Source organism: Heloderma suspectum, chromosome 7 (assembly GCF_057233095.1).
Source record: "Heloderma suspectum isolate Gila_16-S chromosome 7, 16-S_ref, whole genome shotgun sequence".
NCBI lineage: Eukaryota > Metazoa > Chordata > Lepidosauria > Squamata > Helodermatidae > Heloderma > Heloderma suspectum.
In genome coordinates, this window is record NC_139464.1 from 54,567,888 (window position 1) to 54,639,976 (window position 72,089).

The 72,089-nt window shown below is 43.3% G+C and overlaps 1 protein-coding gene and 1 pseudogene across 5 annotated transcripts; one reads left to right on the top strand and one right to left on the bottom strand.

Annotated features, from left to right (window-relative positions):
* Window positions 1-745: 745 nt before the first annotated feature.
* PLEKHG7 (pleckstrin homology and RhoGEF domain containing G7) lies at window positions 746-39,892 on the bottom strand. Of its 5 annotated transcripts, none has more exons than XM_084810272.1 (17): window positions 39,689-39,892; window positions 36,530-37,202; window positions 33,534-33,559; window positions 30,712-30,848; window positions 28,792-28,832; window positions 27,534-27,635; window positions 27,126-27,275; window positions 23,117-23,212; window positions 21,731-21,826; window positions 19,016-19,129; window positions 15,146-15,317; window positions 14,590-14,705; window positions 13,710-13,803; window positions 6,191-6,270; window positions 5,178-5,337; window positions 2,328-2,425; window positions 746-1,777 (listed from the first exon to the last, which is right to left on the bottom strand). In XM_084810272.1, the coding sequence occupies exons 2-17, from the start codon at window positions 37,178-37,180 to the stop codon at window positions 1,670-1,672; spliced, it is 2,241 nt and encodes a 746-aa protein (XP_084666398.1). In that variant the 5' UTR covers window positions 37,181-37,202; window positions 39,689-39,892; the 3' UTR covers window positions 746-1,669. The 5 variants fall into 5 exon arrangements, 4 of the variants coding, with proteins under 4 accessions (XP_084666398.1, XP_084666396.1, XP_084666399.1 ...); XM_084810270.1 differs by having other exon boundaries at window positions 36,518-37,202; XR_014784365.1 differs by lacking the exon at window positions 746-1,777 and adding an exon at window positions 12,065-12,123 and having other exon boundaries at window positions 36,518-37,202; window positions 39,689-39,779.
* A 16,119-nt stretch (window positions 39,893-56,011) lies between these two features.
* Window positions 56,012-61,685, top strand: LOC146339816 (parapinopsin-like; annotated as a pseudogene).
* Window positions 61,686-72,089: the final 10,404 nt, after the last annotated feature.

The window sequence follows — 72,089 nt, forward strand, 5'->3', positions numbered from 1 at the left end:
GGAGGAGGAGGAGGAGGGGCATGACTTGGCAGATGCAAGAGTCCGCTGTCAATCCAAGAGGGCAAACGTTATGAGAGGAGTGAGATGCTCTGCCAGGTTGACCACCCACCAGAGACAAGGGAGGGAGGACCCACCCTGAAGGAGGGGCTTAGAAAGCTGTTTGGGTTCTGTGTAGTAGCCTAATGTTAGTTTAGTGGCAACTCTCTTACCATGCTAAAGTGTTCCCTATTAGAAAGCTCTGGATTAGGTAATTAGGCCCTGGGGCAGTCTCTGGGCTTCTACCAAGTCTGTATTGTTCGACCGGCTCAAAGAAGTACCGACTTGAAGGTCAGGTCTCTGCCTGCTGATGGCACAGCAGGAGGGCTCGTAGTTCTGATACTGTGTGGGAAGTCGTGGTTGCGTAGGAAGCTGCCTTATCCTGAGTCAGACCCTTGGTCCATCTATCCCTGCGTTGTTGACACTAACTGGCAACGGCTGTCCAAGGTTTCAGGCAGGATTCTTTTCTACCCTACCTGGAGACAATGTGGATCGAACCTGGGACCTGCTGCATGCCAAGCATGTGAGCTACAGCCCCTCGCTTTATACTTCAGGTGTGTGGTGCCCCAACCGCATGCAAGTGGCACTTAGTGCTAACCACGCCACCATGTTTCAGACACTAGTGTCGACTACTAGTTGCTAAAGGTGTCGAATGTACATGATGGGTGACTGTAGGCTTTTTTTTGTTTTAGGGTATAGAAAAGCCTTGCACAGGCACAGTGGGATTTTATTCCCTCTCAACAGCAGCCCCAGTGTTGCAAGTGACCTTCAGGGCCTCTCCAGAAATGATACTTTTAAAAGTCTTTAAAAACTTTGATTCCTGTCTCAAAAGTTTATTGGTACAACAACTTTTGGTGTGGTGCAGTCAGTATGAGTTGATTTCTACCTGCAATTTCAGTAGGGTTGAAGTAGTTTTCCCATCTCTGGCTGAAGCTTTACAGCGAGACATTACAACGCTTAATCTCATTTTCAAATGTCTTCCAGGATATGGTGAGCTATGACCTCGCTATGTGCCATAATGCTGATGAGTTTTCTTCCAAGGTTTGATGAGGTGAGGAAAGTAATCTTTTGGTGATTACACTGCTTCATAATGGTTGTGTAACTTTGGCTCAAAGTAAATTAACACTGATGCTGCCACCTAATCTAAAGAGTGCTTTTGTAAAGCACTAGATGGTTACTTTGACATTTGGGGGGGTTGCAAATTGGTTTCTGTGGCAGGAAAGGCGTGCAGGTGTTCCATTCTGTTTTTCCATTGGTAGCCTGCTAGAATTTGATCAAGAAGCAAAATCTTTTTTGCTTAGCCAAAAATACAATTTTCATTAAAAGATGTTGGCTTAATGGCACTTGATTTTTCATTTTGTTTATGATATATGTATCAAGTTTCTTCTCCCTTTCTGTTTTCCATGAAAACAAGACACCCAGAAGTTTCTCTGGGGGGAACTAAAAGGGCATGCCAGCACTGCTGTCTGCATCTGACCATCCAAGTTGCCCTTTTCTTTCTCAAAACTGTTCTGTGCTTTCAGAGTTTCACCTTTCCTGGTTCCCAAAAATGTTTGTAAACATTTTAAATGACTTGCTTTAAAAAAATAAAATGAACTTGTTACAATGCCCATCAGCTGCCAACTGACCACAGCTAAATTTCAGATGATTCAGTAGATAAACTGAAAAATGAGGTTTTGGAGGAGTTTTGTCTCTTTGCATAATTTGCAATTGCCGTTTCCATCTGTGACATCCATGTTTTCTGTAATGAGAAAAAAAACCCTCTATAAACTTAACAACTTTTAACAAATACAAGTAACTTAGGGTGTAATCCGATGCATGTTTAGACAGAAAGGTAGACATGCTGGCTGGGGAATGCTGGGAGTTGTAGGACATTTTTCTGTCCAAACATGCATAGGATTTCACCTTTAAAAGTGTCATACACTCTTCATATAGATACTAATATATATATTAGCTTGTTTATCAGGTGGTGAAAGTGGCTTCTAAACTGCAACAGTAATTGAGAAATTTTCCCCCAAGTAAGTAGGCTGTCTTTTGGTGGAGAAAAAAGGAGATAGATGTGGTTTATCATGTTTATCATATTTTCCTTTACATAGATTTCAGGGGCTTGAAATTACTGATGAATGCTCCGGTAAGCAATAGCAATGTGTTCATACTTATATTTATGGTTGTTGTTGTTTTTAATAAAGGGGTGTCTTGCTCTGGTATTGTAGGGACAGTACTCAAGCTATGCAGGCAAATACTGTGTGGATACATTTTATGATTTTATGAAATGTTTGTAAAATACATACCTTGATAGACTCAGTCTGTGCTTGTAGTAAGAAGGCTGCTATGCACTGTTGATACCTATTTTCATGCTGTATTAGAAAAGCATTTCGTAGTCCAAAAACTAAGAAAATAATTGATATATAGTAAGACAAAGCTTCCACTTTCACTTTCCACTAAGCAATGATTCCACTAAGCAATGAATATCTCTCTTTCAGTTTGAAACATGGCTGTTTAATTGGATAACCAGACAACGTGTGAAGCAGATACTCACACCTCATTACCGGTGTGTGCTCGTAAGCTACTTCAGTGGAACCTATATACAACCAACTTTTTTTTAGGTTGCATCAAATGTCAGTACTGAGACTTGAGGCCCATCCACACTAGGTTTTTTAATTGGTACAGCAAAGTCTGGCTCACCTGTGCAAAACACAAAACACACTCCAACCTGTTGTCTTGATGCTATTTCTCCTTCAATATTCCATTTTTTCCTGACCACATTTATAATAAGGTATTGTTTGGGGGTGATTGCAGTAGCCACGTTATGTGTGTTAGAATCTAATTGTATTATAACTCTTACTGATGGGAATGGCTTCAGTGCTGTAGAAACTGTTTTGCAACACTCTTCCCTACCTTCACCTTTGACCTCAGATCAGGGGGAAGTGATAGGTGGGCAGGAAATCATAGTTGCACTCCATTTCCTCTCCTTTGATGATGGGGTGGCTGGTCAGCTTTTCAAATTTTTTGCAAGGAGGGAGGAGCATTAATTCTCAATGCACACCTTACAAAGCTGTGCAGCTGTGAATAACCTCCTTTTGGTGGTTATTTCTTATTTAAGATGACTTCCCCCCTACCATTAAACCAGTATTATGAGATAATATATTTTGAGAAGGCTATTAATGTATTAGCCCTCAATGGGATTTTCAAGGGCTGTTTTTCAACTTTACACAAGACAAATGATTTGAGCCAATTATATAACTTCATGTAACAAACATACCTTGATTAAAAATTAAATATGCATTCTAAAAATACTCCTAGTCCTATCCAATTTCTAAGTGTCAAAAAACTGACCGCTGAGCTATTAAAAATGTCTGTGGAATTAAATAATTCCTGAGGAGTGAGAGTACATGATTAGAGTCGGTATAAGTACTGAACTGCCTGGAAATCTCCAAGGACTTTTGTTCTACAAATGAAAGCATAACATCTCATGTGCTATTTATCTCCTGTCTCCTATCTAGTTGTCTCTGTTCTAATGTCAGTGCTGCTACATGTTCTGTTTGGCATCAAGGGAGGGCAACTCAATAGTTATGAAGAGGATTATAAAATAATTCCCTCCCCCCGCCCCACCCTCCCAATTCTCATCAATGCCAAGAGAGATTTCAGCTTAAATGATTCTATCCAAAGTCTGAACTGCCTGAGTTACTGGCTAAAAAATGTAATACATGGGTTGTAGCGATAGTGGAAGCTGGGTCTGGAAGCTTTAGTCTTGCTGTTTCTATTTTGGCTGCCACCACCTGCATTGCATGTGCAGTACATCTTAAATTGCCATGGCAAAGAAACAAACATAAGTTGTCTCTTCTGTTACACCTGCATGGACCCAATAGTTTTAAGAGCTGAAGGGGCTTTGACTGATGTATCACTTCCTGTGCAGTACATTCATCTTTTTTTGTGGGTGGGGTGGGGTGTGTGTGTGTTGGTCTCACAGTAGTCTCTGATGAATCTTATTTTGAAGACCTGTAAACAGTGGAGGCTGGTGGCTCCGATGTCAATGATGGGGCTATGAATCTGCCCTCGGTTTCAGTCAGAGCTCTAAAGGAGCTATCCAAGGTGCCAAACCTATTTGGGGGATTGGATTCAGCACCTTGGATAGCTCCTTTCCAGCTGTTTCTGACTGAAACCCAGAGCAGATTTACAGCGTCTCTGACAACAGAGCCACCAGCCTCCATTGCTTATAAAAATCTGAACAGAGACAATAGTGTAGTGGGGTGAGTGTGCACATCGCAGGCAACAGTGCCTCTTTCATACCACCGTCAGCTCTGAAATATCTATTGCCTGTCTTCTCCAACCCTGGCAATAGAAGTCGGAGGGACATAAAGCGGGGAGACTGGGCGGAAGTGAGAATTATATTTCAAAAGGTTCATTTCCACTTGAATAGTTAGAATGAATGGTTTAAGTTTAATGACCAACACCACTGCCGGTGCTAAAGTGCGGCAGGCCTGTCTCATCAAATTTGATTCCCGCCAGTGCACTTCCTCCTAAATCTGCCAGGAATGCCGCCAGTAACCCAGCACTGTGTACGTTCTCTTTGCTATGATGGTAAGCTCTTGGACCCTGTGTACATCCAGAGGCTGTGAGGAGGAATCGGGGCTAGCCCTACCATTAGACAGAGTGAGGCAGCAGCTTCAAGCAGCAGATGCTGGGGGTGGGGCAGTAATGGCAGCCCCCAGCCATTCTGCTCTCTTGAAGGACAAAGCTGTGTGGGCCTCACAGCCTGTCCTGTGCTCCCTAAAGTAGCCTGCTGCTCTCACTGGTGGTGGAGGACCCTATCCTGTTGCCATTGTTGAAGTAAGCTTCAATGGCAGTCCAGGTGGCTTCTGTACATGGAATGGGGGGCTATCTTGTCCTTTGCCTCAGGCAGCAAAATATCTTGAGCTGGCCCTGGGAAGAATTGAGATAGGAGGGTTGAAATGAAAGGAGACACCTCACTCAAGGGGAAGCAACTGACCCCTGTGGATTAATATTTTTTCTAAACATTTTCAAGAGGGCTATTTTATATGGGCATGCAAAATATCTAGCCCTACATACATGCAGTACCCCTGCTTAGTATTTTAGAAGTAAAAGTTACCTAAGCCATACTGAAAAAATCTGTAACATACCTGTTACATGGAACGAATCAACATTTTTTACTCTCAGCCTGTCTAATGGAATAGGTTGATCGAGCACGGTGCAATAACTGCCTTCTTCAAGCAAAGATTGCAACTCAGGAGTGAAGACAGGGTAGACCGGTATTAAACTCGAATCAGAACCCCCATATCTCTGAAATAAAAGGAAAAACTATTATACTGACTGAACATCCCCTGTGTGTTTGTTCTGGATTGTAATTGTAGTATTTCTTACATGCAGTATTTGACTTAAATTCTGGAATTGCAGCTTGTGAAATGAGGTCACCTTAATCAAAATTCCCTCACAGTTTTTTTTTTTTTTTAATTCTGACATGGCACTAGCTTCATATCACAGAAACCAGCTGTGATTTTTTTTTTTAAATCAGATCTATCATTAAATAGGTATATACTTGACAGCTACATTTAAGGCACAATCCTATGGACTGTGCCCTCGCTGCTCAGACGCCCATGGACTCGGAGGCTTCCGAGATTCCTATGCCCTGCTGGGATGAAGCTGGCAGGGCGGGAGGAGCAGTGGAGGTGATCGTTGCCTCCCTGTCCTCCGATCCACCACCTGCCTTTCCATTCTCTTATGCTGCCACCTCCTGTCACTGTGGTCTTAAAGGGTTTGGCCAGTTGCAGGTTGAGGTTGAACTGTAGGGGTTGGCTACCATCTTCCCTTTCTCTTTCTCAATGCCACACTGCATACTGAAAAGTGACTGCCACATGTAAACAAACTAGGTACGTATATCTCTCTGCAAATATTATCAGAATGTGCCCTGAATGAGGTGCTGGCTTTACAAAAGAGTATGGCAGAATTGCAGTGCCCTATTCCTCAGTTCTTTGCTATTGACACATTTGCTATATCAGCAACACACAACCCTTCCCTCACCATCTTTAGTTTAAAAGAATGATTTAAAAACATTTCCATAAATATTTTCTACACCTACAGACCAAAATGTATATAAATAAAACTGGAATGTATATAAATTATAATTATTATCTACCTTTTTATGCCGGCTAGGTTTGGTAATCAGTAGCAAATCATCAAACAGAAAGAGGTAGACATCATTAAGTCTCATATGTTCTGAGGAACAAACAAAAAAGTAAACTGTGGTGTGTAGGGAGAGGGGTAAAACAAAACTAATATTTCATTTCCTGAATTCACCATTGCATTGACTAAAAGATTCAAAGCACATTTTTCCAGTTTCAGAATTCTGGGAAGTTTGTTTTACTGGATGGAACATAACTTTGGGTTTTACTTCTCAACCACCTAATAAGTAGACCTTTTTCTTCCATTGCCCCTAGGCTACAGAGTTTGTTAACCCCACCCTCATCCACAGAAGATGAGAGGCTGTTGGAAGAGGTCCAGGAGCATGTTGTTCTTTCTCACACACACCCCTTCAAGCTATGGGTTAATTTGCTCTTGCGTTTTTAAAAGCAAATGGTAGGTACAATGACAGGAGTCACTCAGGGTGCAAATTAACAGCTCTGGATGCATTAGAGAACCTTGGGTGCAAACAAGGGTCACAAGGGTGAGGGTGGTGGGGTTGGGGGAGGATTTGTTATGAATAAAAAGACTGGCATGTGCACTATGTCTAGTAGTAGTACTAGTTTCATTCTGTTAGACAGCTGTCCTGATTTGCTCTGCTGTTTACTTAGCCAGGGGACTATCACTCAGTAAAGTTTGCCAAGCATTTCACTTTCTGGATTCAGTCTGCTTTATCTAGCCACTTTTGCTACCACTCTTTTGGAAAAGTATGTTTATTTCAAAGATCTAGACTTTGGTAATTTTTTGGTTTTTCCCTCCTCAGGAATGGTATGGATACCTTGCTCTCACATTTATTTTATCTTTGAGAATAATGATTTTATCAAGTTTTAGACTTCCGGTTGGAGCCAATGTCGCCCTGGCAGCATTCTGCGGAGGCTCCACGGGACGCTATCTCAAACAGCTTTTAAAAGATTGAAAAACCTTTTTATCTTCTGCTGGAACTAAAAGGGGAAGCAGGAGTACCATCTGGATGAAATCTTGGAAGAGTAGCTCATTTTGCAGAGCAGCAGAAGGGCTGGGCTCCAAGGTTAGTTTTCCGGAGCAAAGACATTGACTCAAAGCTGTTTTGAAACTCATATCTAATTAGGAGAACACAGGGCTGACGAGCTCCAAATGTAGTTTTTTAGTGTTTATGGATTAGAGAATACCAGCAATACTTGAGGACCTGCAAAATTTGTTTAAGGAGAAGAATGGCAACATCAAAAGGAAGAAAAAAAGGAACTGGACCACCGCTGACCCCCTCACACCTCCCTTGGCAAAGCCTTCTAGAAGTGATGGAAATACAGAGGAGCTCCTTGCTTTGATAAAAACTTTTGTCTCTTCAACTGTCAGAACAGGCTAAGAGATTGGATACAATCCAAGATTCCATTACCGCCCTTCAGGGGGCTGTGGACTTAATTAATACTTCTCTGCAAAAAACAGAGGTGAAAGTTAATGACCTGCAAGATCGCTTATCAGCCCAAGAGATTACAATGAAAGCTTTGTATAAAATCCTGTCTACTAGAATCTCACAACTGGAAGCATTTACATGAAGAGCAAACCTACGCATTATTGGCATCAAAGAATTACCCGCCGACATAAGCCTGTCTAAATTCTTGAAAAGGTTCCTGCATGAATTATTTGCTTGCCATCTGATTATTTACTTGACATTGAACATGCATTCTGTGTTCCAAGTTCAGTGCATGGTGTTAAAGGGACTGCTGTTACTGTTATAATTCAGTTTGCAATAAGATTATGCTGTTTCCGGATTACACTAAAGGAATTGCTGATAAAAGACGACAATTCACTAAGGCAAGAAATCAATCAAGACAAGTGAATCTAAAATACCACATAAAATACCCTGCCACATTTTGCATCCTCGTTGAAGGACAGATGAAAAAGTTTTTAAATCATGAAATGGCAGAGGTTTGGCTTGTTGGTAAAGCACGGGAGACATCTATTTCAGTCCCGTGAGCTGGGAATGCACAAACAATTGTCGCCTGTCGGTTTGTTTGGGTTATAAGGTCCAGGCAGTATGCCAGAGATGATTGTTTACATATATCCATTTTTTTTCTCCTTCCATTTTCATATATATATATGACATGATATACTGTATACAAAATTTTGGTTTGTGGGTGTATAGAAATGTACACACTCATATATATATTTAGAAATAATATCTAAAATATAGATAGTATAAAATATACTAATGATTGTTGTTGATTTTGTTTTTTCTTTTATCCTCAATATATATTTTTTAATTATTATGAGTATTATTATTATTATTATTTTGAGACTATGATTAGTAATATTCCTGGTTGGTTGATTTTAGCTTTATCATCATATATTAGCTGAAGAGCATTTTATGGCTAGGGGAAAATTCATAACATGTTTCTTTGTTATAAATCTGAGGATATGTTACTGAAACAAGATGGATTACCTAGGCTGTACTGAATTGTAATATTGGCAATGGTATAATCTTTTAAGTAGAGTGATACTTGAAGTTTATCTGTAATATGTAACCTTCTCCTTTTCTTTTCTTCTTTTCTCTTAATACTTTTTCTTGTTCCCTTTGTTTTCTTGTTCTTTCATCTTTTGCCTTCTCTTTTCCTTTTATATTTTCTTTTTTGCTTTTCTGGTTGTTGCGGTGTCCCCAAGAATACTGTATTGTTGGAAACTGTAGATGGTGATTATGTTGTTGGTATTCTTTATTTCATTTATAAAGATAAAAAGTAGAATAAAAATTAAGTAAAAAAAAAGTTTTAGAATTATAATTAATGTGCATTATTCTAGCTCAATATGGATCCAATATTAAATTTTCTTTTGTATGTCAGAGGGCCAAATCGTGTTAGTTAATCATGTATCTGGCATATTCATAATAGAAGAGGGAGATCTAACTGTTCTAATTTTATTTAATTTCAAGTATGTTTTGTTCTAAATAAATGGAACAAGTGTCTACTGTTTTTACTGTTGTGCTGGTCAGTTATTGGAGTTAGTTTGAGTAATGCAAAAAAAATTGAATTAGTTTTATTTGCTGTCTTATATCTTATTTCTTTATCAGCTTGCAGTTAGAATGTTTTATTGTGTTGTAAGCTACCTTGAGCATTTTAATGGGAAAGCAGGGTGAAAATATTTTTAATAAATAATGTTTACATCAAAAGGTGAATGTGGGAAAGGGGAACTGGACCATTCCCTTTCTCCTGTTTGTCTCACCACACTCTGATGTTTCAGCCATTTTTCTCCTTAGTCCAGTTTGCTTTAATTATCAGAGCCAAACCTTGGAGAAAAATACCACGGAGCAGGAGGAGGAAAGTCAGGGGAGGGTTCAGCTCTCTTCACCCGCACATACATTCTGCAGGTTTTGTAAAAAAAACCCAGATCCCCCTTCCCCACTCTATCTCTAAATGGGGGGAAGAACAAAAGTGGCTACTAAACATAACGACTGGGTTCACACAACACGATAACCCACTATAACAAATGCTTGTTATATTAATGTATGTGCTTGCATTGTTAAGTGTAACCCAGGTAAGTTAGGGTTGAATTAATGTTTGGGAGTGATTGAAAGGTGGGAGGTGTGTGTGTGTGTGTGTGTATGGATTCTGAGGTTTTAAAAGGAGGGAGCTGACAGTCAGTCAGATGAGACCTTAGGGATTGAAGAAGCTACATCTAGTTAGTGAGGTTTTAGAACCAGGATTTAGAAGGGGTAGAGTAGGTAGGTTAGGGCCAAGTAAAGATTTATTAAAAATAATATATATCTATATCTATATATCTATATATATTTCTATATATATCTTTTTGTGTTTAATAAATTTTATTTGTTTGTTTTTATACAAAAATTCCATGTGTTTGTTTGGCTTATTGCACTACCATTAGAAAATCTATTTCTTCGTTACGTCTCCTGTATTGGGTAGAGGGAACCAGTTAGGCATATTGGGTGTCTCTTTAACTTAGAGAGTAAAAGGGACTGAAAAGGAGTGTCAGTGAAGATAGCTGACCAGACTGGAGGCAGATGTCCTGAGGTGTTTTTTACTTTCAACGGGTGGAAGGTAGAGAAGGTATAACTCGGGGCTGGAACATCACACCCACACTCAAGTATTGAGTATGGATTGAGTATAGGTTGTGTTGAACTGTGGGCTGTTGTCGAAACGTGGGTTATTGTGTTGTCTGAACCCAGCCACAATAACAAACTATGGTCTGTTAACCACAAACAAACCACAGTTTACAACCCAACAACAAACCATGGGTTCTCTTCATGGGTTGTTTGTGGTTAGCGAACCATGGTTTGTTAGCATGGCTCGGTTCAGACAACATGATAATCCATGTTCCAACAATAAGCCATGGTTCAAAAACTACCCATACTCAACCCTTGAATGTGGGTTATGTTGTGTGAATCCAGTCAATATCAACTTTAGCCCTCAATGGTTTTTGCTTACCACCTCCTTATGATTAGGTACCAATTGGCCAAAAGCTGTATTGTGGTCTTATATATGCATTAAAAATAATGGCAAACATTATCCAGATTTGGTTCCTAGCCTCTTCAGTGTGATGGAATAATAAGAAAAATTACCATTTTAAAGCTCAGAGTGGCACAGTATACTTCAGCCCTGCTATGCTTAGATTTTTAAGGTGATGTTTTTCTCTGGACTGACACTTCATCTGTGGAAGAATTATGGGCTTTCAGTTTGTTCTTGACAAGTAAAATGGTTAGTTATTGGCAATACTACATGCTTTCCAACTTGTAGTATTAATCATGGAAACATGATATTTGAAGGAATTATGTCTGGGCTATTCTCTTCAAAGAGATTCTGGGCTGATTTATAAGACAACCTTTAGGATGTGTCAGTGGTGATACATTTCTTGAGTGAATGTGGATTTGAGGGTTGCTGTGTTTCCATTGTAGGCTTCCGGTAAAGTGATGATGTGATTGCTTCACCATTGACACAGATCCTGACTAAGTCTAGGCCTTTTAAATCTATGGTAAAGTGCACAGACAGGGGAGACTGTAGAAACTGGAAGAGGGTTGTTCCTTCTTTTTATTTTGCATCGCTGATGTGTCACAAACAATTAAGACAGCTATATGTAGGCGAGTCTGCTAATAAAAATGTTTGTGGACTTATTTGCAATCCTGAGTCAACCACATCATATCAGAGCGCTGGAGGCAGGTCCGAGTAGCGGCTGCATAACATGTGGTTGTTCTGTGAAACATTCTGCCAGCTGTATATCCCTTTATTCCTTATTCCCAACTGTAACCAAGTACAAACTGAATCTGGCCACACATTCATCCCTTCTTCTTGATCTTGACACACATTTTCTCTCTTCCCTCTGATGTTTTCTCCATTTTTAGTTTAGATTGTAATCTCCTTTGAAGACAAGTATCTGTGTATTATTTGCTCATGAAACTGTATAAGACACCATGTTTATCGATGGTGCAGTATAAATAATATAATGCTTCCAGTGAAGTATCACTAAAGGTAAAGGTAAAGGTAAAGGTGTCCCCAACCAGTCGTGTCCGACTCTAGGGTGCGGTGCTCATCCCCGTTTCTAAGCCGAAGAGCCAGCGCTGTCCGAAGACGCTTCCGTGGTCATGTGGCCGGCATGACTGAACACTGAGGTGCACGGAACGCTGTTATCTTTCCCGCCGAGGCGGTACCTATTTATCTACTTGCAATTTCTTGCTTTCGAACTGCTAGGTTGGCAGAAGCTGGGACTGAAGACGGGAGCTCACTCCGTCACACAGCACTTGGGTCTTGAACTGCTGTCCTGCCGACCTTCCGGTCTGCAATTCAGCGTCTTAACCACTAAGCCACCGCGGCCCTTGAAGTATCACTACATGTGCCCAAAGAACACTCACCATGTTCAACCCATGTCTCATCAGCTAAAAATGTTCATGAGATTGAGCCCTTTGTTCCACTGAAAATGTAAGAGAATTCTATTTAATCAGTGTTGGTTGGGTATGGGGGCAAATGGCTAATGAGTGAAATTTGGCAAAATAAGAACGAAAATGCCTCACTTTTCCTGACCCCTCCCCTTCCTAAATGGATGAATTACTGTTGGATTAAAAATACAGTCTTTACCATTTAAGCCCATATAGAACACATCAGAGTTTTTTTTTCTTTCTCCAACTTTCCATGTATTGGGTTGTCCATTCAGGCTCAAATGATGCCTTTTGGAATTCATTCCACATGCATGTCACAGCCTGAATGGGTTATATGACTGATTCATTCAGCTGGTGCAGAACGCGGCGGCTTGCTTGATAAAGGCAGCTGCCGGCGTGATCACATCACTCTGCTGCTGAAGGAGTTGCACTAGTTGTTTTCCAGGCCAAATTCAAGGTGTTCGTTTTGACCTTTAAAATCCTATATGGTTCTGGCCCAGCCTGTCTCAAGGAGTGCCTCCAGCAACATCAGACAGGCTGCTCAACAAGATCAGCCTCGGATGGCTTTCTGTCTGTCCCATCATCCAGAACAGCTAGGCTGGTGAGGATGAGGGAGAGGGCCTTCTCTGTGGTGGCCCCCACTCTGTGGAGCTCCCTCCCTAGGAAACTCTGCCATGCCCCCTCTTTAATGAGGTTCCGCCACGCATTGAAAACTTGGTTATTCAGGCAGGCATTTGGGGTGGGTTAGGGTATTTTTAAACAATGTTTTAATGTATAATTTTACTGTTTTAAATTGTACTGCTGTACATCGCCCAAGGTGGCCAGGTGACCGGCCAGATGGGTGATTAAGAAATTTAAGAAATAAATAAATAAATAAAATTTATCACAAAAGCCATCACATTATGTTGAAGTTAGTATAATTCTTCTCTGAGATGGAAAAAAAACCCTCACAATTTCCATTCAGTAATTATTTTTAGTAGTACTAAATTGTGGTAAAACATTCAGTGACTTTTTGTCTAACTATCTGAAATAACTGGACATTTAAACTTAATCCTCTTGCAAGATGGCAATGAAAAATAATCACTGGGAACTGTTAGATAAGAGTTACATATGGGACAGGACAACTTCTTGTTTGTATGTATGGTGGCAATTAAAATAAAATGCTGTATTAATCATTCAGTAACCCAAACATTTAATTAAGGATCATCTGAACTTTTTGTTAGTACCAGGACCCGAAGGACATGCTTGTTGCTGTTGAACCCTGGCTCTGCTCTACAGAAAGATGATCACAGCTCAGCTCCATTGGAAATCAACAGGACTACTCTTAGATAGGACTAACTAGCCATATTGATTGCAGTGGGCTTAAGCGTGATCACCTTTCTGTGGATTGATGCCCTGATTTTGGACCATGGCCATTCACATTCATTTCTTCTGCACTTAGCCAATTAAATATTAAGAATTAGATGCAGGAAATATACATCGTTCAAATGTCTGGCTGCTGTGGATACTCATGGTTTGACTCACTTTGTCTACCTTTTGTTCATATTTTCTTTAGATTTAGAGATGATTCCATCCTGTTTATTGTCTAGCATAGCTGCTGAATGTGAAATGCAATGTTTACCTGCAAGCATTAATCTCCCCTCATGAACCAGGGATCTCTTTGTAGGTGACAAGATGTTTTCATTGGGGTTGTCCTTTAGTATGTTCTTGAGGCACTTGTGATGGAGAAAAAGAGAGAACCAATTTATAGGTGGGAAATGAGTTTGTATTTAAAAGTATGAGCAAGACCAATCATGTATGTCGCTAGAAATCAACTTAAATAGTTATGCTGGGAGGGGGGATAGAAATGGGCTGAACAGCCACGAAATCTTATATGTGGTTGGGGGGGGGGAGGAAAATACACAATACAGAAAATCCAAAAACAGCATAAAAATGGCAGCCCCCCTCCCCCGAAACACTGCCAAAGCCCATCAATATAAAACCTCATGCTTACAGACTTTTCAATAGAAAAAAATATCTTTGAATATTCTATTGGCACTTGTGATCTAATAAAAATACATAATTGTAGTTGCATATTGCAACCACTGTAGTTAATGCTGCCCTTACACTGATTACAACCAATGCGTGATCTCTCTTTGGCCTAGTTTCTTGTTCGTGCCATCGTCAATCAGCGCTGACTATTTCCACTTAGTGTTGTGACTGGCACGATCCTGTCATGATGACAGCATAGTGCATAAAATGGGAAGAATTCCAGAAATCACACACCAATCCCATTTGTGTGGGAGCTCCTAGAAGTGATCTGTGTTTTTCTTTGTGAGTTTCTATACAGGTGAGTATATGGGAAAGTCTGCACCTGTGCAGAGCATCTTTGGAACATTCAGGAACATCACCTATTCTGGAGTTACACCATAAATGGCACTGTTTGGATCTCCATGTTATTTTAAGAACTAAGATGAGCCATCCTTGGGCATATTTTCAATACCGATCAATAAATTGCTTACCTCAGGAACAAAAAATCTTTTGTCTTGATCCCAAAGTGTAGGCCAAATTATAACTTCCTGAAGCTGTTTAAATTTTTGGAAATTGTCCAGCCACTTTACTTTTCCTTCCAGATCCCCTGCAAGATAGATGAACCACAGAATAGCAAAATTGGATTAGAAATAGTAAAATCTCTACATAGTGCCAGATTATGAACCTGTCATTACTATGGGCATTACCATCCTCAATATGGAGAACTGAACGTCCTTTGTATTGATAAATTCTTGTAAAAGTTGACATTCTGTGGATGTTTGAATATGAGATCAACATTTGTCTTTATATGAAACGTGAGTCATTGGGTTTTTTTTTTAGTGTTGTTTTGTTCTGGTTTGAAAAGAATTATTTTATAGCTGATTCGTATAATGTTACAATTTTTGCAGATAGTGCAGGTATTCACATGTTTATGTTCCTGGGGAAACAATTTTTGCAAATTCCTTTGAGCACAGTCTTCATGCATGTATAGTTGAGCAACTTGGAACAACTCCCAAAGATATGATGTTTTGACCTTCTCCTACTCACGTATGGATTTTTCCACCTTGTTCTTAAGTGAACCAATGATGGCTTTCTCTCCTGCCTCTGTATTTTTCCAGATGTTCCTCAGGAGGAGGGGATAGCGGGTCAGTTTGTGTAAAGGTGCAACTAGGAATTCCGACAGATGGAGTCGTCTGCACTGTTCATTCTGTTCACACCACTATTGAATACAAAGGGAGACCATGTTAGGAAAGCCCTCTGAAGCCATTAGTCTTTTTTTGAAAATACTTTTTTATTCTATTTTTTATCTTTATAAATGAAATAAACAGTACCAACAACCTAGTCATTATCTACAGTTTCCAACAATACAGTATTCTTAGGAGGACACAGCAATAACAAAAAAGAAAAAAGAAAAAACAGAAGAAGGAAAAGGAAGAAGAAAGCAAGAAAGAAAAAGAAAAAATATTAAAAATTTACTTAAAAGGGTTAAATTAAAACTCCATTACACAAAAACTTTAAATATCATTCTACTTAAAAGTTATACCTATAATATTGCCAATATTACAATTCAGTACAGCATAGATAATCAACCTTACATTTCAGTATCATACCGTCGGTCTTATAGCAAGGGAGCCAGCCGACAATTCATTTCTAATAACCATATATTGCCCTTCAGTTAACATATAATAGTAAAGCTTAACAATTTAACTAGCCAAAAATATTACTAATCAAAGTCTCATAATAATGATAGTAATAATAAATGAAGGAAATTAAAAAGGATAAGAAATAATAACAAATCATTAGTATATTTTATACTATATCTTTTAGATAATGTCATTTCTAAATCTATGTATGAATGTATACGGATCTATACACACACAAACAGGGATTTTATTATACAGTATATCATCAAAGCCATTAGTCTTGACAGAAAAAACAATTTTTCATACCACGGACCAGTTATCTGACGTACAAACAGTGTGTGTGACTCTTACATGAAATAAATGCTATCACTTATTTTTATTTATTTATGAATATTTATAAATCACTTAAATCTACAGATTTCAAAGCAGTGTACAAAAAGCATAAAAACATAAAACCAATACGTGGAATAGGCTGAATCAACATGTCCATAAGAATAACACAGATGGTAGACTAAACTACACTAGGAAGGCTTGTATAAACAGATGTGCCTTCAACAAGTGCATAAAAATAAGCATGGTTGCCACATGTCTAATTTCAGGGGGAAGGTTATTCCACATTCTCAGCACCACCATGCTAAATACCCTGTTCTGAGCAACCATGGACCAGACCTCAAAACCATGTGGCACCAACCAGAGGGCCTCTCCAGATGACCTCAAGAAGTGAATGGGTTTATAAGAGAGAAAGTGGTCTCTCAGGTAACTGGGTCCCAAGTTGCTGAGGACGTTCTTTACTACTACAAAACAAGTTGACAGCGTAATTCCTTCAGCACAGCCGCAATATGCTGCTGATAGGTCATCCTACTGAACAACCTAGCTGAAGCATTCTGCATCAGCGGCAGCTCCTGGATCAGCCTTAAGGGCAGCTCCGCATGAAGCTCATTGCAACAGTCCAGCTCCATGATGACTAGTGCTTGGGCTACTGTGGCCCAGCTCCAAGAACAGCTGCGGCTGGCATACCAGCTGAAGCTGGCAAAAGGCACTCTGAGTCACTGAGGCTGTCTGAGCCTCTAGCAGCAAAGATGGATCCAAAATACTCCCAGACTGTGCACCTGATCCTTCAGAGGGGATGTGGCTCCATCCAGAATGGGTCACATCCCTCTTTCCTGCACCTGGGAACAAGTCTTGCCCACAAGTCTTGCCAGGATTCCATTTTTATGGCCCTCATCAGGCCCACCACTGAATCCAGGTACTGGAGGTAACGGAGAAGGGTGTCCTCAGCATGCCATTATTATCTTTATATCCTGCCTTTTTTTTCTCTTGCAAGGAACTCAGGCAGCTTACATGGTCCTCGTCCTCTCGGTTTTATCTTCACATCAAACCCTCTGAAACACCGTAAAAAGCCTTTGGGTGGGAATGGACATGTTACACAAGCTGGTTTTATCTGGGCAAGCTCACTCAATTGTGTCTGGACTGTCAGAACAAAATATGTATATTTGGGGAAGATATTGGAGCTGCTTTGTAGCATCATCTCTATATAGCTACTAGTATGTGGGAGTAAGAAGCATTCCTCATTTTTATAGAACATGGATGATTGTCAACAGGGGGCAATCCAACTATAAGTGACATATTGGCTAGGTCTTCTGGAAACAAATGAGCCATGAACTTATTATTTGGCCATAGGCAAGCCGGTATATCTCTCAGCCTAAGCACCCTGCCCCCCGGTCTGCAAAATGGGAGTTGATTATTAATACTGATTTAAAATAAGGTATTCTTTACAGGATTATTCTAAGAAACACTGAGATAAGACCTGGTTTGCACATAGCAGCAATTCATGGACTGTTTAATCTATGAATTGTTGGGAGTGAGGGAGTGCACAGCCTCCCACTCACTCACCCCATTTCTGGATTGTTTGATGCAACATCTGAACCAGGAGGTCTGGGTTGTTGAGGGACAAACAACCCTGAATTTTAACCCAGAGTTTTAACCCAACAACAAACTATGGGTTCAAACTCTGGGTTGTTTGTCCCTCAACAACCTAGAGTTCCGGGTTTAGATCATATGCAAAGTGGAAGTGGTGAGCAGCTAGGAGGCAGCATGCTTGCTTGCTCGCTCCTACATGGCCCCAGCAATTCATTGCATAAAACAACTCCTGGGTTGTCATCTCAATCATTGTGAACAGCCAAAAGAGGAAAGGAATCTTTGAGTCCAACCCTATGGATTAGAAATACATATGGAGAGGCTTGTAGAGCATGCCTTTCCTGCCCTGTCCGCCCCTCAGCAGCCCCCAAAACCCCAAACATATTCTGAGGGTTGCGAGGAGCCTCCTGAGTTCTGAGGCCGGTTGTGGTGCAGGGAAAAGCACCACAATTTACCTCAGGAATTCTCCCAAAATCAGGTGGAGGCACTTTCAACGAGTGATCTCCCATGTGGGGGAGGTGCCTCTGCCTTATTTTTTGGAATCCCCCCTTTCTCTTCAGCCCCACCTGCCACAGCCCACCCCATTCATGATGGTTCCCTCTGATCCTCAGAAGATGCTTGTGTGTGCGGGGTGTGTGTGTGTGTGTGTGTGTGTGTGACTCAGCAGGGCTTTTCTACATGAGGCTCTTAACCCACCACTTTACCAAGCCTTCTGTTTCCGGATTCTTTGTAGGATTAAGATCGGCTCCTTTACACATTTTTTTTCTGGAGTTTTTCTTTCTCTGCCTTTCTATCTGTTCCATTACACAACCACTAGGTGGTGCTGTTCTATAGCAGAATTGTACAACTACACTAAAATTTCATGCCACCAGTCAGGATGTACCAGACTTTCCTCATTGGAAAAATAAATGCTATTATGGTTGCAAAGCATGGGAGAGGCCCTGGAGGATGACAACATTGTGTAACGCACCTGCAAAGCACCGTGAGTGAGGAATCACGACTGTTCAATAAATACCTCATGCAGAAAGGCTCTAAATGTGAAGGATTATTTACACATCCAATACTCTTTCCTACCAAATAACCTTCAGGGAAATTCCTGTTGCAATATTTGTTCAGTTGAAACTGCTCAGTTCTGTGCAGGATATTTCAAATGTAATGTGATCTTTGCTGTAAATTGGGTACACACTGAAAAAGTGTGTTTTCTTGGGAAAGGCACCAAGCAGATTGTCATGTTTAATATAATTCCGATATTAAATATATTTCCTATGGAAGCAATGTTTTGTTCTGCACAGTGTAGTAACACTTCTAAGATAGCAACCAACTTTTAAAAACTGTTGATATAATATGCTAGCATTACTTTCAAATAGGTCCCAAAATCTTCCCTCTTCTTCAGTTTTTCCAAGTAAAAGATAGCAGAGGTGTAATTCAGGCAGTATATCTGGTGGCTCAGACACAGGTTCCCTTGGAAATACTGGAAGACAAGCATATGAGATATTTAGCATCAGAAGAGTACAAAACACAAGCCCATACTTTATTGGTCTTAATATTATAGTACTCGCCTATTTATGCTGTAACTCTGAGCTTGTGTATATGAGCAGAGATATTTCAGATAGTTCATATCTCCTTGTGACTTCATGGTTGCTACCATGGATTAGGGTGGCCACTTAGGGAATGCCAAAAAGAAGAAGAAATGCATCACCAAAAGGAGACACATATTTGCTTATGCTAATGTATGCATATAGATGCAAATGTAGAAATACTGTAATTTAAATAGAAATACAACAATCTGACCATAGTGGGGGAGATTATTAACCAGGTAACCTGTGTGTCTGCTCAGTCCAGGTGCTAACCGTTGACAGTCCACTTCAAGGCCTCTGCACTCCCTCCACAGTCACAATGCTTCAAATAGAGGACATCTTGAAATAGTGGAGTGTCTTCTGTAAAGTTGGACACATGGCTACCCTACTGCAGATCACCACAGCCTGGGCATGATCCAGCTATAGCTTAACACTTTTTCTAGTGCTTGGGTCATATACACACTTATTTAGAAGTGATTTTCACTGAATTCAGTAGGATTTATGTCTGAGTAAATATACATAGGATTGTACTACAGTTCACTCCCAATGAAATTAAAGGGGTTTAAAATGGTTCATCTTTGGCTGGATTGTACTCTTTGTTTACAAAAAGACTCTTGGGGGATTTTAATGGCATACTCCTGCTGATCGCTTAGCATGACCAAGGAAATGATTAATTCCAGAGGGGCAGCCATGTTAATCTCTCGCAGCAAAAGCAGAGTCTTGAGGCATTGTGCAGACGAAGAGCACAGTTCTTCTTGCACTGGGCAACTGTCCAGGGTCTGTGTGCTGGTATAGGGTGGAAGTGCCCCTCCACCGGCAGAGGAAAGCTCCACAAATGGCAGGGAGACATCTGCAATGACGTCTCCCAGTGTGCCTGCGGAAAGCTCTGTGGATGTCAGGGTTGGATCGGAGCCCAGACAGCCCCAAAGCAGTTCTGATTCTGAGGAAGAGTTAGAAACCGCGGGAGAGGAACCCGCGTGTGTTTCAGAGGAGCAGCCAGGGGGAGAGCCCCTCCTGGCAGACATTCCTGAGAGTGATAGTGACCCTGGCAGGGAGAGGGAAGCGCAACAGCAGTTTCTGGATGATAGGTGCTGGCACACCGTCAAGAGGGAGACGGCGGGTGCTGAGAGGAGGCGCTCAGCCCGCTTGGCGCAACGGCAACAGTGGCGCCCCGTTGCCCCACGGGAAAAAGGTGGACTCTCTCCTCCTAGCCCATAAGTACAGAGGTTTCCCACCTTCTCCTCCAAATGGAGATCAACTGATTCCTAAGGTTAGAACCCCCGAGTAGGCAGCTCTCTTAAGTCTCACTCGTAGGATCAAGCAATTAGCATCTGTAAGCGTCATTAGGTGGAATGGGAATAAAGCCTTGGAAAACAGCCCTATTGTCTGCGTGTTGATTCTTGCTACCTGAGGATTTCAGAAGGCGGCGGGGGTGACCTCCTGACAGTAGGTGTACATCTCCCACTTGCAGTGTTCCTGTCAGTAGTAGGCTCCAAACTAGCATGTTCTGGGAGCAGCTTGGAGGTGGCCTTGCAGGGCTGGCCCAAGACATTTTGCTGCCTGCAGGGAAGGATAAAATGGCGCCCCTCCCATTCCACATATTGCCAGTGGGACAGTGTCTCCATTACACCCGAGGACAGCAAGTTGGCTTAGGGAATGCAGGACAGGCTGTGTAGCACCCACAGCTCTGCCCCCAACACCTTACTGCTGCCCCCTTTGCTCCCCAGCATCTGCCCCCTGAGGTAGCCACCTCACTCTGCCTAATGGTCATGATGGCCCTGTGGCCTTGGATCTGCTGGGATCCAAGTTGCTTAATTCCTGCAAGAGGCTCCAAGTTCAGGCCCATTAACTATGCCAGCCTGGAGCTTGAGTAGTTAATTATGTCCCATTCATTTCAATGGAAGAGGAATGAAAAAAAAATGGAGATCCACTGGGACTCTTTGTGGGGAAACCTGCTCTCCCATACCACCTGCCCTGGCCAGCAAGAGCCAGCGAGGCCTTGGAAATGGAAGATTGTTCACCACTTCAACTCTCTTCCACGTCCCAATTTAAGATTTTGCTGCCAAGTTGCAACCCTATGCCTACTTACTTGGAAGTAAGCCCCATTGAACTCAATGGGACTTACTTTTGAGTAGACCTGTACAGGATTATACTGTAAGACATGCATTGTGATGTAAATACTTGTCAGCCAGAGCTTGCTTAATTAGCTATATGAAGTAGTTATAGAAGTACAGGGAGAAGACAGAATATATTTTAAAAAGTCAAACAAAAACCCAACTGCTTCTCTCCCACCTTATTTTCCTGTAACTTTTATCTCCAATTTACCATTGATCATGTCTACGCATGATCAAGACTAAATGTGCTTGTTGCTGCATGATGTAATGGGGTGAACACTCTCGTAAAGACTGAGTGAGATATTGGCGTAGGATAACTCATTTTTTCCGCTTCCCTCAAATTACCAAGTGCCGTTACTGAATATATGTTGTTACTTTTACCTTTGTGAGCACAGAGGTGAAATCCATGGAGGGTGTAAGTTTGACAAGGTGATCCTCTATAGCGCTGTAGAAACTGTTCACAAAACTGAGGCTCACCTAGGTAGAGAAAGATCATTATTTCAGATGCCTTTTGGATAGAACAATACTTTAAGATGCACAGTGACTACTGATGCTTTAGAGCAGTGGGGGACCTTTTTTAGCCTGAGGGCTCCATTCCCTTCTGTGGGCCACCTGCCAGAGGTAAGTGGGGCCACACACACTTATTCACACACCCGGTGCCAGCTCCAGGCTTTTGAGGTCCCTTGGGCATGACACCCTCAACAGGCCCCCTCCCTCAGGGAGTCTACCTTCTCTCTGTCGTTTTGGTATTGCTCTTCCTCATCGTTTTGCTTCCACTTGCTTCCTTGACAGACAGAGAGCCAGTGAGCATGGAGAGAGTGGCAGCTATTGCTTCTCCTTCTCACCACCACCGTTGTCTGGGCCAGAGCGAGGGGCAGGTGAACAAGCAGGTTTCAATGGTGAAGAGGAGGAGCAAGTCCAGGGGGCTCTTGTCAGTGGGCCCCTGCTGAGATGTGGGCCCTCGGCAGCTGCCTGACTATGCCTGCCCTTGATGCTGGCCCTGCATACACCCATTCTCACCCATAACACACGCACACACACACGCCTACCATGATGTGGAGAAAGTTCTATGCTGTCTGGTGGCCGTGATGCCCTGGGGTAGCCACTGGCACAGCAGTGCAAATGACACCTGCTTTATTGAGACCAGGTCCCAGTTCTGCCTCGATCCATTGATCATGGCACTATCACTGGGACCCCACCATCCAGCCCCCTTGCATTATTGTGCTTGTGCACTGCAGCCTTGGGGCATGACTCGAAATGGAATGAAAATGTTTTACAAGGACTTATGTCTCCTTGGAAGGTGGAGACTATGAGAGCTACATCTTCTGAAGTGTCAGTGTTAAAGAGCTTTGGGTCTTTTTCTGGCTAGTCTAGAATAGTCTAAGAACTAGTTAGGCATGAACAGACAGAAAAACATTTTCCAGAATGTCATAAGACAGATGTCAAACATGTCCAGCACACACAGCTTCATGGCCTCAAACTGTTACCCAGGGACTGCATGTCATGTAATTGAAGGCCATGTTTGACCCAGAGCCTATCCTCAGCTGGTTGTAGACAAATGTGCTAGGAGGCCTAATTTCATGTATTTTATATGTCTCATTTCCTCCAGAGCGATTCTTTAAATAAGCAGTCCCGAGACTGCTTTGATCCTGTTACTGTTGTTACTTTAATTAGTTAACCATCATGTTCAATCAGTCGCATGACATGTCACAGTGCAGATACATTTTGTTTACTGTCAATCTACAATTTAAAGTTTGTTTTTGTCACCTGATTTAATTCTTCCAAGTTTGCAAAAAGTAACCCAGTGTCTACATCTGGGAGGAGCTCCTTGCTTTGCAGGTGCCTTAATGTATCCATAAATACCTTTGAAAAAGAGTAATCCCCAGTTATTTCTTATCCAAATCCTTGAACCCCACTGTTGCCACAGGTTCCCTTCCTTCAAGAAGGCATTTCTTACCAGTAGAGGCTGGTGACTCCGATGTCAGTGGGTCTGTAAATCGGTTCTTGGGTTCAGTCAGAACTCTAAAGGAGCTATCCAAGGTCCTTTAGCATCATGCCTTGGATGACTCATTTAGAGTTCTGACCGAAATCTGGAGCGGATTCCCAGCTCCACTGACATCGGAGCCACCCACCTCCACTGTTCCCTACCCGAGTCCATTATAGCTCTAGAACAGGAGAAGGCAATCTTCAGGCTTGCTGGATCTACTTTTTTGGTGTGTTTTCCCCCACCAAGAATTCCGAGATCCACCAGCTGGAGCCAGGTAGGAAAAACATATGCTTAGACCTAAAAGAATTCTGAGCTCGGAAATTGTTTGTACCAGAACTGAACTGAGCTCACGGTCCTTCCCTGCAACAATTAAATCCACTTTTGTTTACTTCTCCAGCCCCCACTCCCACTTTCTTAATTTCAACAGTACAATTTAAAGGGCAGGAGTAATTTGCTGTTGCCAACGTTAAACTATTGGGAGTTGGAAATCCTGCTGGTTCTATTTCCAGTCACCCAAAGATCTACCAGTAGATACTGATCTACCTTCTGCCCACCTGTGCTTTAGAAAATATAATAGATAGTCTTAGTGGAGGCTGGTGGCTCTGTGAATCAGCTCTGGGTTTAAGCCAGAACCCTAAAGGAGCTATCCAAGATACTGAACCCAATCCCCCAAATAGGTTCACCACCTTGGATAGCTCCTTTAGAGTTCTGGCTGGTTCTGACTGAAACCCAGAGCAGATTCACAGGGCCACTGAGATTGGAGCCATCAGCCTCCATTGGAGAGCCTTCATTTTAGTATGTCTCTGATGTACATTTCCCTCTATCACTCAACAGCCATTCTGTGACCCACCCCACAGTATTCCACCAAAGATCCAGCACTTGAACAGTCCCACTATTTATTTCTAAGAAACCTTTTACATTCTGCGTTACTGAAAAGTTGAAAAAGCAGTATCCTAGTTTCAGTAAAATGACCACTCAAACTGAATTGGGCCATCGTGATGACTTCCACCTTGATAAATTTAGGCTGCAATCCTATACACACTAAGTGTCATTGAACTCAATGAGACTTAATTTGAATAAACATGTACAGGATTGTAGTATAAGCTACCCAAATGGTAGGTACTACTGGGTAGTATAGGACAGCTTTCCCTAACTTAGTGCCCTCCAGATGACTTGGCTGGGGATGGTTGGAGTTGTAGTCCCAATGCATCTGAAAGGTACCAGTTTGAGGAAGGCTGGCATAGAATTGTACTTACCATAACATGTCTTTTCAAGGAGTACTTTGCTAATCTCTGAAAATATTATCTTCATTTTCTGGTGTAGTGAAAAGAGCCTTAATTGCTTATTATAATTACCATATATTATTTATTTACTTATTGCATTTCTATACTGCCCATTAGCCAAAGCTGTCTGGGCGACTCACAAAACAAACTTAAAACTACAAAATACAATAACATAGTAAAATGTAATACCCCCCACCCCGAAGTTTAAAATAGAATAAAACCAGAGTAAGGATCAATAAAAAAGCCAGCAGCAGTGCAAAGATCTAAAAATGCGCTAACACAATTTTTAAAACCAAAAGGCTAAAAAGCCTGGGAAAAAACCAAGGTCTTCACCTGGTTCTGAAAAGACCACGATGTAGGTGCCAGGCAAGCTTCTCTAGAGAGGGCATTGCACCACTAGGGTGCCATGACTGAAAAGGCCCTTCCTCTCCTTAGAAGCCATCCACCTCACCTCATTTGGTGGTGGCACTCAGAGAAGGACATCTGAGGGCCGATCTACATTGCGCCTGCTATCGCAATGAATTCAGTGTCCCGTCGGGTTAAACACTCTTGCATTAAAACGTGATTATCCACACTCACCCATTTTCCCCATTGCAATGCTTCATTGAATGTGCAAGCTCAGTTCACACTCGAGCGCTGTGCTGTTTTCTTGCTGTTTTCCTGCGCGTGCTTGTCTGATCTCGGAAGCTAAGCAGGGTCGGCCCCAGTCAGTAGTTGGATGGGTGACTGCCTGGGAATCAAGCTTCCTCCATTGAGCAGGGGGTTGTTCTATCCCTTCAAATGAGACTAAGTTTTACCCCCTCCTATCCCCTGCTCTGGATTTTTTTTAAATTAAGGCATTATCTTCAAAGAATCGTGGCTTCTCTGCGATGTTTTTTCTTTCTTTCTAATTCAGGCATGATCTTCAAAGATTTGAAGATGAAACATCTTCGGATCTTCGAAGATCATGCCTGAATTAGAAAAAAAAAAAAACATCGCGGAGAAGCCACGATTCTTCGATGATAACGCCTTAATTAAAAAAAAATAAATCTGGAGCAGGGGACAGGAGGGGGTAAAACTTAGTCTCATCTGAAAGCCGGAAACTCAGAGCACATTAAGGGGAAATACCAGGATATTAGGGTATTGAAAACAAGAGCACGGAAGCGGGAAATTGCGTTCCAATTTGAGGCGGCTACTGCGTAGTGTGAAAGATGGGTGGTAAAACCTCATTGGAAGCGAAAAACCTGTAAGTGTAGATTGGCCCTGAGTATGATCTTGGGGTGCGAGCAGGGGTATATGGAAGGAGACGGTCCTTCAGGGAACCTGGACCCAAGCTATTCAGGGCTTTGTAGGTTAATACCAGCACTTTGAATTGGGCCTGGAAACAGATTGGCAGCCAGTGCAGATCATACAGTACTGATGTAATATGATCATATTGGCCAGTCCCCATTAACAATGGTTTCTGGACCATTTTCAAAGGCAGCCCCATGTATAACGCATCGCAGCAATCCAAGCAAAAGGTTACTAGAGCATGGAAAACTGTAGCCAGGATATCATAATTATTATGATAATAAGTTAGCCCTCCCACCAGTAATGACCCCCCTCCAAAAATCCCCCCCATGCTGCAATTAAGTTGTTAAAAAAAACCTCCATTTGCACCAATAGGGATTTTCCCCAAGCCTAAATGCAGCACAGTAGGGGGTGAAAGCAGGAAAAATATGTTATCTCTGATCTCTTGGAGAAAAGAAATTTTGTTTTTTGAAGGGCAGAACCTGGATATAAGGGGTGGTGCCAGGGAAGAGGTGGTGGACAAGTTGACAGGCCAGACGGGAACTCCTTGTGGGCTGTATCAGGACCTGTCTTGGGGCATATGAGAATCTTGGGCCAGAGGTTCCCCATGCCTGATATATAACAAGTGATTGTATAGAACTCATGTCGACTTTAAAGGGAATGGTGAGAGCACTTCAGAGTAGCATGGGATTTTCTCAAGGCTTTTCAGCTCTAGAGGAAGCTCTACCTCTAACTAAACATACTTCCCCATTTCAGTAAGTGTGGGGATTCTTTTACTCAGACTGCATGTATATATTTTGATTTCTGATGATAGATTAGAAGACAGCTGGCAAGTGCAGAAGTGAAAGCAGAAGAAGACATTATAGTGAAAGAACTCAGTTACACTAAGGACTGTGAAACTGAAGTTGAAAATGCAAGACAGGAACTATCATTGGAACATAAGACGACTCTCTAAGACTATTATTGCAGTTTCATGTGATCTTATTTCCTAACATGAGATGACCAGGGGTGCCACTGGTGATTGCTTCAATGCACTTTTTAATCTTTGACCTTATCTTTAAGGCCTGCCAGGCTCTCCTTGATTGGTCACTGGAGTATGTGCTGAGTTGTCTTAAAAGACTGCAAAAAGCCACCTCCTTTAGGAACAAATGGCTGTGGGAAGCTATCTTCCGCATAGATGAGCAGACAGCTGTTGCCATGCCACAGGTGAGGAAATGGTTATGTAATTCAAACGTACCATTTTGAGAACCAGAAGATGGTCAAGTAAGTACGTGCATTCAGTTGTGAAAAGTTCCCATACTGCTTCATTCTTCTTTGGGTCTAAATGATCACCACTGACTTTTGGCTCAAACTGATGTGCCTCCATGATTTCATGCCATGTTTTATCCTGCCAGTTGAGAATACAAATATTCTACATCATCCTTCATGCATATTCCTGTACAAAGGGCTCTTTGCCTCTAATCACTGAAACTATGGTTGGTCCTAGGTACTCTTGTTTTGGGTTATCCTTGTTATAGTGTTAAACTTCATACAGTATAATAATGAAATTACTAGTACTCAGGATATTATAGTTAAGGTAAATCAAAACAGGAGGATAAAATTGAGGATCAATACAAAAGATCTGTTGGTGGAAATGTTTCTGTACCTTGATGTTGTGAAACTCATAGCCACTACACTCTGACATCTTGATGGTTACAGTAGAAAGACAGTGTTCCAGGTCTGATATTTGTTTTTGTTTGTCTTTATTCTGTTTAAAGATAGAACTTGCATGTTAATTTGTGAAATCCATTGTCATACATTTAAATGTGGGAGAAGGTTGGAGATTCTTTCTCAATGATGCATGGCATCATAAAAGTACATGTGTTGTTTTTTTTGGTAACATCACTGATAATCAATTTGAAACAGAGATCCAAAATAAAGTAGAGCGACCTAGTGCGTCAGTCAATACCAGCAGGGAAAAATATGCATGCTGCTGCAGTGAAAGATGTTGATACCGATACTTTGTGTTTATCATGGCTAGGCAGCCTGTGGCCCTAGGCCTACTTTCTTGTGGCCCTCAGTCTAATTTCAACAGCCCTCTGCATACGATCAGTTCAGACCTGTGGCAAGAGCAATCACTCCCTCCCAGGGAGCCTGCTAGGCGGGAAGGGAGAGAGAGAAAAGGGGGTGGCAGAAAGAGAGAAAAAAGGGAACGGCAGAAAGAGAAAAGGGGTGATCCACCCACCTTTGGCTCTGGCACTGCCCACCGCTGACGTTAGACCGGCTCACTGCCAACATATGCCCCCCAACAGATAGCTGTGAGGGAATGCAGCCCTCCACAGAAAGAAGGCTATCCATCCCTGGTTGATAATATGTATGGACCTTTTCCTAAATTGTTGACTGCAGTAGAATGACTCAACTGGAACCTTAATTACAGTGGGGAGTTTGTATCCTAATCATCCATCTTGGGCATGGCAGTACACCGACTCCTGTGATGCCAGAGTGAAAAATTAGAGCATGCAAGGCCCTGCTGTGGCACAGCTTGTATGTCCTTATAGCATAGTTGGAGCATGGGCACAGAACTCCAGTGGCGGCCAAGATGTCGGCATTAGCCTTGTGCCTCAGCTCAAGCATCAGCTGAATTGTTCTTTGAATGTAACTTTTTATTGGCCCATTTGTGATGATTTAAAATAACCTTCCAAACCCTGTCCTCTAGCATCCTCAAACAACTTCCTTAAGAAGCATGCAGGGGAAGGAGCACACAGGGCAGAGATTTTGTGTATAGAACACATGCAAAATGGCAGGAAGAGAAATGCTAAGAAATAGCCAAGGGGGCTTCTGTTGCAGACCAACCAATGGCTTGATTTTTTAATCTGTAGCAATATCAATTAGGAGGGGAGGGATGGGACTTGCAGGATACTCACAGTTCCTTTTTTAGCAAATGGCCACCAGGGCTTTTTGGATTCTAAGGTATGGAACAGAAGGAAGGGCATTGTTAGTTAAAATGAGCAAAAGGTCTCCCACAGAAAATTTGATTCCATCAAAATCAAAATAAAGACAGTGATATCTATTTCAATAGCATTTACGTGCATAGAGATAGTGTTGCCCCTAAAATTCTTATGAATGTTGCTCTGGTAGACAGAAACTGTATATAGCTGCTTGGAAGAGGGGGTGCCTTGGATCCTAAAATAAGTTAATTGAAGGAAAGTTTCCTGTCCCTTCCTCTCCCCTGCAGCCAGCTGTACCCACCCCCAGCTGGCCTTTCTAGAGATGTTGGGGAGCACCTGAACACTAGAGGATGGAGCACAGGAGGCTGCTGCTGGGGTAGCCCAAAATGGAGGTTGGAACTGAAAATAAGTTAATTTAGGGCTTTTCTGCATAAGGCATTTATTCTGTGCTCCTAATTCTCTGCTTATAGTTGTTTACAGGTTCTTTAGACAACATCATGACCTTCCAGTTTCACTTCTGTGTCTAAAAAGCACTTTTGGTGAGTTTCTTTTAGAGCAGAGAAAGTGTGGTATTTAACTGTAAAACCAAAAGAAAATGCTTTTTTGTGTAATTGCAATATTCTGCTATACCACAGTGCCACCTAGAGGTTATGTAGCAGAAAAGCAGGAAAAGAAACACTCCTTGTGTCATGCTTGGAGCTCAACTCTGTGACAAAACCAAAAGTAGATACAGTGGATTAACAGCTGATTAACAGCCTCATGTAGACAAGCTTTTAGATAATCTCCTCCTCCTTGCAGCCACCTGTAGCCCATTCCACTATTGATCAGGAGGGCCCCCTGACCCTCCAGAGAGAGAGAGAGAGAGAGAGAGAGAGAGAGAGTATGTGTTGTTGCAGGTGGCTGCAGTGGGGAAGAGGGGACAGGAAATTTTGCTTCCATGAACTTCTTAAGATAACTTGTCTTAGGATCCAAACTGGCATGCCCATAGCTGAGCCAGACACAACACATGATAGCCTTAACCCAACATTGTGTGGGGGTCAAAGATGCACTCTGTAAGCAGGGGTTCCCTCAGTCCCTTCAGTGTTTTATAAATGGAGAAATTCACAGTATAAGTCAGTGGGGGAAACTCCTGATCACATGGAGCTCCTCTGTAAATTATGCCACTGAAGAAGAACAAAGGAAGCCTTGGAGTTGCTCTGGATCTGTTCATTCAGTATTAGGTACGATCCAATTACAGAGGTCATGTCTGCATGTAAGATGATGTAAGTGGTAAGTGTCATTTTAGATGCCCTCCAATGCACATTCAACCTGTGAAGTCTGTACTGTGAAGCCCAACTATCCAACATCTGTTTGCATTGTAGTAAGACTCTTTTGGGGTGCTATGTTAGTCCTGTTTAAAGAAGAGCCATTCATCTTACTAACATTCCTTATGATGAAGCCAAGTGGTGCCAAACTTTAGTACTGGTGCAAACTAAGGCCTTTTCTACATGAGGCAATTATTGCATGCTTGTCATGGCTATTTATGGGTTCTTTAGACAATGTTGTGACCTGCCAGTTTTGCTTCCATGTCTAACTAGCACTTCTGGCAAATTCTTTTAGAGCAGAGAAAATGCAGCATTTAATTGTGAAAGTGAAAGGAAGTGCAATTTCCTCATGTGTATTTGCGCTATTCTGCTGTACCAGCACAACCTAGAGATTATGTAGTGGAAAAGCAGGGAAGGAAACACTCCTTGTGTAGTGCTCATATCTCAATTCTGTGATGAAACTGAAAGTAGGTATGGTGGATTAACAGCTGATTAACATCCATGTGTAGAAAAGCTCTAAGGCTCAACAATGCACAAGCCACATAAGCTATTCTTAGTTTTAAGGCCCATCCATATCCTCTCCCCCCCTGACCTGAACTTTGCAGTGATGCTGAATGGTACAGGAATTTTGCTGCGCTGTCTGATATCAGCAGGTCTCCTGGGAACATCTCGAGTCCAGGCAAACTCACCACCACAGAGCTATGCCTGCGTTCTGCAGAGTTGTATAGACTGCAAGGGAAGCACAAACATTTGAGCATTACTACTTCCAAGAAAGGATATTCAGGGTTGAGGAGACAGTCGCAGTTAAGGAAATAGGAAAACATAAGCCTTGACTTTATTTTCCACCCAAAGATCCCAGCATTCATAACCTGAGTATTACAATTGCCAATTTCATGTCACATGTGTAAGTGATATGATAGCTTTGCTCCTACTGTTGTGCAGATACCTTGCATGCTAGAAGACAATGGCCTATGGTGAATGATCATGAGACAGTAGTTTCACATGTTCAGATTATCATGTGATAACCGAATCACACGACTAATGTAATGGATTAATTTAGCCTACTCAAATAACCATAGAGGACTGCTTGCATATACACTTAGACAATTCATATTGCAAATGAACAGGAAGGAATTGAAACACAGTGAGTATCAGAACTGTAGATTTGTTGATTGTCAGTACTGTTCAAGGTTTGGAAAAAGCAAATATGTGCTGTGTTTAGTCAACCTTAACAACCAAGTGAAATTGCACACCCTCTGTTACAAGGTATGCTCAGGTCACAAACAGGTTACCCTGCTGCTTTCTGAAACTGTTGGGCTTATGTGACATCTTATACTCTGTTTTCCCCTCTAAGATTGACTAGAAATAATGCATTTTGTTGATTGTTGGATGGATCAAAGTGTTCGATAAATGTGGCCCACAACTAAGATTAATGTTCCCAATGTGCTGTATAGTCCTGCTTTCAGTCTTGTACAGATTCAGGAACGCTCATCACACTGATTGATTGTACCACAATAAATAAATGAATGAATGAGAGGGTTATCTGAATTCAATCCTGTTTCCAACTCCATCACATTGGTGGTGGTGGTGATTACATTTATATCCCACTCTTCCTTCAAAGAGCTCCTGGTTCTCCCCCACACCCCTGCCCTTTTCCTTCACACAACCTAGTGAGAGAGGTTTGGCTGAGAGATAGCAACTGGGCCAAGATCATTGAGTGAGCTTCAAGGCTGACTGGGGATTTGAACCCTTGTCTTCCAGGTCTTAGTCCAGCCTTCTAAACTGCTGCCCTCCAGATGTGTTGGACTACAACTTCCATAATCCCCAGCCAGCATGCTAGCATGTTCCCATCATCCCTCAGCCATTGGTCCAACTCATCTGGAAGGTACTAGGTCAGGGAAAGCTAGACTATTCCAATACTCTAACCACTACACTGCACTGGATCTCAGTTTTCTTGAACAAGACCAAAGGAACATAAGAAGAACATAAGAAGAGCCCTGCTGGATCAGACCAAGGATCCATCTAGTCCAGCATTCTGTTCACACAGTCGCCAACTAGCTGTCGACTGGGAACCTACAAGCAGGGCATGAGCGCAACAGCACCCTCCCACCCATGTTCCCCAGCAACTGGTACACATAGGCTCACTGCCTCTGGTTCTGGAGGTAGCACATAGTCATCAGGACTAGTAGCCATCAATAGCCTTTTCCTCCATGAATTTCTCCAACCGTCTTTTAAAGCCATCCAAATTGGTGGCCATCACTACATCCTGTGGTAGCCAATTCCATAGTTTAACTATAAATTCCATAGTTTAAGTATAAAACCTTTAGGGTAGGAACAGAGGAAGCTGCCTTATATTGACCATTGGCCCATCTAGCCCCGTATTGTTGACACTGACCGGCAGCAGCTCCCCAGGGTTTCAGGCAGGAGTCTTTCCTTGCCCTACCTGGAGAAGCCAGGGATTGAACCTGGGACCTTTTGCATGCCAAGCAGGGGCTCTACCACACTGAGCTATGGCCCCTCTCCTTATGATATGATATTTTGCAACATGCATTGATACTATATACCAGCTCAAAATAGGATATTTATCTGCTGCTTGTCTGTGTAGAAGGAATAAATGGGGGCAGGGGTTTAATCTTTAACTTCCATTTTCAGAGACAGTACACCTCTTTCCATCAGATAGCAGGGGATTAACATCAGGGAAGAGATAGAGACATCATGATCCATCTTGGAAGCATCTGGAGCATTTGACCAGCCACTGCTGGGAAACTGAATGATGGGAAAATGGATCATTGGTCTTACCCAGCATGGTGGTCCTTGTGTTCACTAAAGCCTTCCCAAATTTGGAGAATCAATCTATATAAAAGTCTTGCTTGTTTATGTATGCAGTATTACTTCCCCTCATGCCTTGTGCTTGCGCAGGTCTCCCTCCAGAATGGCTATCGTATGCATACCTTTCTGTTTGCTGATGATCAAGTTCTTGATACAAGAACTTTCTTTTCCAAACAAAAAGCAAAACAAAAAACCCAAACGAAATGGACCACATTGTATGTTCCTTATTCCTACTATAAGGATCAGCTTTCCAGGATCAGATTTCAAGAGGACAAGGCTTACTAGCAATTTGAAGCTGTTGTGTAGCTGCTCTTACAACTCAACTTGAAAGGCTAGACAAGAACAGCTGTGCATGCCGAAGAGCCAATATGCAACCTGTAAAGCAGGTCTCACTAACAAAGGCAGGTCTAAACAACTCAGGATAGGACCTTTCAGAAGTAGTTCCCTAAATTTAAACAGAACGGATCTTGCTAGGTACAGTGAATATAGCACACTTACATTTGACTTCACTAAAAATGTAAAATAATACATTGTTTCTTTTCTTTCCTTTCTTTTTAAAGAATATGATTAGAAACCCATACATACCTACTAGGTTTATGTAGATGCAGTTCCTGTAATAAAATAAGGCATTGCACATTACTCTTTAGGAAAGAAAATAAGACTGGCACTTTGCACCGCATATGCTCTTGCTTCACAAAGGACTACAACATGTTGGATGCTAATAATTTTTCAGTGAAGGGTGCAATCCTACAGCTGACGTTTGGCCGGCAGGGACAGGAGCATAGAAAGCAGAGTAAGTGCTGTTCTGCTGGCAGAGAGGGAGACCCTCCACCAGGATGGTACTTACAATGGTAGGGTTACCCCGCTCACCCCCAATATGCCTGTGAAAAGCTCTGTGGCCGTGAAGGTCCCACCAGCAGTGCTGGGCCAAAACAGGACCTTCCAGGGGTGTGTTGGAGATGTGCTGGAGTGGCTGAGGCTCCTCAGGATGCTATACCCTCTTGTTCCCAATCAACCCCCCAAAGGCCCCCAAACTATGCCAGCCCTCCCACTGGTGTTCATGTGGTGGTGGTGGTGAAATCTGGCCCTGCCATTTCCAGCCTGGCCACCGAGAGCTGGTATAACCCCTATGAACTGGTTGGTTTCGTCCCTTTGGGGAAGAGTCCTCATTGAGTGGGAGGGGTAGGAGGAAAAGAGTCAGCTTATTCTGCTGGGAAATTGAATGCTGGAGAACTGATGAATAATTATGGCCCCTTATGACCTTGTATAAGGTAAACTCAACTGATATTTGTGTCAGTGGAGGCTGGTGGCTCCACTGGGGCAGTGAATCTGCTCCGGGTTTCACTCAGAACCACTGAGAACTCCAAAGGAGCTATCCAAGGTGCTGAAGCAGCTTGAATAGCTCCTTTAGAATTCTGACTGAAACCCGGAGCGGATGGACCGCTCCACTGACATCGGAGCCACCAGCCTTCATTGCTTTGCATATAGCTGAATTCAAGGGGATGGGGCATAATTTTTCGTATCTCTAGTACTTGTTGCATTTGCATTGTTCTTGCAGGGCCAAGACTTTGAAAGTACAGTTTATAAGCTGCCATTTGTGGTTGCCCTGTAGTGGGGAGTTAAAGTATCTACAAAGGACTCCTGAAGTGTCCAGCATCTTGAGGAACTGGAGAAACATTTGGGACTGGCTACCTGCAAAGTTGCAAGCAAGAATTCAGTATTTCTTTTTGGACTCAGAATTACTACTTGTTGCATTTATTTGTGTTAGAGCAAGTGCTGTATGTTTTTGTAGAATTACGATTCTTGCTAAAGACACTTTTGTCCAGCATATATCTTTACAAGTTTTACCCTAATTAAGCCCCACAGACAGAACCCACATAAGCAGAGGTCCTACTGGCTGAGCTTAGGAAGTGGTGGAGGTGCCATGGAATTATCCCCTCACACCACCACCAGACGATTGCGCTGCCCACGGCTGTTTTAGGAGAGAATCAAAACTCTCCGGAGGTTTTTTCTGAGCAAAAAAAATTCCAGCATTATTAGTGCTGCACGTGCTGCTAAATGTGTCTCTTTCAGTTGTGTGAATTCTTTGAGAGATGCAAATAACCACAGGGGTCTTAAGCAGGCTTTGAACTGGGGGCGGGAGCAGGTGGAGTTTAGCCTTTGAACTGGGGGCAGGAGGGGGAGTTTAGCCATTTCCCCCCCGCCATGGTCCCAATGAAGCATGAAGCAGCCCAAGGTTCTTTTTGCATTGGGAGGACCGCTCTAACTGAGGCCGTTATTTGCATTTCTAAAAGGACTGACCCATGCAGCTAAGTTCCGAACTAGACAGGTGGGTGTTCGGCTATAAATTGCTTAAAGACCCCCAAAACATCTTAGACTAAACAGTGTGGTGGGGACAGGACCAGCACTTCCCCTCTGCCTCCTTACCTTCCTGTGCTCTGTGGTCTGAAGCAGTTCTCCCTTCGCCTGGCTCAGTCCCGGTATCAGAGAGCAAGTAAATAACAAACACCCCCACTTGATAGGCAAACAGGTACACATGTGTTTAGTAAAGACACACATCCTCACACAGACTCGTTTAGTATCACATGTAGTCTGGCCCTTGAGTTAGAAGCATTTTGAAATAGCATGTGGGCTCTCATTTGGGAAATACTAAACTGGGAATTAAGTTTGTACACACCTTAAACAACGCACCTTCATTTCTGTCTTAACATCTTCTGTTTTGCGCTCTGAATTTCATTCATAGGCAAAGCCAACATGGCTAAATTAGGCTCTTGAATGGATAGCATGATCAAATGGTAGCATCAGAGGTCTCATATTTGAAATGGGCAAAGCTGCATGGCTCTTGCCATCTGAACTGTGACAAGAGGCCACAATAGTTATTATAGTGCAAATCTCAAGTTTATGCCTTGGCAGATACAACAAGGGAAAAGGATTTGGCTGTAATATTTATGTATTGATTTATGAAATTTATATATCACTTTATACACAAAGATTTCAAAGCAGTTTATGCATACGATAAACTTAAAGCAATCCAAATCAATAGGAACCACCTGACACAACAAAAAGCAGTAGCACCTAACCAAATATAGCAGCTCAAAGCACATTGACACAGAAAAGTCTTAACCTGGCTACAGAACACCTGAAAAATAGGAACCAAATGCACTGCCTGTGGAAGGCCATTCCAAAGTTCTGGGGCAGCAACTGAGAAGTCTCTGCTTCTTGTAGAGGCTAATCTAGCCTCCAAAGACAATGGAATTCAAAATGTAGGGCCTTCTTAGCTGATTTTAAACTGAGGTGGTGGTGGTAATGTGGAAGGAGGTGCTTCCGGAAATACCCAGGACCCAGGTCATTTGATAACCTACTCAAGGTTATTCCCCACATTGCAAAAGTTTGACTGTAGTCACAAGTCCTTCCTTTGTCTGAAACAACGATGTCAGAAAAATTAGATTCACATCTACTCAGAAAGGAAGTGTGAATACGCCAAATTATAAATATGCCTTTAGTAAACTCTGAGCAGTAAAACCAAACTAAGGAAAAATTATACCTTTTTGTTGTTGGCCATTACTTACCTGAACACATACCTGAGAATTGTGTTCTCCTTCAGACAGGAAAGAAGAGTTGCCGCCCCCAGTGTTCTCCAGTGCTTGATCATCACTGTAATCATCTTTATGTTGTGGTATAATTGATATGGGTTCAACTGATGTAGAGTTTTCTCTTGGGGTCAGTGTGGAGTATGAGGAAGAATTACAACGCTGAGAACATGATGGATGACTTTGACAAACGGGAAGAAAATTGTCAGCTTTCAGCATCTGCTCACCCACTCTTGAGCTCTCAGCGCCATCCTGGAGTGGAAATACTTGAGCAATTGATGGTCTACTGTTTCTCAGCCTCCTCAGAGTTGGAGAAGTAGAAATCCTTCCTGGAGCATGTCTGTCAAATTGGTAAGGTATGATGTCACCATCGTCATGCTCCATGGATGGAATTTTCAGTAGGTGTGGGTTATCATCACCAAAGCCCCGCCTTCTGCTGATGCTGTTAAGGCACATGTTTATCTCTGTGCCTGTTGGGGCCGGGGTGTCACAGGATGAGAAGTCAGTGTTTCCTGTGTCACTCTTTACTATCAAATTCAAACTGTGTTTCCATGGTTCAGTCCCCTGAAGTATAGGACATGGTTCTTCTATATAAGTTACTTCCTCCACCTCAAAAGAAAATTCACAGTCCACTTTTTGCATCCTTTATCCACAGCAGAAAGATCTATAGCCATTAGAAAGAAATGAGAGTAAAGCTTTCTTTCTCACAGTAAACATTTCTTACTTTAAAATCATATATTTTACCATTTGTTTTCAAAACACTGTATACCACCTTACAGCTTTGTTGAACAACTGTTCAACTGCTGTTGGAAATTATTTGAGGTGTCTTCATTTCTCTGAAGTAACTCTATAGTCAACATCAAAAATGCTTTCCAGAAAACAGTGGAGTACAGAATTTTCAGAGATATTAATATGAGCAGTTCTCCTTCTTCCATACTTGTTATCTTCTTTTGTTACCAAGTTGCTCAAAATGAATTGCTTCCTAAAATTGTTCATAAAAGCTTTGTAGTTGAAGATTTCTGAATGCTGTACCATTTTATACCCTTGTATCCATATAGGATATCTAGTCTGTGTAAACCATTTAGTTGGGATGGATTCAGTTTGATATTTTCCTGGCACTGTATTGGGTTATTGAGTGTAAAACCACAAAGGTCGCACTTCTATGCAGACTAAAGTGGGATCCACACTGGAGCCCCTTTCCTTTCTGAGCCCCCACTGTGCCTGTTATTTTTTTCAAATGCAATTACTGCTCTGTGGGCACACCTTAATGCACTCTTCCCTAACCTTTACATCAGTTGCTGGGGCACTCAACCTGGAGGGTGTTATTACATTCATGTCCTACTTGTGGGTTCCCTTGGGCAGCTGGTTGGCCGTTGTGTGAACAGAATGCTGGATTAGATGGACCCTTGTTCTGATCCAGCATGGCTCTTCTTATGTTCTTAACCTGGGGCCCTGAGGACGTTTTGGACTACAACTCCCAGCACTTGGCCATGCCGGCTGAAGCTAATGGGAGTTATAATCAAAAACATCTGGAAGGAAACTGGTTGGGGAAGGCTGCCTTAATGAATACAGCACAGTTTCCACTGTGTTTATGATGGTATTTGGGGCCACAGACTTTCCGTAAAGAAGATCCCAGGTTCAGTTCCTGGCATCCACCGTTAGCGTTAGGAAGGAATCCTGCCTGAAACCCTGGGGAACTGTTGCCACTCAGAGTCAACAACTCTGAGTGAGGTGGACCAATGGTCAGACGCGGCATAAGGCAGCTTCCCATGTTCCTCCCTAAAGCGTAGTGTTACTGCAGGAGAAGTAGGAGTTTGAAAGGCCATGTGTGTTTCACCATTTGTGATTATAGCGTGAACCTGTGCCACAAGCCGCTACACAGTGCTGCAACTGCAGGAGAAGCGGGAGGCCACGCCGCCATTTCAAGTTGATTTTTTCAAGTCTGGTAACCGCATGTGCACATGTGCGGGAATGCAGGTTTACCAGTACATTGTGTAGTTATTCACAGCTGCACAGCTCTGTAGGAGTGCAGTGAAAAACAGCCTCCCCGCACAATAAGCGGCATGGATTTCATGCTTGCAGATTCCTTCCCTCAGTGCCTGAGGTCAGCTCAGAGGAGAAGTCTTGTTTGTTTGTTTGTTTGTTTGTTTATTTATTTATTTATTTAATGTCTATACCACCCAACAGCTGAAGCTAGCAACTTCTTAGCAACCCTGAACCCTGGAACTTTTTCCCTTTAGGAATCAACCTTTTGCAGCTCCCAAACCTGCTTGGCAAAAGGATTGTGCTTCTCTGGTTTCATTTCGTTTTCCTCCTCCATTCTTTCTTTTTTCCTGTCTAGATAGAGGAAACCCATTTAGCAGCCATGTGTTCCTCCACAGAGATCGAAGGAGACGCAGCAGCCCCAGCTCCAGCCATGCACAGAGGCAGGCAGGCTGGCTCTGTCCATCAGTCCAAGCAGCCAGAGAGGGAGAGCCTGGAATTGAAATCCACTCAAAGAAGGGAAGGAGGAAGAGGAGAAAGACACTGAGGGGGGAAAGGAGAGTCCTCAGCATGCAAGCAAGCAGCTGTCTCTGCTGGCCTGTGAGGAGCGAGCGAGCACAGAAGCAGAGCCCAGCAGCCTGGGGGAAGAGGGAAGGATTTGAGATGGGGCCGGGGGGAGATTAAACAACACTGGGAAAAAGACGAACCAAACCCTAATTGCAGATGGGGTTGGGGAGACTCAGCCCTGGCAGAGAGTGGCACTCTGCACATGCTTGGGGCAGCAACATGCATGTTAGGGCTAAGCTACCCATCCAGAATGCCCCAGTTCAAATTTGCCCTCTGAAATTCACTCCAAACACAATGCTTGCTCGGAAATCAGCTCCCCTTCGCTTCAGTGGGACTTACTAGCTAGTAAGTGTATTTAGGGATTGCAGCCATTAAACACTATGGGGCTTATTTCTGAGTAAATGTGCATAGGATGGTATTGCACATCACCTTGAAGTACGTTAATTTTACTGGATTTTGAAAGTTACTTACACCATGAACCTAAAAGACATACAAAAGCTAATTAGCAGTATTCTACAAATAGAAGCATGAGACAATAACAACAGTTACAGCAAGTGTGATCTGATAACACTCTGCTACTCACTCTAGCTCATTACTTACCATTTAAACAGCAGATGCAAGGGTATCACTAATACTGTCGGTTTCCATGGGGTTCACTAATACTGTCTGTTTCCATGGGGTTAACATCCCGCACAAGATATATAAGCTTAGAGCAACTGCTGAGACTTCTGGTAGCTTTACTTCCCTTCTAGCCTTAAGCATGGAAACTCCTCCTTTCTCTTCCCAAGCCTTCTTTCTGAATACAAGAATAGAGAACTTGTTTTTCCTCTTTGTATGTTTCCATGGGATTTCTTTATCTCAACAGTCCAGAGGGAAGTGGTAACAAGCTAGTTTACGGAAGGTAATGTGATCTGCCTTGATATATAGTTGATGATCTTTGCTCTTGAGAAACGTTTGTTTAATTCCCTTTTGCTTCCCGGTTTTTAATTTTTCTATCCAGATTTGGGGATCAATGTTTTGGCAAGTTAGCTGCACTTAGGGGAGAAACAAAAACAGATGAAAGAGCATTGAGAATCATCTTTTTTTGGGAGATTTGCTAGCCACTGTGCCTTGCCTTTGTGAATAAATGTACAACGAGAACAGCTCGACCTTTCCATTGTGACTTTTCCTTGCTGTCTCTTAGCACAAAGAAGTTTCCCATGCCCTTAAAAACGACATCCTTTAAAAATCCTCCTTCAAGGCCTCCCTTTAAACTCCTTTATAAAATCTCCCTTCAGTATGATGCTAACACACAAAATTTCCCCAACTCCATTGAAAATAGCTATCTCGTATGCATAAGCATGACTCATATTGCTGATGGCACAGACTGGTAGAACATTCTTTGCTTGTGATAATGCTGTGTTTATTTAGCTAGACCACCTAACCCACTATATTGATTGACACAACCAGCATATTATACTAGAGATTCTGTAGGGCATTTCTACATGAGGCTTTTATCCCACACCTTTACCAGGGCTTCTCCTTCAGGATTCTTTGGGGGATTAAGATTGGCTCCTTTGCATGTGCTTTTTTCTGTGGGTTTTCTTTCTCTGCCTTTTTATATGTTCCATTATTCAACCACTAGGTAGTGCTGTGGTATAGTGGAATTGTGCAGTTAACTTACATTGGGCTTTATAATTCAGAAAAAAATGCCACACTGTTCTCTTTAGGAAAAAACACACACGTGATAATGGTTGCAAAGCACGGGAGAGGCCCTGGAGCATGATGATGTTGTGTAAAGGACCTGCAAACTCCTGTGAGTGAGCAATCACAAGCACACAATACAAGCCTCATGCAGAAACACATAGAAACACTCGTAGTGGTGATGAGTCTGAGTAGGGAGCTAGGATATTCCTGTGTTTCAGATCTCACCTTGGGTATAAAGTACATGACATACCTTGAACACTTGGAAGGTACTATCTAAATATTGCCATTTTGTTCTTACTAATGGAACAACTCTGATAGAATTCATTACTACTGGTAATTCTCCTATTTGTTTTTATGGATTTGGCCACATGGTTTCCAAATGCACACATATTACACGCCACTATTCCTTCTTCCAGTGTATAACATATCTCAGCAGCTGCAGTGTAAGAAACGGCAGACAACTTGGTGCTCTCCAGATGTGCTGGACTACAATTCTCATCATCTCCCAGCCAGCATGACCAATGGCCAGCTGTGTTTTTCATGGAATCAGCTTATATCAAGGCTTCCTCGCCCTCTTTCTTTTGCAGGTATTCAGGAAGGCCCTGAAGACCCAACTGTTTCCCATAATCCGTGGGCTGCAGGTTTGATTGGTGAAATTTGTTTTTATAGTGTTTTATACTATTTTATTGTATATTTATTGCCTATTTGTATCATTTTGTATGTTTTTTTAAATCATGTACGCTGCCCTGAGAGGGTTTTACCCTTAAAGGCAGCCTAAAAGTATTTTTCAATACATTTAAAAAAGAAAGAAAATACAACTCCCATAACCTCCCAGCTAGCACAATCAATGGCCATGCTGGGTGGGTATGATGGGAGTTGTAGTCACCAAGTTGGGAAAGCTGGGCTGTGCACTGCGTGGTGCCTTAGCATTCTTTCCCATGCGCTAACAGTAGAGGCAAGATGTCTCACCCCCCACTGCAAGGGTAGAATCCAACTAAAGCCCTACTTAGAGGAGACCCATTGGAATGAATTGGACTTAAGTTAGGCATGACTAATGTATGTCCCATTCATTTCAATGGGTCTCCTCTAAGTAGGGCTTTAGTTGGATTCTATCCCAAGATTTAAGTGCTAGAGATCTTGGGGAAGGAGCTGAATCTTGAAAAATGACAAGTTTAGCAACTCTCACAATCAAAATCTAACAAGGCAAAGCGTCAAAAGTAGGGGGAAAATGCGGAAGGTGATTTACAAGGGACAAGTCCCAAAAAAGGAAAAGAAAAAAAAGAGAGCTGTCACTAGTAAATCAGACGATTGGGACCTATACTATTTCTTCATGTCCCTGTACTAATATAAGCCTTCAGGCTGCTCACAGCATAGCTACCTATGCTTGTTTGCTTAGGGACTGGCTCCTATAAATACTGTATAACGTTGCAGCTACTTCAGATGTGCCTGGGCTGGCCCTAAGCATTAAAACACCTTTGACAGATGCTTGGAGCAGAAAGCTTCAGCTGTCAGAATTTCCAGTTAAACAAAAAATAACATTTGATTGATTTTTAAAATAATTGATGTTCGAGCCTGTCTGACATTTCAGAAAAACGAATTACGTACAATGCTTACATATGTTATATTATTAGGACTGTGCCTGCAAGTTATGCATTACACAATCTCAACTGACTCTGCTTTTTCACCTGCAAAGGGTGGGGGGCTTATAATCTTTAGACAAAGTTTTTAAAATGTGGTGCTATTCCTTGATCAGCAAGGGATAGAGATCTTTACACCTGTGGGAATGAATGATGAATCCCTTGTTTCCATTTTAAAATGAGTTAAAGGTGATTATATATAATTAACAATTTCCTCTAATTGCAAATTTGGTGGAATGATGCTGACCAGTCAGGAAGTGAAATAGGTCCACCCACAAACAAGGAAGAGTTTTTGCATATTTGGGAGACTCCCTACATATACAGAAAAAAATTACATTGTTGTTGGTTTTTAATGGAGACAAAATCACCTTTTGGCCATGCATGCAGCCCCTTCATGTGTGCTGGCAGACAAACCAGGAAGGGTGCCCGCTTACACATTGCCCCCAAAGAGAGAAACACATCACTAAAAAAGAGGACTACAGAGGACACCAATTTGCTTAACGTTTGCATATGTAAATCTATAGGTATAGGTGCACATTTAGAAATTTTACCTATAATCTAAATAGAAATACAATGTATCTCCCCATAGTGGAAAAGACTGACCAGGTAACCTGTGTGCCTGCTCCATCTGCTGCCAGGTGCTAACTGTGGATGGGCAACTTCAGGGCTCTTGCTGTTCCTCTTTGGTTCTTTGACTTTAGACTAGACTTGGAGCTTCTCTACATGAGTGATTAATTGTACGCTTGTGATTGGTCACTCACGGAAGTTTGCAGGTCCTTTACACAACATCGTCAACCACCAGGACGTCTCCCACACTTTCCCCCCTTATCCCACTTTCAAAAAGATTGGAGATAAGCTGTAATAAAAGGAAATGGTGTGATATCGGCAGTCATAGTGCTATAAATCAGCCACTAGATGGTGGTGTTTCATTGAACATATAGAGCATTGCCAAGAAGGGAAGTTTTCAATTCCAAATCATGTGTTCACCATCTAAAGGAGCCCATCGTAAATCTGGAAAGACTCCAGAAGAAGAAAGCCCTGGTAAGGATGCAGGAGTTTTGCTTAATGTAGAGAAGCCCTTGGACTGGATGCCTCTTCAAACAGAGGACACTTTCAAGTAGAGAGCTGTCCTCTGTCAGCAATCAAAAACAGAGGACTGTCAAAGCAGGACACCTGGCCACTCTAAAACCAGAAAGTCTTCAATTAACCATAGTTTCCCATTTCGTCTGAACTGGGTGGACATGGTTTAAATTTGGCTTGTTCTGATTCTGAAGCTGGATGCTATAGTTTTGGGGTTTGGACAAAATGGGAAACTGTGCTTCTTGGTTTGTTTAGTCCCACAGCATGCATGGCCAAAAAGCCCATCCATAGCTTGGCGTCTTAAGCTGAGATATGGTCATCCAAAGCCAAACCTGCCCTGTGTCTCTGCCTGCAGCCTTTCAGCCCATATCAGATGAGACACACAAGGTCTCTGGGAGGAAAGGGGAAGGGGAATTAAAAACAGGAGGTGACGTGTTGAGCCAAAAGGAAAGGAATCATCTAGGAAACAGAAATGTGTATGTACATAACCTAAACTGTTCTATTAAAATAAAATATTAGAGTCCATATACCATAAGCTACAGTGTGTTACTGGTGTTTACATACAAAGCAGTGGCAGCAGAATTAATGAGCTTTATTGTTTTAAGGATTTGCTCTGTGTTTGGATATTCAGCACTATACAGCAAAAAGACTAATTTGGCATTCCCTTCAAAGCAGTTAGTATGAGCCAAGGAAAACAAAAGAAAACAAAACAAAAAAATACCATAGCAACTGAAAATGTATAATAACTGAGGAAGATTAAAATTAGATTGTGCACATTTAAATAATTATAAAATGTCTCTGAATTGTAAACAGGCTTTAGTGGTAGAATTCACTGTCTAGTTATTGGAACTTCTATATGTCCACCACTTTTCCCCAATGCATTTTTGTATTGCAGAGCTTTTAAAATGAGCAAGCAGACACACAATGTGCAGTTCCAGGAAAAAGGTGTAGTTCTAAAAGAACATTTGTGCAATTCAAAAATTCAGTCATGCAAAAGTTGTATTCTGTTAGCCAATGTAAAAAAGTGACAGATAACAATGCGAAAAGTAAAGTCCATGCTCCTCTAGAATCCCAGACCTTGATCAAGTATACCCATTTCTCATCCCTCTACTCCCCACAGACTTCATTGCTACTTCAGTCTTCACCAGGTGTTTACCAATGTTTGCAAGGTGAAGGAGATCATTCTAGAACATGGGAACCTCTTTTCTGACAAGTCACATGAAGTTGTTAATGTTATGGTGGTGCCAAAAAAAAGCCCTATTATGATTTTAACAGAGACCTGATTGGGGCAAAGCTACCAGAAACATTTGGGTCTGAAAGTATTAGCACAGCATGGCAGCTAGTCTGGTACCCAATGAAAAAGCAGCATTGAAGCTTTTTAAAGATCCCACCAAGTACAACAAGACAACGCTCAGGGACAAACTTATAGAGTTTCAAGATGAGATAAATCTATCTGGAGTTATTGTAATGAGAAGTGAGCCATATACTGACGTCAAAGAGGCCCTGGTGAAGGATGAGTTCTCAGCTCTCCCAGGATCCCTCCTCCTCTCTAGAAGGACATGTACTGTCTCCTTACATCTGACAAGTCAAAAATCAGCCAATGCTTTGCCTAGACCACGCAGTGATTTCTCTCTCATTTTCTCTGTCTTTGAAAAAAGAAAAGGTTTAAAGATCCCATTTTTCCTTCGCAAAACAACCTTCTCTTCAACAAGAAATCAATGTTTTTATTTTAACATTTCATGCACACAGGATTGCATGTTAAAAATCCCCACTATAAAAAATCCCCACTATAAAAAATAAATAAAAATACAAATAAAATAAAATAAAATAAATACAAATAAAATAAAATAATAAAAACTATAAAAACAAAGCTATAAAAATCCCCACTATAAAAAATAAAATAAAAATAACAGTAAAAATAAAAATAAAATAAAAATCCCCACTATAAAAATCCCCACTCCATGTTAAAAATCCCCATGATAAAATTGAAAATGTGCTATTTTGGGCTGGCCATCTTTTTGTTGACTCCATGTGAAGCTTGTAGATAACACTCTTCTGCTCTAGTGCTGTCAAATTTCCAGTTCTGAGGATTTCCTCCCACTCTACGTAGGCTTTCAAATGTCATGGAATGTAGTTCCAAGCAACAAAACCTGTGTGCGCACCCCAGGAAAATGCACAAGTGTGTTGTAGCAGCAGATTATCAAATTAGAATCATGTACCACTGTGCAGTTCAAATTTTTCCTTTAAAAAAGCCCTGCTGTATAGGTTTGGACTGATGTACAACTGTCCCACACTGTGGGTCAAAGCTGGGACTGAAGCTGAAGAAGTGGATCTAGAAAACAGCCTAGAGTGATCATCCTACCAGGTTGCCGCCTGCTAGATGGATGCTTCTGATCTCAGAGGTTTCTGAGAAGCTTAGGCCCTTCCAGGCTGCTACCAGCAGGGGCTGCAGGGAGCTACGGCAGCGATTTTCACCTCTCTGTCCTCATTTACAGTATTTCCCATTAGATGGGCTTCCGAGCACAACTAATGGAGTTGGGCTGCTGGGGCAGGGCCAGAGGCTGGGAGGCCAGTGGGCTCAGCACATCCTCCCCTCCCCACTCACTGGCATAACTCCATCCCTCGCTTTTCCTCCCTTCGCTGAGGTTGTGACACCAACCTCTGGTAAGTTAGACTCTGTGGAGCTTTCTATGTCTCAGGAGCACCCTAGCTGCCTCTTAAAGTCCCCTCCAGTAGCCAAAACAAGGCTTTATTCCTTTACAACTTAATGACTCTTTCAGATGCTAATTGCCAGCGACTAAGCAAGGAACTGCAAAGGGTATCTTAGCAGAGCAACTTAAGCTCCATGTATGCAGTTGGTCCCCGTTTGGAGGAGAAGGGCAGGAAAGCTCTGAAACTTAAGGGCTAGGAGGGGAGGCTCCCCCCCTTACCCATGGGGCATTGGGGCGCAGCCATTGCCGTAGCACCAAGTGGGCTGAGCACCTCCTTTCGGAGTTCTCCACCTCGTGCCTCTCTCTGTGCTGGTGTCTTGCATCTAGCAACAACTGATCTCCTGCTCTTTTACTGCCAGGGTCACTATCTCTCTCAGGAAGGTGAGCAGGGGGCCCCTCTCCCTGCAGCTGCGCCTCTGAGAGATGAGCGGACTCCTCTCCCATAGGTTGTAGCTCTTTCTCAGAATCAGAGCTGCTTTGGGGCTCTATGGGCTCAGTTCCAACCCTGACATCATCCCCGCTCCCATGAGGCCCCCCCCTCGTGCTCCCCCCCTGGAGCCCTGGGTTTGTGGGGATATAGCTGGTGGAAGTGCCTCAGCAGCAAAGGGGCATGCACATGTTCAGCGGGTTCCCAGGAGCACTCATCTGGCCCATACCTCTTCCAGTCCACCAGATATTGCAGGCACCCACGGGAAAGGCATGAGTCCAGGATCTCTGTGACTTCAACCCCCCCTGGAACTGGAGGCAGGGGGTGAGCTGACTGAGTGATGAGGGTCACCAGATACTAAGGGGGAAAGCAAGAACCGATGAAAAACAGGATGGATCTTCATGGAGGGGGGGAGAGCCAGGCGAAAAGTGACAGGGTTAATTTGGGCCGTAATCTGGAAAAGACCCATGCGATGGGCTGCAAGCTTCTTTGCAGGAGAGTGAGAGGGGCGGTATCAGGTGGACAGCCAAACCCAGTCCCCCAGTTGCAGAGATGGACTGGGCTGGCGTTGCTGGTCCACAGTTGCCTTTAAGGCTGTTTTTGCTCGCTCGAGGGAGTCCTGTAAAAGGTGGTGCACCGAGCGCAGCTCCTCTAAAAACTCATGGGCCGCAGGCACTGAAGAGGGACCTAGGGTGGATGGGAAAGCCCTGGGATAGTACCCCAAATTGGCAAAAAAAAGAGAGTCTGGTGGGTTGAAGCATGGCAGACATTGTTATAAGCAAATTCTGCTAGAGGCAGCAGGGAAAACCAGTCATCTTGTTGGTAGTTGACATAACAGCGCAAGTATTGCTCTACAGTCGCATTGGTGCATTTGGTCTGACCATCTGTCTGGGGGTGCTGGGTGGAGGAAAGACGGAGAGTCACATTGAATAGCCCAAGTAACTCCCTCCAGAAATGGGCAGTGAATTGGGAGGAAATGAGACCCTCCGGCCATCCGTGGAGCTGGAAAACATGCGCCAAAAAGAGCTCTGCCATTTCCTTGGCTGTGGGCAACCTGGAGCAGGGGATGAAGTGGGCCATCTTAGAAAACAAATCCACTACTACCAGAATGGTAGTCTTACCATGTGAGCGAGGCAAGTCAGTGATGAAGTCGAGGGAGAGCAGTTTCCAAGGGCCTGAGGTGAAGTAAGCCTGTGGGTTTGCCTGAGGGGCCTTTTGCCCGCTGACAGATTGGGCAGGAGGCGACATAAGTCTTGACATCCCAACACACACAAGGCCACCAAAATTCTTGCGTAACTCTGTGCAGGGTCTTGGCGAAGCCAAAATGCCCAGCGGTGGGGGAATCATGGCACTGATGGAGGACGTTCTCGCAGAGGGATCTAGAAGGCACATAGACCTGGCCTGAATGGTAAAGCAACCCACCTCGCAGAGAGAAGGGGGTAGACGGGGGGGGGCAGGGGCAGAGGCGAGCCCCAATTCCTCCACCTTCTCACAGACAAATGAATCCTGAGCTTGTTCAGTGTGAAGGAGCTCCTCCCAAGAGTGAGGCACCACTGCTGCTGCCAGACTTTGAGGGGGGGAAGGATCAGAGTGGGGGAGAGGCTCTCCTCACCCCCTGGCTGGAGGTCCGGCTTACGAGAAAGAGCATCTGCTTGTTGGAGGCTTTCACATGGCGGATCTTAAGGTGGAACCGGGGGGGAAAAAAGCGAACACCGAATTTGCTGCTGGTTTAAGGCACGGGCTGTCTGAAGATGTTCCAGGTTGTGATGGTCAGTTCTGACTTGGACTGGGTGCTGTGCCCTCTCCAGAAGATGACACCAAGTCTCCAAGGCGGACTTGATCACTAAGAGTTCCTTCTCCCAGATGGTATAATTCAGCTCAGACTTGCTTAACTTCCTGGAGAGGTAGGCACAGGGTTGCAACCCGCTGTCTGCCTGAACTGGCTGAAAAAGCACAGCCCCCACCACAAAATCCGAGGCATCCGTTTGCACTACAAAAGGCTTCCTTGGGTCGAGATGTAAGAGGATCGGCTCAGAACTAAAAAGCTTCTTAAGTTCCTCAAAAGACTGTTGGGCAGATGCAGTCCAATGAAAAGGAGATTTTCTACCCTTAAGGAGGTCCATGAGAAGAGATGTCAGCCGAGCACAGCTGGGCAGGAACTTTCTGTAGAAATCAGCAAAGCCTAGAAAACATTGTAAGTCCTTCTTTGTGGATGGAGCCTGCCAGGAAAGGATGGCCTGGACCTTTGCAGGGTCCATCCTGATGCCGTCAGCTGAGATAATGTACCTGAGATAGTCTAAGGATGTCAGGTCAAATGCACGTTTCTCCAGCTTAGCAAAGAGACGGTGTTTGTGGAGGCACTGGAGGACAGCCGTGACATGGCGCTGATGGTTGTGGGGGTCCGAGGAGAATATAAGTAAATCATTGAGATAAACAATGAGAAAAGTGTCCAAATAGTCCCGGAAGATGGCATTCATAAAGAGCGAAAATGTGTGTGGGGGGCGCAGGTGAGCCCAAACGGCATCATTAAGAATTCATACGCTCCATACTGGGTTCTGAAACAGGTCTTCCACTCATCCCCCTCCCAGATGCGAATCAAATTGTAGGCGTCACACAGGTCCAATTTGGTGAAAATCTTGGCCCGGCCCAGGCGCTCCAGCATCTCAGGGATCAGGGGGAGGGGGTACGTGTCCGGGATAGAGACCGAACTGAGGGCTCTGTAGTCATGCACTGGCCTGAGGTCCCCCATCTTTTTGCGAACAAACATGGTGGGGGCGCAGGCGGGGGAGGTGGAGGGACGAATAAAGCTGCGGTGGAGGTTTGTGTTCAAAAACCCAGCTCGAAGTTCTGGCTCCAACATCGAATACAGCCGGCCTGCCGGGATGGTGGCCCCGGGGATCAGGTTAATGGCACAGTCAAAGGGGCAGTGGCGGGGGAGCTGGTTGGCCTCCTTCTTGTCGAAAACATCCCAGAAAGCCGCATACTTCTCTGGGAGGATCACGGGAGCAGAAGAACTACTGGGTGCAGATGATGAGGGGGAGGAAAGGGTTAAGGCCTGGGCTGGGACTGGCGCCTCAGTTGGGAAGCAATGCTGCTGGCAGTAGGGAGATGAGAACTCCACTTGACGAGGCGGAAATCTGAGGATTGTTCTTAGAGAGCCAGGAAACACCCAGCACAATTGGGTATTGGGGAACCTTGGCCAGATGAAACTGAATCTGCTCAACATGGTTCTGGGTGCGCAGAGTGAGTGGAGCTGTAATTCGAGTAACCACTCCTGAAGAAAGAGGATGCCCATCGATGGTCTCCACTGCCAAGGGGGTAGGAAGATGCAGAGTAGGAATACTGTGGAGGTGAGCGAACACTTCATCCATGAAACTGGTAGTTGCCCCAGAGTCCACCAAAGCCAGGGCCTCTGCCCCACCCCACTTAGGAGGAGTGGAGGTGAACAGGCAATAGCAGGTGGGAGGGTGGGGGGACCCTGGGTGTGGAGCAGACCCCTGCACTGGAGACCCCAACAGGCTTGGGGGGTGGCCTAGTCAGGCCTGGGGGCAAGGAGGAGGAGGATGAAGAGGAGGAGGGGGCAGTGGGGCCACCGGTCTGGCACGGCAGGATTTGGCGAAATGACACTGCTTTCTGCACTGAAAGCACTGGCGCTCTGCGTACCGCCTTTCAAGCTCCTCCGGTGGCAGTGGAGGTCAGGTAGCTCCCAGTTGCATAGGGGTCTCCTCTGCCCCTGCTGCAGGGGTGGGGGGGGATGGGGGAGGTGGCAGTAGCCGTGGGGGAATTGGAGGAGGGAAATCCTGGCCACCGGCGCTCCACCTGGTCTGCTGGTACCCCTCCAGCCGGCTATCGATCTGTAGGCAGGTCTGGATGAGCCCCTCCAAAGTAGGCGTGTGGGGCGTGCGTGAACTCATCCAAGATCTCATTGTGCAAACCATCCAAAAATTGGGCCACCAGAGTGGCATCATTCCACTGTAAATCCTGCATCAGCAAGCAAAAGGTGGTCACGTAGCTGGAAACTGAGTCCTTGCCCTGCCTGAGGTGGCGAATCTCCCAAGTAGCTGTCTCTGCGTGCAGGGGGTCACCAAAAAATCTCGCCATCGCTGTCATGAAACCTTGATAGTCCCTGAGCAGGGAGTCATTAGCAAGAAGAAGCGCCAAAGCCCATTTAGCTGCCATGCCTGAAAGCAGGTTAATGATAAAGCCCACACGAACCTGTTCCATCTAGGGATGGACGAAAGGGACTTACCTGGTCCTGCAGCTTGCTTTGCGGTGGGGGGGAGGCGCTTCGGTTCTCCCCCCGAAGTTCAGGTGAGGGGGGGAGGCGCCCCGCCTAGCCCGGCCGAAATTCAGGCCGGGGGGGAGGCGCCCCATCCCTCGCTGCCGAAATTCAGGCCGGGGAAGAGCGCCCCGTCTACCCGGCCGTGAAAAAAAAAGTAAAGTAAAAAACAAACAAACCCACACCCGTGATAGGCTACGTAACGATTTACATAGCCTATCACGGCTAGATTTCCAAAGTCAGCCATGATAGGTGATGTAAATCGTCACGTAGCCTATCACAGGTGACTTTGAAAAAAAAAAGCGCGTACACAAATGGCGGCGCCCATGGGGTGCCGCCATTTGCGTTCCTTAGTTTGGCACGTCTAGTCTACGTAAAGATTTACGTAGACTACGGCGAAAATAAGGGAACGCTATTTGCTTTGCCCTTATTTTCGCCGTAGTCTACGTAAATCTTTATGTAGACTAGACATGCCAAACTAAGGAATGCAAATGACGGCGCCCCATGGGTGCCGCCATTTGCGTACGCGCTTATTTTTTTTTCCCCAAAGTCACCCGTGATAGGCTACGTGACGATTTACGTAGCCTATCATGGCTGACTTTGGAAATCTAGCCGTGATAGTCTACGTAAATCGTTACGTAGCCTATCATGGGTGTGTGTGTGTGTGTTTTTTACTTTCCTTTTTTATTTTGCAATGGTGGCGGTGGCAGCCGGTCAGATGACTGGCCGCTGCCACCGCCCCCGCCGAACCACTGCCGAACCGCCGCCGGGACCCACCACCGAGAGGGACATTCGCACGAGGTAAGTCCCATCCTGGGGGGCCGGCGGAGAATTTCACCAACAATTTTGGGGGGCCGAATGCGTTGGCATTCGGCCTCCCGGAGATTTGTGGAGAAATTCTCCGCCATCCCTAGTTCCATCAGGAAATCCTCAGGCCGAAGGCGCATGTACAGCTCCGATTGGGTGCGGAAAATTTGAAAGAGTCCTTTCTCACCAGAAAACCTCTTTGGCAAGGCCACTGGGTACTTGCGGCAGGGGGGAATAGGAGGTGGCAGGGGTTGAGCAGCAGCTTGCAAAGCTTGCACGGCAACCGTCAGTTGGGTAACTTGATCACGAAGAGCCTGGTTCTCTTGCGCCAGAGTCTGCAACGCCGAGTCCATGGTGCCATCCCAGAGGCAGTAGGAGAAGAGAGCGAGAAAAAAAAGAGACGGGGACCAAGCTGTCAGGAGCACCCTAGCTGCCAAGACGCAGACAAAAGGGATTCCTTCCAAGGCTTTATTCCATTACAACTTAATGACTCTTTCAGATGCTAATTGCCAGCGACTAAGCAAGGAACTACAAAGGGTATCCTAACAGGGTAACCCAAGCTCCATGTACGCAGTTGGTCCCTGTTTGGAGGAGAAGGGTGAGAAAGCTCTGAAACTTATGGGCTAGGAGAGGAGGCTCCCCCCCTTACCCATGGGGCATTGGAGCGCAGTCGTTGCCGTAGCACCAAGTGGGCTGAGCGCCTCCTCTCCGTGCCCTCCACCTTGTGCCTCTCTCTGCGCCGGTGCCTTGCATCTAGCAACAACCGATCTCCCACTCCCACAGCCAGGATCACTATCTCTGTCAGGAATGTGAGCAGAGGGGCCCTCTCCCTGCAGCTGCACCTCTGAGAGACGAGCGGGCTCCTCTCCCACGGGTTGTAGCTGTTCCTCAGAATCAGAGCTGCTTTGGGGCTCTATGGGCTCAGTTCCAACCCTGACATCATGGCAGTTCAGAGGGGCTTGTGTATGTGTGTAAATCCATGCCCAGATCCAGTGGAGGCTGTTGGTTCCAATGCCAGTGGAGTGGTGAATCCACTCCGGGTTTCAGTCAGAACTCTAAAGGAGCTATCCAAGGGGTTTTGCATCTTGGATAGCTCCTTTGGAGTTCTGATGGGTTCTGACTGAAACCTGGAGCAGATTCACCGCCCCACTGACATCGGAGCCAGAAGCCTCCACTGCTCAGAGCTCCTTCTCTGTGACCAGAGCTCTGTTTCTGGCTGCAGAGGACGGGATCTGCAGCATCCTATGGACAGTGTCTGGACCCAAATATCTGCAGGAGCACCTCTCCATGTACCAGTATGCCCATGCTTTAAGATAAACAGGCAGAAATTGCTCTATATTTTGGATGAATGGGGTAGTGACCCTCCCTCTGCCGCCCACAACCAGGTCCATTTGCTCCAACATATGGCATGCAGCTTCTGAGTGCCATGCACAAGCTCCTGTCCTCCTCTGGCAGTATGTATGTATGTATGTATGTATGTATTTATTTCTATACCGCCCAATAGCCAAAGCTCTCTGGGCGGTTCACAAAAATTAAAACTAAAGAGCACACAATAAAACAATATAAAATATATCAAATATTAAAACCACAGTATAACAATACAACCAGAATAAAACCTGGCAGCAATGCGGAGATTTAAAATGCAGATTTAAAACAGCAAAGCTAAAAGTCTAGAAAGCTAATTCTAGTAGAATATTCAGCATCTGCCTTTTTCTCTGCCCCTCCAGCCCCAATGGGCACCAGTTGCCACTGTCATCAGCGGAGGATCTTCTCCAAATACTGTTGATACATTATGTGAAAACAAGGGCCTTCTGTGTTGTGACACCCCAAATGTGGAACATCCTCCCCATGGAGGTGTGACTGACACCGACATTACATTCTTTTTGGTGCAAGGCCAAAACCTATGTGTTTGCCCAGGCATTTCATACTGGTTTATTATGCTGGCTGATGTGAGCTGTCTATTTATTTATGTTTTTGGATTTCCTGCCTCTTTTTGCTCAAATTGATATTGTTTTATTGTGTAGTATCCAACAGTACTAATAATGTTGCACCAGTGTAAACTAATGTCTGGGCAACATAACTAGCATTTGCTAGCGTAATAGGGAAAAATGCTGGTTTGTATAACAGGAAAAAGTGGTGAAATTTGGCAGTGCAGCAGCAGAAAAGCACCCCCCTTTTGCTGCCACAAGGCTGAGTTTTGGTGACCAAACACCACTTCTCCCCGCTCTAGCAAGCACTGGTTAGATTGTGCAAGCATTGGTTTATGCTAACACAACACCATTAGCTATATCGCTGGGACACCATTGGATGCAACCTTTTGTTTTATTGCATATTATATTTCCCATTACATTTTATGTTGTATTTGTACATTACATCATGGCAGTGTAAGATGAAAGGTGGCATAAAAATATTTAAAATAAATGAATGAATGAATAAATAAACAAACAATAGTATGTTTGTTCACTGTTTTCTGTATGGAGGGATTTCAAGTTTAGGATCCTCCAGCTCACTGGCATGCAGGAGGAGGACAGCAGATGTCTCCTTTGAAAGAAGACCTAAGATAGAATTTCCCCCCTAATATATTTTCATTGGAGCAGGGGAGATGATTGAGGTAGATGATGCTTAGCAATTATGTAAATCCATTGTTTTCTTCTTTTTAATGTAGCAGAAAAGAAACAATTGTCTGGATCTGAGGCCATGAAAATACACACATGTAATGATATCTGTCATCTTCTGCCAACTTCCAAAATGTGATATATTGTAAATTAAACAGATCTTTAAACTGAATTACTTACCAAGGACATTGAACAGGAAATTCACATAATGAATATTTAGTTCTCATTTACTTCAGTAGGATCAAGATTTCAGCTATAGACCCTGGGATCTTTGACTTAGTGACGTGGATAGATTCCTTGTTTCTCCATAGCGGAATGTTATTGGAAAATAACGTTAAAGCTGATTAACAGAACAAAAACATGGGAAATACTAAGCACAGAGCTCTCCAAGTCATGTTTCATTTGCCCCTGAATATACATGTTTTTTCAGAAATTATATATTCTAGGACTTAAAAGGAGTGGTCAGGATGATTACTGGAATTATAAGAGTCTTATATTTTACAAAAGAAATACAGTCTTCTGTGAGGGTGTATGAGGGCTATTAAAGGTCCCAAAACATTCCATACCCTGATTGGATTTTATCTAACGTTAATCTGACTCAGGTCTCATTCATGCCAATGGGTCAAACCTAAGCAGGACTAACATTGCATCCAATCCATTATTATGACATTCTCATCTGCACTATGAAATGAATGCATTATTTTGTACCCAAAAGGAAGCTCAGGCTATCAAGAAATATCAGATCTGGTATTTACCTGCGCTCTTTCATGAAAATGCATTTACTCTCATGAAAATGCATTTACACTTCTTAAAAACCCCTTTCATCAGAAATGCTAGTTTGTGTCATAAAATATAAAAGAACCAGATGGTTCCTTGGGTGCAATCCTATGGCCGCTAGTCAGTGGCTAGACATCCATAGGATTGGTCAGTTCCCTGAGAAGCTACCTCCACCGCCTCCCGCACTGCCTCATAGGCAGTGCAGATCAGCCCCGCACTCTGTGCTTATAAGAGGAGCATGGAGCGGTGAAAATGGGGCGTTCCCCGGGATGGGGAAGTTGTAAATGCCGGCACACACATCCTATGTGTTGTCTGGCTGCTGCTTCCCGCACTCTGAGGTCCTGTGGTTAGACAGCTGAAATGGCAGTCTAGCCGCAAAAGCAGGGCACAGGGAACGAGGAGATCTGCTCCTCACCTGTCCTCCCGCCCTGCACAGGATAGGCAGTTGCCCCTGCGGTCAGAGGCAACCGTCGATCCAGATAGGATTGCAACTCTCTCACACAAAAAGTAAGTGGGAACTAGGGGATGCTGTCGACAAACCTATAATTTGGGGCTGCCCAGTCTTAGTCCTGTCTCAAACCAATATTCCATTTTGAAAATTAGTATAATAAAGGCTGCTTGTGAACTCATTTGTGGGATACGCTGTCAATGGGAGATTGCTATTATTCTCTGTGTAATCTTATTAGGAGACTTAATTGTTTATTACTCCTCAGTGAATGCAACAAAGACACCATGGAAAAAGAAAACAGCTGTTGCTCTGATCCTAGGACTTACCTCTCAAAATGTTAAAAAAACACACACACTCCACGTAGTTGTAGAATTAGAAGATCCCTGTTGTCTAGAAAATGAATCATATTTTATCTTAGGTATTATAATAAAACCTGTAGTTCTGAGTCTAACCATCATGGGGAATGGTACTTCTCTTGCAGCTGAACCATCTGAGAGTACTACAGGGAGTCCTATGATTTTCCCAAGAGCTGGATATGGTGCCTTGGCTTTCCTGATGTTTCTCAGAGCCTTGTTTTCAATATTTAATATTTTTTGGTTCTTGCTGTAACTCTGAGGAATGCTCAGCTCCATAACCCCACTAACATATTCATTCTTAACCTCCCCCTTTCAGATCTGATGATGTCCCTCTGTGGCACCACTATTGTCATAGCGACAAACTACCATGGATATTTCTTTTTGGGCCGGAGATTCTGCACTTTCCAGAGATTTGCTGTCAATTATTTTGGTAAGCAAAATAACTGGGTTACTATTGCTATTATTATTGTCATTATCATCAGTACATACATTTAAAATACAGTTAGAACAAGGACTGAAACAGCAGCAGCTAAAAATACCAAACTTAGCATAAACTCAATGTAGTTCAATAAAAAGCTAAATGTGCAGTTCCCTTTTGATTGACAGTTGATGTGAGATCTTCGAGTTCTATTATGTTACACTAAACAAGCGTTGTGGCTAAAAAAAATTAAGAGGAATTTAAAAAATATTTGGCAAATAAAGATAGGGGCACTGATTCGAGAGCACAGTCCTATTTATGTCTACTCAGAAATATATTCCATTGAATTTAATTGTACTTACTCCCAAATAAGGACATATATGTAGATTAAAACTGTAAGCTTTTTATAAAATTTCTGAAGCAACCTGATTCCATCCATTCTTGGAATTAAATCTACTGATTTCAATGTTACTTCCAAGCAGGTGCTCAAAAGCATGTGAAAGTATGCAGGCTGTCTTGGGAATAAGTCCCACTGGAATCATTATGGTTATGATTAATTCTTTTTGAGTAAACATGGATAGGACTGGGTTGCACAGCTGCAATTTTCAGATTACACATAGCACACATGTGTATTTATTTATTTTTTGCATTTCTAAAGCACCCAATAGCTGAAGCTTTCAGGGCAGTTCAGAACAATTAAAACCACAAAATACAGCATAAAATACAATATAAACTTTAAAACTACTGTATAAAAGTAAAACCAAAATAAAACCTAGCAGCAATGCAAAGATTTAAAATGCAATAACAGATTTAAAACAACAGAACTAAAAGACTAAAATGCCTGGAAAAATCAAAAGTTCTTCACCTGGGCGCAGGAAAGAGCACAATGTAGGTGCCAGACAACCCTCTCTGGGAAGTTCATTCCATAACAGGAGAAAAGCCCTTTTTTTGGTAGACACCCACCTCACTTCCTTTGGTGGGGGTTCCTGGAGAAGGACTGCTGAAGCTGATCTTAGGGTCCAGACAGATAGATATGGGAGGAGAGTGCCCTTCAGGTAACCTGGCTGTAAGCCATTTAGGGCGTTGAATGTTTATTTTATTTATTTATTTATTTATTTATTTTATTTACAATATTTATATGCTGCTCCACATCAAAAGATTTCAGAGCAGTGAACAGCAAGCTAAAAGAATAAAACACTAGGTTAAATTAGTTAAAACATTTTAAAATGACAAATTCCAATAAGGCTGAATTTAATAACCCGTGGCTGGTCACTCAAGGAAGGCCTCTCGAAATAGCAGTGTCTTCAGGAGGAGCCGAAAGGAACACAACATTAGCACCTGCCTGACCTCCAAAGGCAGGGAGTGCCACAGGAAGGGGGCCACCACACTGAAGGCTCTTTCCCTGGTGGAGTCCAACCGGGCCATGTTGTTAATGTTAATGTTGTTAATGTTAATACTGTTTAGGACTTCGAATGTTAATACTCAGAAGTAAGTCCTGTTGAGACCAATAGAGTTTGCTCCCAGGTGAGTGGGTATAGGATTTCAGCCTTAATAGGAAGTATGTTCCATTAAACTCAGTGGGGTTTACTTCTGAGTATTCTGATTGGAACATTGTACCATGGCTGCCTAGTAGGAAGGATCAATAGAGAAAAATCTGGATATTGCATAGAGCTTCAATATCTCTATTTTAAAAGTGTTTTCTTAGGGGTTTCATAAAGGGTTTGGTTTTTTTCATGCTTGTTTTTTTTTTCCAGTGGAAGCTCCCTGTGCTTACAAATTAGATATTTGAAGTTCTTTCAGCAGTCCCTGTGAAATTTGAGAAACAGTGCTGAAATTTGACATATTATGGTTTGATGATTCCTAGCATTTTGGCCTTTCTCGATATTTTCCAGGAATCATTTCTCTCTGGTCCCTGACAATTTTAGCTTATGAAAGATACAATGTGCTATGTCAACCTCTGGGAACTCTCCAAATTAGTACTAAGAGAGGTTACCAGTTACTTGGTTTTAGCTGGATTTTCTGTCTCTTCTGGACTGTGGTTCCACTTTTTGGCTGGAGTTCTTATGGTCCTGAAGGAGTCCAGACCTCATGGTCTATTGGTTGGGAAGAAAGATCTTGCAGCAACTACAGTTATCTGATTGTATACTTCCTGTGCAGCTTCTTTATTCTCATTAGGTCACTGCATGGGGTAGGCAGTCAAGTGTGTGTGTGTGTGTGTGTGTGTGTTTCTAGTTGCTGATAAATTGCATCCCATACTTTTCTGTCACCAAGCCAATTTGTTATTGGTATTAATGCATACATAACTTTGCATAATATAAATGAAATCCCAAAGGATGCCTGGAAATCCCAAAGGATACCAAAGGATGCCTGGCTTCCCAAAGGATGAAATCCCAAAGGATGAAATCCCAAAGGATGGCTGGCTGTTGCCATGTTCCTACTTTGCTAAGATCTTTATGCAAAATTTTGTGAAGACTTTTAACACTGTGCTTTAAAAATATGTACATATCACCATATAGCCAATGACTAAGTTTTTCAAATATCTGTCAGGACTGGGCTCACTGACAGACTGACAAAGACTGTAGGAACTGACTCTGAATTTGAAGGGGAGGAGTACAAAGAGCTGAGGGAGGAGACAGAGATTCAGGGAAACAATGAGGGGCCTGTCTAAGTGCAAGAGAATCAGTTGGAGGCAAGCCCATCTACACCCTCTCCAGCAGTAAGAACACAGCAACTCCCGAGGGGAGAAGAAGTGGGGCTGTCTGATGCAAAGACCCTGTCTGATGCTCCCTCCAGGTGTTTTACTTGATGAACTGAAAACTAAATTTAGAGTAGGCCTTGGCATAAAGTGATGTGAGCTTCACTTCGCTTTAGAATTGTTTCGGGAAACACATTCTAGAGAGGTCTCCAACTTGTGCATTTTTAAAAACAAATTAATTATGTTGCAGGGTTGTTTGTGAACGTGTGAAAGATTTGGATTTTTTAGTTCAAGTGCAAAATAAAATAAAATATGGTCATCCAAGGAGGAGCTGAAGTCGGCTGCCTAGCTGCAAATGCAGGGCAGGAGAAGTGTGGAGGAAACCATCCCCTCCATGCTTCTCCTGCCCTGCATTGGATAGGTGATCGCCTATGAGTTTGGAGGCGGCTGCCTATCCCCACAGGATTGCGCCCTTATATAGCTGCCCATTAGGATACCATTCAGAAAGAATTAGTAATTTCTTTGCTTTTTTTGTGTGTTTTCATCACATAGAAATACACTTCTGTAAGACTTGTCCTAACAGCTTTGTATATGCATCCTGGGTTTATTTGAAATCAGTGTCCTGCACAGGCCCTCATAGTACTTTGCATCATATATTCAAAGTGCAGCAGCATTTAAAACAACAGGTATAAAATCATAATGAAAAACGAAACAAGGTAACAGCAGCTCAAGGACATACTATGCTAACAGAAGAGACATCCAACAAACAATAAGAGCTATAGCGTTTTGGAAAACGTTAGTTTTCATGCACATTATATAAGGTGCACGACATGCATGCATTAATCAATAAAGATTACTGTATATATTATAGAGGAATGATGCGCATGAGCCCATAACTCATGGAATTGATGTATATATTTAACAGAGTGGCTAATGTTGTTGATTTGATTTAATAGCTAAATCAGAAAATTGAACAAATGGGAGGAAAAAGTAGTGCAGAAGAAGAGTTTCGAGCTGTAGTTATGGTGCTTGTGATGGTGGCAACTTTTCTTATCTGCTGGTTACCATACACTGTCTTTGCACTCACCGTCATCATTGATCCAGCACTGAACATTTCATCTCTGGCTGCAACCATCCCAACTTACCTCACAGATTTGTACTTTCAAATGTGTAACATGGATTAGGTTGGCAATCTGTTAGGCTTCTCTTCGTTTTTTGTTCAGCCAGGAAACTCCTATTCAACAGGAAATTCCAAGACTAAAAAATTAAGTGGCGGTACTATTAAAAATTAGTCTGGGCACTGGATTTGGATGTCAGAATGTGAAATTCCATTGAAATTTGGTAGTATCCGGAATGCGTGATAAACCAGTAGTTTAGCTGAGGGATGGGGAACCCACACCCCTCCCCAAATGTTGCTGGACCGCAACCCCATGATGAGTGGGGATAATGGGAGCTGGAGTCCAGTGACATTTGGAAGACCACGGGTTTTCTACCCCTTTTCTACCTGAACCACTGATATCTCAAAATCCATATTAAGGCAATACCTTTATTAGGTCAGCCCAAAGGTCACAAAATAGTGTCCTAGCTTTTGTGTTCTCTAAAACTCTTCATCAGGCTAGATGGTAACCAAAGAAAGGGGGAGGGGGGAAAGTTGTCTGATGTTGAAGTCATGGAGTCTCCATTTACTCAGTCTTAAGACAGAATGTGGGAGAAGGTTGCAGACATTCAGATTAGGCTCTGCTGGATGCTGTGATGGTTGCTAGTTTCATCTAGGTTGCTGGGATGAAGAAACCCACAATAGTTGATTCCCCATTTCTGAAAATATAAAATCCAGCTGATACCCAGATCTATCTCAGTCCTTAGTCAAAACACACCGTTTCCTTAGTAGGTGGAAAACTGAAATAGAGAGAAGCTAGACAATTCTTATAGTAACAAAACTGGAAATAATTTTAGAAGGTGTACTAGGATTAAAAAGCCAATAGAAGCCAAATTAGGTAGCTTTACATAGTAGTTGGAGGCAGTCACCACCAGAGAATAAAGACTCGGCTTCAGGTGGCATAAAACCCTTTTCCTCCAGTATAGGATCCCACTGTTGAATGGCTAAATTTGGCTTTTCCCAAGTCACAAAAAAAGCAAAGGAAACTGTGCCAGTCATACTATTTTTGCTTTGTGTGCAAACTGATATCTCAGCCGAGGGCAGTTCCCATTCATTTCAATGGGGCTTGCAAGGGACAATGTCCTGGTGGATTGTGCCCAGCTAAAAGAGTTAAAAGTTTAACCCTGGTGAGCCCAAATAGAAAGGCCTTGCAACTATTCTGAAAGAGGCACATGTATTGTCCCTCAGTGAACGGATAGAAAGACATTGCCAAAGGACCCTAGGATAACTACGATAAGTATATTATTCCTGAATTAGATCAGACAGAATATACTGCGATGTAATTTAGAGTTATACTAGAAAGGAATGCTATTTAACTGTGGATCCATAACACTCATAATCATATTGTTTTCCTCCTTTTTCTTGTTCAGTTTCGTGAGCATGCAGTTGAATTTATAACCTGTGGCCAAGTTGTTCTGACAAAAACAGAAAAAGAAATTTCAACTTCAGTAGTTCCCGTTGAATGCAGATCACCTTGTACGAACAACCAAATGCCTCCAGTCTGATATAGGTTATCTGATGTTCCATTTGCTGTGTTTCATAACATTTTGTACAGTTTCAATCAGAGAAAGATAATAACATGCTTCATCAGCTTTTTGTTAGTATATGATCCATGCCAGAAGACAATACACTTTTGAAGTGCTGCTTATGAATTTTTGAAGTGCTCTTTATGAGCGGCTTTCCACATGTGTATTTGCCTAAAATAGATGCAGTTTTCATGTGTTAATGTCACAGACTTCTTGCTTACACCAAACATTCTCTAAACAATGGGTTAGATCGAGACACAGTCCTACTCAAGGTAGATTTATTGAAATCAGTGGGACTTGGGTTAGTCATGACTAACTTAAGTTTCACTGATTTCAATGCATCTGCTCTACATATCACTCTGTCTGGATCCAGTCCAATGAGTTTGTTTGAGATGTGTTTTAAAAATGGGCTGGATATTGATTATTAAGATCTGTAGGAGAGGCCCTCTTTAGACACCATTATCCACAGAGCCCTGTTTGTCAGGCACATGTGAAAGGGCTTTCTATAGTGGAGGCTCGTGGCTCCAGTTTCAGTGGGACTTTGACTCCATTCTGGGTTTCAGTCAGAACCAGCCAGAACTCTGAAGGAGCTATCCAAGGTGCGGAGCCCATTTTGGGGACAGGGTTCAGCACTTTGGATAGCTCTTTTAGAGTTCTGACTGAAACCTGGAGTGAATTCACAGCCCCACCGAAATCGGAGACAGCAGCCTCCACTGGCTTTCTCCTGAGTTGCTCTCAAACTGTGGAATGTGTTCCCTCAAGAACTACTATTGCTCCACTCCTGGTTTTTAGGAAGGTTGTGAAGACACATCTTTTAAAATTAAGTAGTGATAATGTTTTACTTGTTTTAACATTCATGGTCTTTAAAAATTGTTTTAAGTTTTTATTATTTTAACTTGTTGTGCACCACCTTGATGGCTTTTTAGAAATTAAGGCAGTATAAAAATATTTATTACTACTACTACTAATAATAATAATTGTAAGTAATTTAGAAACTCAGCCTTTTGGTAAAGAGCCATGTTAACTAACAGTGTAATCCTATTCATGTCTACTCAGAAGTAAACCCAACTGAATTAAATAGGACTTACTCCCAGATAAGTGTGTATAGGATTGCAGCTGTAGTTAATTTAATGATTATCTAAAGGTATATTTCCTTGCCTGCAAGCCCTGCATCTAATGTTAGTCCTCTTTCAGTTTTGTTTTGCCATCCCAGAAATGCCCCCCCCCTTTATTGCCAGGTCCAGGGAAGCAAGAAAGCATGTGATGGTGATGAGGTAACCTGTGGGCTTGCATACCACGAATTCCAGATTGCCTAGCACCCATGAGGCAGTGCTCTCAGTTGACCTGGCAATTGGGGCAAATGCCCAATTCATCTTGTAAACTTGTGGCAGGCCTGTTGTAGACAACTGGAGAAGGAAAACTGGAATCAGTGCCTCAGTGATTATATTTGCTTGTTGTTATTGTAATATTTTGGCTCATTTAAGGATATGCTCATACCTCCTGGTTCTTAGTATCATTTTTAAAGAGCAATTTTGGAGATGTGGTGTTCGATAGTATAGATACTCATTGGGATCACTGAGGTTGTGATGTCCTGGTATAATGCATGGCTCTTTAAACTAAGACACAGACCTATATGTAAATATAAAACTTCAGTGGAATATTGTATTATGAATCAGATAATATTGTGTATGGGGTATGCAACAAAATGTTGCAGAGGGGTTGGGGGGGCATGGAGGTGCTGCTGTTCAGGATTCCAGCCACTCCATTCCATTCCATTCCCCCACTCCACTCCATTTTTCTATCCACCCCCAACAGTCAGTCATCATTCCATGGCTACTGAGCAAACTTAGTCCTCATTGGAATGGTTTCCATCTTAAAGGTAGTGGGCAGCGTCCAACACAGCTGGCCTGCTTATGCTATTGACATTCCACTAACGTAAGTGACCTCTAGCAGTACACCAATAGCATATGCTGGCATGCTGAGTTTTCTGGGGAACCCCGTCACACCAGCTTACAATATTGGCATACTGCTAGTAGCAGTTGCTTATGCTAGTGGTACATCAATAGCGTAAGGGGAGCTGCAGTGTTGGATACTGCCCATTGGGTTGTATCCAATATTAGTCCTACTTAGAGTAGACCTATTGAAATGAATGGGAGTTTAGTTAAAGTTATATTGGATAAACCCCATTTTGTGCTTCTGCAAAACATGGGATTCCTTTAAGACTGTTTAATACCTCCTTCTTCTGCATGGGTGGTTCCATTTTGGCTTCATAAGCAATGGCACTCACAACCTGAACATCAGAAACAGAAGGAATGGTCAAACATCCAGGAAGGGATGTGTAGTCAGAGCTATTACCTTTGTGTAGTAAGCAGTTGGCAATTTAAATTTCGAGGTGTGTTCAGGCAGAAAAGTCTGATCAACATGAAACGTTCCATCGACATTCAGAAAAATGGAATGCCATGCACATATTTGTTGAAGCCCTTCTCTGAGGCCGAAGTTGTGAACAATTGTAAATTATTAAACGCTGAAGTCTAGAATCACAGCTTCTTCCTCTGCAACTCAGAGCAGGACAGTGGAATGCAAATTGGACCGGGATGCTCTGATATAAAAATATGCAAGGAAAAAGAGTTTAAATCTAGACAGTGCTTCCAATGTCTCTTAGCTGTTGCATTAACCTTATTTTGTATCTATCCTTGGGCATACTTTGTATAAAAGCTTGTCTGCTCAGTGAGCTTGTATGATTGCTCTACCTATTCAAGTATGATGCGATCTCCTATTAGCTACGTTAAACATCAGTTGTGCTCTTTGACAATCTATTCTTTATTATAGCTGACCAAGGTGTTGTAAAAATGTTCCCACACATGGCTGGAGCTCAGCTACACAAACTGAGCTAGGCAACAAAATAGTATAAAGTACTTAACAACAAAGGCATGGATCCAAAGCACCTACTTCCCAAGCAGAAGGCCCTTCTGCTCCCACATGGTATGCATGTTGCCAATTCTCTCCCCCACTTCCACTCTGCAGGGCCCACAGCTGGCAAAAACTGGCTCCAGATGATCAGGGGATCCTCCAGAGCAGCTTTTCAGGTGACACCGGGGCTGAACCAGGGGGGAATGGCAGAATGTCCCCACATGTGTGGAAGTGCATTTCACTCTGCATTTCAGAGCAAATAGAATCCCCCCTGTGTCAAACGTGAATTTTATCTTGTACTACACAGTTTTGGGCAGTAGCCATCATTATTCATGCATGCACCTGACATTAAATTCACATGTCATTAAAACTGGCTTAAGTCAACCCCAACATTATGTGTTCTTGGATCCAATATTGGTAAATATAGTAAACATGAGGCAAAAAAATAAAATAAAGACAATTGGATGATACAGTCTTCCCCAATTTCATGCCTCTCCGCATCCCTGGTACTGTGACCTTGGAGGAAAATTTAGACTCAGACATGGAAGGGGCTGATTTAGAGCCTGCTCAGGCTGTGGCATGTCAGGAGGGTGGGAGCTCGGTTCTGCCTGGCTTCCCAGTGGGAGGCTGGCTGGAGTAGTCTGACACTCTTTGCCTGCAGCAAGATTCGGTCTTAGGAGAAACACCTGAGGTGTAGGAGCATGAGAGACTTTTTGTGGGAACTGAGCATGTCAGAGACTCAACGGAGGAATAGGGGAACTTGGGCTTGTAACCTTGGCAACAAAGGCAACTAAAGAGAATAGAGGAGAGACACCCAGTAAGGCATAGTTCATGATTATGGACAAAGTTTTCCTGCAGGAATAGGAGGAATGGTACCATGTCTCATGTTTTCTGGAATGGTACCATTACCAGAAAACTCTTTTGCTTGGACTACACCTGAGTGTGAGCTTTTGGCTTGCCTAGACTCCCATGCTCTTGGGACCTTGTCTGGGAATATACGCCTGAACCCTGAACTCTTGTAAGCCTAGAATCCTGTGCCTTTAGGATTCTCTCCTGGATAAAACTGCCAGACTTTATGACCCTACTCTTGCTCTGGCTTGGTTTGTTGTCTTGGAACTTAATGCTTGATTTTATGACCCTGTCTCTGGCTACTATGTGGGTTATCTGATTTACTGGGGCTGAAAGCTATGTAAAGTTTCTGGGCTGTGGATTCTGAAGGATTGTTTGTGTTGCTGGCTTTCTGCAATAAAGAGAGTTCACTGTTCATTTTAACCTGTGCTAAGCTGTTGATGTTTCAAGGGAGCCAGTCCTGACACCCAACCTGATGCCCTTCAGGTGTGTTGGACTGCTACTCCCACAATTCCCAGCTAGCCATTCCCATGCTTGCTGGGAATCATGGGAGTTGCAGTCCAACACAACTAGGGAGCACCAGGTTGGGAAAGGCTGGTATAACGTAAGTGGAGAAACTTTCTCTGGAAGTCTCCTGGAAAAGCAAATGCCTAGTCAACTGGCAACAATATTCAATGGAAAGTAAGACAGAGAGGGCAGATGTCACTCATACATTTAAGTTATGATGTTCTATTCATGGGATTTGCATGGCAAACTTATTTATAGGTTTGTTATAGGTATTTCTATTCCATCCTTCAATAAGAAAGGTTCACATGATAAGAAAATACAAAATGATGAAAACACAGAATAATAAGAAAATGCAAACAATGAAGATATAGGGCTGGGGGATATTTGAAGTATTGCACATAGGGTCACGTGTGTGAGTGTCTGGCTGCTGGACAGTAGTCGTGGCTGTGTGCTCAGTGCGGTGAGCTCCTCAGCCTCAGGTAACAAGTTTGTTCTCTTGAGGCCGAGGGAGCTGACTTGGAGAAGCTGAGAGAGGCAAAGTGATTGGTAGATGAGGGCCTTGGGGATGTGATAGCAGCATCCCTCTCCCAGAGTGACGGCTCCTTTGCTGTCATGGAGAAGAAGGGTCTTGGGGAAAGAGGGCAACACTCTGAGGGAAGGAGAAATGATCCCTTAAAAGGGATCAGTTCCTTGGGTGATAAACAGACATCCTCACACACTGAGGATATGCCGCTGGGGTGGTGGCAGGGCCTCTGGTAGTGTCTAAATATGATTCTTACCTAGACAGGTTTAGGAAGGTGTGAAGTGCCAGAGAACAGGTCACACTTAATTGACTCTTAGGAATGGCATGAGGGTCCAGGGCTTAGCTGTAGCCATGGGATCCCAGGAAAGGATAACACACCAAGGGCTTTGTAGGAGGTACTAGTAAGAGACTGATAGAGCTAAGAGAAACAGAGGTGGGTCTCTCAATTTACACTGAAGGTAATGCAGTGGGCAGTAATGCAGTTATGTAATTTTAGACTCTGGGCTTAATGATCTTGTGGGGAACCACCTCTGTAGATAGTAATGTGTGTATTACTTCAAATTATGGTAAGCTACCCAGGGGCTCCCCTTCATGGATCACTGCCTTGTTGTGGCGAAGGAGCTTGCATAACTCAATGAAGCCATAAGCTATGCCGTGCAGGGCCACCCAAGACGGACAGGTCATGGCAGAGAGTTCTGACAAAATGTGGTGCACTGGAGAAGGAAATGGCAACCCACTCCAGTATTCTTGCCAAGAAAACCCCATGGAACGTATCACAAGGCTAAAAGAGATGACGCCGGAAGATGAGCCCCTCAGGTCGGAAGGTGTCCAATATACTACTGGGGAAGAGCAGAGGGTATTTCCAAGTAGTGCCAGAAAGCGTGAAACGGCTGGGCCAAAGCCGAAAGGACACTCAGCTGTGGATGTGTCTGGTGGTGAAAAGAAAATCCGATGCTGTAAAGAACAATATTGTTTAGGAACCTGGAATGTAAGGTCAATGAATCAAGGTAAGCTGGAGGTGGTCAAACATGAGATGGCAAGATTGAACATCGACATCTTGGGAATCAGCGAACTGAAATGGACAGGCATGGGCGAATTTAATTCAGGTGACCATCATATCTACTACTGTGGGCAAGAATCCCTTAGAAGAAATGGAGTAGCACTCATAGTCATAAAAGGGTGGGAAAAGCAGTCCTGGGGTACAATCTCAAAAACGATAGAATGATCTCAGTACGAATTCAAGGCAAACCATTCAACATCACAGTAATTCAAGTCTATGCCCCAACCACTGAGGCTGAAGAAGTTGAGGTGGATCGGTTCTATGAAGACCTACAACACCTTCTAGAACTAACACCAAAAAAAGATGTCCTTTTCATCATAGGGGATTGGAATGCTAAAGTAGGAAATCAAGAAATCACCGGGATAACAGGCAAGGCAACATGGATTTGTCAAAAACAAGTCCTGCCAGACAAATCTGATCTCATTTTTTGATCAAGTAACCTCCCTTGTAGACCGTGGGAATGCTGTAGACATCATATACCTCGACTTCAGCAAAGCTTTCGACAAAGTGCCCCATGATATCCTGATGAGCAAACTAGCTCAAAGTGGGCTAGATGAAACAATGATCCGGTGGATCCACAGTTGGCTACAGAATCGGACTCAAAGAGTGCTTATCAATGGGAACTTCTCAAACTGGGGAGAGGTAACGAGTGGGGTACCGCAGGGCTCAGTCCTGGGCCCAGTGCTCTTCAACATTTTTATGAATGACTTGGAGGAGGAGGTGCAGGGAATGCTGATCAAATTTGAGATGACACAAAATTGGGAGGGATAGCTAATACTTTGGAAGATAGAAACAAAATTTAAAGTGATCTGGATAGACTGGAGTGCTGGGCAGAAAACAACAGAATGACATTTAATAGGGATAAATGCCAAGTTCTGCACCTAGGAAAAAGAAACCAAATGCACAGTTACAAGATGGGGGATACGTGGCTCAACCACACTACAAGCGAGAAGGATCTTGAAATTGTTGTCGATCACAAGCAGAATATGAGCCAACAACGTGATGTGGCTGCAAAAAAGGCAAATGCTATTTTGGGCTGCATTCATAGAAGCATCGCTTCCAAATCCCGGGAAGTACTAGTTCCCCTCTACTCAGCACTGGTTAGGCCTCATCTGGAGTACTGTGTCCAGTTCTGGGCACCACACTTTAAGAAGGATGCAGACAAACTGGAGAGGGTTCAGAGGAGGGCAACAAAGATGATCAGGGGACTGGAAACAAAGCCCTATGAAGAGAGACTAAAGAACTGGGCATGTTTAGCCTTGAGAAAAGAAGACTGAGGGGAGATATGATAGCACTCTTCAAGTACTTGAAAGGTTGTCACAGAGAAGAAGGCCAGGATCTCTTCTTGATCATCCCAGAGTGCAGGACACGGAATAATGGGCTCAAGTTACAGGAAGCCAGATTCCGGCTGAACATCAGGAAAAACTTCCTGACTGTAAGAGCAATTCGACAATGGAACCAATTACCTGGGGAGGTGGTGGGCTCTCCCACACTGGAGGCCTTCAAGACGAGGCTGGACAGCCATTTGTCAGGGATGCTCTGACTTGGATTTCTGCATTGAGCAGGGGGTTGGACTCGATGGCCTTGTAGGCCCCTTCCAACCCTACTATTCTATGATTCTATGAAGCATGGCCTTGGTGTACAAAATGAAGCAGGGCAAAGGCTAATAGAGTTTTGCCAAGAGAACACGCTGATCATAGCAAACACTCTTTTCCAACAGCACAAGAGGCGACTCTACACATGGACGTCACCAGATGGTCAATATCGAAATCAGATTGATTATGTCCTTTGCAGCCAAAGATGGAGAAGCTCTATACAGTCAGTAAAAACAAGACCTGGAGCTGACTGTGGCTCAGATCATGAGCTTCTTATCACAAAATTTCGGCTTAAATTGAAGAACGTAGGGAAAACCACTAAACCATTCAGGTATGACCTAAATCATATCCCTTATGAACATACAGTGGAGGTGAGGATTAGATTTAAGGGATTAGACCTGATAGACAGAGTACCTGAGGAACTATGGACAGAGGTCCATAACATTGTTCAGGAGGCAGCAACTCAATCCATCCCAAAGAAAAAGGAATGCAAGAAAGCCAAGTGGCTGTCTGATGAGGCTTTACAAGTAGCTGAGGAAAGAAGGGAAGTGAAAAGCAAGGGAGAAAGGGGAAGATATATCCAACTGAATGCAGAGTTCCAGAGAATAGTAAGGAGAGACAAGAAGGCCGTCTTAAATGAGCAATGCAAAGAAATCGAGGAAAACAACAGAATGGGAAAGACTAGAGATCTTTTCAAGAAAATCGGAGATCTCAAGGGAACGTTTTGTGCAAAGGTGGGCATGATAAAGGACAAAGAAGGCAGGGACCTAACAGAAGCAGATGGGATTACGAAGAGGTGGAAAGAATATGCAGAAGAACTATACAGGAAAGATCTGAATGTCCCTGATAGCCATGATAGTGCGGTCACTGAACTTGAGCCGGACATCCTCGAGAGTGAAGTCAAGTGGGCCTTAGGAAGCATTAGTAACAACAAAGCTAGTGGAGATGACAGTATTCCAGCTGAGCTATTTAAAATCCTAAAAGATGATGCTGTTAAAGTGCTGCACTCAATATGCCAACACATTTGGAACACTCAACAGTGGCCACAAGACTGGAAAAGGTCAGTTTACATTCCAATTCCAAAGAAGGGCAATGCCAAAGAGTGTTCAAACTACCGTACCATTGCGCTCATTTCACATGCCAGCAAGGTTATGCTCAAAATCCTACAAGCTAGGCTTCAGTAGTATGTGAACTGAGAAATTCCAGAAGTACAAGCCGGGTTTTGAAGAGGCGGAGGAACTAGAGATCAAATCGCCAACATTCGCTGGATCATGGAGAAAGCAAGAGAATTCCAGAAAAATGTCTGTTTCTGCTTCATTGACTATACTAGGGATGTACGAAAGTCACTTACCTTTTCACAGGGGTGCTTTGTGGTGGGGGGGAGGCACTTTGCTTCTCCCCCCGAAGTTCAGGCGAGGAGGGGGAGCTGTCCCGCCTCGCCTGGCCGAAATTCAGGCAGGGGAGAAGCGCCCCGTCTCCCCGGCCGCGAAACAAAGTGTAAAAAAAACACAAAAACAAAAAACCCCGTGATAGGCTACGTAACAATTAACGTAGCCTATCACAGCTAGATTTCCAAAGTCAGCCATGATAGGCTACGTAAATCGTTACGTAGCCTATCACGGGTGACTTTGAAAAGAAAAAAAGAAGCGCGTATGCAAATGGCGGCGGCCTATGGGCGCCGCCATTTGCGTACGCGCTTTTTTTTTCTTTTCAAAGTCACCCGTGATAGGCTACGTAACGATTTACGTAGCCTATCATGGCTGACTTTGGAAATCTAGCTGTGATAGGCTACGTTAATCGTTACGTAGCCTATCACGTTTTTTTTTTTTTTTTTACACTTTGTAATGGCGGCGGTGGCAGCTGATCAGAAGACTGGCTGCCGCCCCTGCCCCCAACGAAAGGCCAACGAACCACTGCCGGGACCCGCCACCGGGAGGGACATTCGCCACAGGTAAGTCCCATCCCGGGGGGGTGGCGGAGAATTTCACCGCCGATTTCGGGGGGCCGAATGCGTTGGCGCTCGGCCCCCTGAAGATTCGGGGAGAAATTCTCCGCCATCCCTAGACTACACTAAAGCCTTTGATTGTGTGGATCATAACAAACTGTGGCAAATTCTTAAAGAGATGGGAGTACCAGACCACCTTACCTGTCTCCTGAGAAACCTGTACGAGGGTCAAGAAGCAACAGTAAGAACCATACATGGAATAACTGACTGGTTCAAAATTGGGAAAGGAGTACGACAAGGCTGCGTATTGTTGCCCTGCTTATTTAACTTATATGCAGAGTACATCATGAGAAACGCCGGGTTGGATGAATCACAGGTCGGAATTAAGACTGCCGGGAGAATTATCAACAACCTCAGATATGCAGACGATACCACCCTAATGGCAGAAAGCAAAGAGGATCTCAAGAGCCTCTTGTTGAGGGTGAAAGAGGAGAGTGCAAAAGCTGGTTTGAAACTCAACATTAAAAAAAACGAAGATCATGGCATCTGGCCCCATCACTTCCTGGCATATAGAAGGGGAAGAAATGGAAGCAGTGACAGATTTTATTTTCTTGGGCTCCACGATCACCGCAGACGGTGACTGTAGCCATGAAATTAAAAGACGCTTGCTCCTTGGAGGAAAGCTATGGCAAACTTAGACAGCATAGTAAGAAGGAGAGACATCACCTTGCTGACAAAGGTCCATCTAATCAAAGCTATGGTTTTCCCAGTAGTAATGTATGGCTGTGAGAGCTGGACTATAAGGAAGGCTGAGCGCCGAAGAATTGATGCTTTCGAACTGTGGTGCTGGAGAAGACTCTTACGAGTTCCCTGGACTGCAAGGAGGTCAAATCAGTCAATCCTAAAGGAAATCAACCCTGAGTGCTCATTGGAAGGACAGATACTGAAGCTGAAGCTCAAATATTTTGGCCACCTAATGTGAAGAGAAAAGTCA

What these genes read in the sequence shown, in the direction of transcription:
- PLEKHG7 (XM_084810270.1), bottom strand. Translation starts at nt 37,180, where the DNA reads ATGCAAAAAGTGGACTGTGAATTTTCTTTTGAGGTGGAGGAAGTAACT. An exon ending in ATCTTCTGGTTCTCAAAATG is followed by an intron (nt 23,213 to 27,125) that starts GTACGTTTGAAT and finishes TCTTTTTCAAAG; the next exon opens with GTATTTATGGATACATTAAG. An exon ending in CAAGGTGGAAAAATCCATAC is followed by an intron (nt 14,706 to 15,145) that starts GTGAGTAGGAGA and finishes TCTATCTTGCAG; the next exon opens with GGGATCTGGAAGGAAAAGTA.